This window comes from Gymnodraco acuticeps, unplaced genomic scaffold (genome assembly GCF_902827175.1).
Source record: "Gymnodraco acuticeps unplaced genomic scaffold, fGymAcu1.1, whole genome shotgun sequence".
Lineage (NCBI taxonomy): Eukaryota > Metazoa > Chordata > Actinopteri > Perciformes > Bathydraconidae > Gymnodraco > Gymnodraco acuticeps.
In genome coordinates, this window is record NW_022990990.1 from 1,303,561 (window position 1) to 1,375,649 (window position 72,089).

Genomic DNA, 72,089 nt, shown 5'->3' on the forward strand with positions numbered 1-72,089 from the left:
CTCTGTCTGCCCTCTACTGTATTTCAGCACGGATGACTGAATGTCAGTCGTCTTTTCATACGTTTGCATCTGCGCACACAGGCAGAATATAGGGACATTTCAGCTGCCCTTTGTCCCCGGGCTGCTGCGAGACGCCGATAAAAGACGCAACAAGCTTAGTCACAGATCAACCTTTTAGGGCTGGAAGAGGAGAAGGGAGGAAAAGGGAAAGTGCTTCAAAAGGGGGGAAAAAGACAGGGACACGAGTGGGATGTGGTGATGTAAGACAGCAAGGGTTGTTGATTTGTGGCTGGCACTGAAAAGGAGTGCAACAATTATTTTCTTTGTCTGAATGCATGTGTTTAAATGCAGGCCGGGACAGGTGTCTCTGGAGAGAGGCTCTCTCAGACTCAGGCATTTGAAATGAGTGCCTGTTGTTTGCTTCTTTATTATGGTTAACCTATTGCTAGGCTGCATGGTCTAGCTCACCATACGGACTGAGCTTGAGGCCATTGCATGAGCATGAATAATGCAATGATCAGCCACTACCACTGTGTTCTCCGTCTGCCTGTCCGCTCAACACTTCATGGTAGGGGACAAAATGTAGGAGTACATGATACAGTGCACCCAGATATTTTAATTTCGAGATAATTTCACTAATTGGGGGTTAATACATCTTTCCTGATACATTGTATATTGTTTACAATTAGACTATGGTTGTATTTAAGCAGGATTGTATGATTGTTGTAACATCACTAAGAATGTCTGAGGACTAAATTAGTCATTGTTGTTCTCAAAAGTGAAAATGTGTATTTCCCTACATTTGAGCGGAACTGCAACTGATCCACTTTGAGTAACTGAACTAACTGTGTGTTAGTGCTGTGCTAAACTGCATTTACAGAGGTGAATAAAACAAAACACTGATAGCCAAATTATCCCTTCTAAAGCATTACAACTTCAACATTTTGAGAAATAAAAATCTCTTTTGAAGTTTGCTAGCCTGATATTGGACTTGTTTGCTCTCTAGAAGACTCTGGTCAGCAACTTGTTGTCTTTACACTTACACACAAATAAGATTGTACATGTGAGTTAGTGATCTTGTGATTAAAGGAGCTGGTTGACAGATCAGCTTTATTGATCAGAGGTAGGCTATCTGTTTCCCATTGTTTTCAGTCTTGGTGCTAAACTAAGCTAACCGTCTTCTGGCTCCAGCATCATATTTAGTGTATTTAACAGTGGTGTCAATGATTCTGTCTAAATAATGACAAGAAAGTGACTAGTACATTCAAATGTATTAACTGGGCTTTACAATATCAAGAAATATGGTCTGCATTTGGTCTTATATCTGTAAAACATTGATGCTATAGTTTCAGTGTGATAATTTCGGCAATCTAACATTGTTTACTGACCTTCTGTGGGGCATTTAATCTTATCGATAATTGTATCAGACGTGATGTCACTTTGTCCCAATTATGGATCTCTCTGCTACAGTAAGCATCACATAAACTGCCTGCATATTAAAGATGGCAGGTATTATCTACTTTTGATTCCCCAACTAGGACTCATTCTCTGAATGACCAATCCCTGGACTATTTTTCTTTAAATCAAATCACCCCAGCAGGATTCACATACATTGACAAACCTCGCCCACAAGGGCGGGGTGGTGGTGTAGCTGCAATTATCAGAAAGGAAATAAAAGCTACCATAATCCCCGTCCCTGATGTTTCTTCATTTGAACACCTGATCTTCAAACTCTCTGGTCCCACTCCCCTGGTCACAGCCATCATATACTGTCCCCCGAAGCCAAACCCCTCCTTTCTCTCCGACCTCTCTGACATTCTCACTCAGCTTTCTGCCATATCCCCATCTGTTCTCCTCTTAGGTGATTTTAACATTCATGTTGACGACCCGACCTGCAAATATGCCTCTGAATTTAAGGAAACCCTTCACTGCTGCAACTTCTCTCAACACATCAACTTCCCAACACACAGCCGTGGTGGTCACATCCTGGACTTGGTCTGCTCCACTGGTCTCACCATCCATCATCTGTCCAGCCTCAATCTCCACATCTCTGATCACCTGGCCATCATCATGGACATCAACATCCCCATCCCTGCCCAAAAGCAAAAACGCACAATAACCTACAGAAATCTCAAATCCATCTCACCTTCAGCAATCACTGCCTCCATTACCTGCAAGATGTCTGTCTCCCCCCCCCACTTTCTGAAAACCCATCTGAACTTGTGGACTATTATAACAGCACCCTCTCCTTCTGTCTCAATGAACTGGCCCCCACAAAAACAAAAAATGTCTCTTTCATACACTCCGCCCCCTGGTATACCCCCGAACTCCGCCATATGAAATCAAGGAAACGTCAACTTGAACGCCAACACAAGAAAATCACACTAATGGCGCATTTCCACTGCAGCGGGTAGCCCCGTTTAAGCGTCCTTAATCGTCCTCAAGCGGCCAGGCCAGTTTTTGGTGGCCTTTCCATATAGCCTAGTACCGGCTAGCGGGTACTTTTTCCCTATTTTCCGGCCCCATAAAATCGTGGTTCTATCAGGCCAGGGCAGGGCTGAACTAGTGACGTCAACACTCTCGACTGCTGATTGGTCAGAGAGAATCGTCACAAGATCGCGCGCGAGATCATCCCTAGCGTCGCATATATATCTAGAAGCAAGCTTCCAGCATTTTTGTAAACGGAGGAGCTACAAAAATGGCAACGTCAAAGAAAAGCACACCGTGGTCGACCGAGGAGGTGACGACGTTCCTACATCTCATTGGGGATGATAAAATCCAGCGGGAGCTCGAAGGTACGCTCACTTCTAACAAAGAAGTCTATTTTATCCTTACATTAATGTTCGACAACCCATGCTTTTATGGAGCCCCGAAGAGCTACATAGCTAGCTAAGGCAGATAGCCTTAGCTAGAGCTATTGTTTGCTAACACCATATATGCCATTGTTTACGTTCAGTTTTTATTTTCTATAGTTGTTGTTGCTATTTAGTATTGTGCTGCAGTAGTTTGTGGAATTAACAAGTCATTTTGCTGTTCTAGATGATTACATTGGGACTCGTGAGGAGGAACATTCCCGAACAACGGGTGATGGCAGTGTTCCGTCCACAACATCGTCATCGAATCCAGAACGGACCCCAGCTCGACCACAGACACCAGCCGAAGAATCGACACCAACTCAACCACCAACGCCGAGTGCCATCACGACACCGCAGCGTGTGGTTCTAGGTAAGAAATAGAAATGGCAAAACGACTGGAATTGTGTTTTGTTTTTTTAAACCTTGGATCATCCATCGTCAGTAATTAAAATAAGCTATACCACTGTGTGGAAATGCTCTGTTACAAGTAAAGTTTTAGCTAGTAAGCAGCTAGTACAGTTGTGTGTGACATCCTATCATATACATATATTTATTATCAACAGGCTGGACATAATGTAATTCACTTTCACAATCATTGTAAACATCTAGGGTCAGAACTTTCTTTAGTTCACCTTACTGTTGTTCTGTTTATACATGTTATTCTTATATCCTTGTGTGACCTGTACCTGTCCAGTGTTTTTTCCTTATTGCTAATTATTATCTTATTGTCACCCAGGCAAGAGGAAACGAGGAGGAGAGGATCGGGCCCAGCAGGAACCATGAACAGCACATGGCCCAGCAGGAACGGCACTTGGACTGGGCCAAAGTGTCTGCTGAGCGGAGATGGGAGTTGGATGCGGCCTTGAGAAGGGAGGAGGCCGTCTTGAGAAGGGAGGAGGCCGCTCAAGCAGAGACCTTCAACCTAGCCTTCCTGCGCACTCTTGGCGAGGTGCTAGGGGGACTGGGCCGCCGACGTGGCCCGTCTCCTCCGTGATACTTAAAATAACCTTAATAGTCATTGTACATATTATATATTTTTTATCTAGTTAATTTTTAAATGCAACATTTGTACTTTCTTGTTTATTTATTTTCTTTAAAATGTTCATTTTATTTTTATTTTTACAATCCCATGTATATTTATGCTGGCTGCAATACAGTTTTACATTTTTTATTTGTATTGTTTAATGGCATGCCTTTTTGATACAACATTTTTTTTTAATTTTATACTGCCATCAATAAAGTACTTATTTGACTTATCTTATCTCTTGTTGATAATGAATTGCACCCAACAGAAAAAAATCAGATTCACATAATCTTGATTTAGAGAAGATATAAACATACATGAATTTATAAAGCAATAACAAACACCATCAGTTAGGAAAAAGCCCCTTAGTTTTAAGAGATTTAAAGCAAGAAATTGAGTTTGCTAGCTTGAGGTCCTCCTCTAAAACATTATTACATGTTTATTTTGTAATGGTTATTAAGAATACATGATAAATACATAATACAAATTGCTCAATTGTAATACCCTCGTTCTACTAGACTCAAACAACACATTCCTTATATATTTCAAAGACGAGAGAACAAAAGAAGAAACCTATACTGTAACCCATTCAAGCAAGCTTTTAACATGTCTAGAAGAAAGATTGAGGTTATATTTTAATTAGGGATGTCAGTCGATTAAAATATTTAATCGCATGATTGTCCATAGTTAATCGCGATTAATCGCACATTTTTGATCTGTTCTAAATGTACCTTAGAGGAATATTTTTCACGTTTTTAATACTCTTATCAACATATGAGTGGACAAATATGCTTTATGCTAATGTTTATTATCATTTGAACAATGACAAATATTCTCATGAATATTAAACACAACAACCTCTGAACATTACAAATATTCACCTCAATTCAACCTGGAACCTCTCATACAATAATACAATACAAATGGTGCGTGTGTGTGTGTGATGGATCGTTGGAGTTATGTGAAACTCAAGGCATATGCTCGAACCGGAGCTGCCTGGACGCTGCCATCATGTTGCGCACTATCCGTGCTGAGTGTGCTGACTTTTCGTACAATGTCCCACTGTCTGGCTTCCTGCATAAAGTCAAGTGCTCGGCGCAGTTGTGGCGAAATGTCGCTCCTGTTTTCATTTAAACAGCTCCTTATATCCGTTAGCGCAGCTAGCTAGCACCAGATGCTAACAACAACAATGCACGTAAGGTCTCTCTCTCACTCGCTCGGGCCACACACACACACACCCTCCCGGTCCTTCCAATAGCCAGTCGGTGCCTGCCGGTGAGCGTGGAAGTGTGGTCTGCCACAAGCGGGCGGCAGGAGCGGGGCTGTCAGCATCAGCTTGTAGATGGTATTTTAAACTCGATGCGCTCTGAAACTACGGGGCGGCCGAGGAAAAAAAATACACATGCGTTAATCGCGTTAAAATAATTAGTGGCGTTAATTTTTTTTGCGTTAACGCGTTATTAACGCGTTAACTTGACAGCCCTAATTTTAATATATTATTTTATGTTGTGGATACTTTAGCCTCCATCCATGTTTACAATTGTCCACACTATTTTACACTTGCATTTATGAATATAGTTTTGCTGTGTTTTACACTTTAGTATTTATGTTTATAGTTAGCTTTGATATTCGCTTAATTTATTAGAAAGATTTTCTTTTCATGATCTGATATTTCCTCAAATGTTCTTATTATGGGGCAGTACTTACTGGTGCTTGAAATTCAAATATTTACTAAATATTCAATTCAGATAACAACATTTTTGTTTAAAACATTTGACAAACACATGTATATGAAAAAAAAAAGATTTATTTATGTTCAATACAATGAATACAATACAATGCATATTTAGGTATTCAGGTAGCGCATCAAACCCTCTCTGATGTCAGCGCCCTCCTCCTCTGCACCTTGAGCCACGGCTACCCCAGGCTCTGCTGCTGCTGGTGCATTCCACCCATCATCATAGTCCTCTCCATGACTCTCGCAGAGCACAGCATGTTAACAAGCCACACACCAAGAAACAAGTAAACGATCGCTTCCACATCCTCCATTGTTGTGTGTGTTTTGTGAGTTGTGTCGCATTGAAGATGACGCCACTGCAGTTTTACCCAGCGTCGCTCTGCTCAAAAAGCCGATCGCCCCGCCTACACTGCGTTGCTACCCCAGGTCCTAAACTGTAATGGAAATGCGCCACGGCCTCGGACGGCCAGCGAGGCAGCCCGAGGCCTGAGCGAGGACGCTTAGGGGCGCTTAAACGGGGCTACCCCGCTGCAGTGGAAATGTGCCATAACAGTCCATCTTCAAATCTACAAAGACTATCTCCAGCAGTACAGTAATGCACTCAAAGCAGCCCGGTCTAATTACTACTCACAACTCATTCAGTCTGGCTCCAGCAACCCCAAGCGTCTGTTCTCCACCATCAGCAAACTTCTCAAACCCTGTGACAACGCCACCTCGTCCTTCACCACAGAACAGTGCAACTCCTTCCTCTCGTTTTTCCAAACCAAAATCAGCAACATTTACAGCAATCTGACACCCTCATCAGCACCCCCCACCTCCCCTCCTGGCTCCCCCCCTTCACCTCACAGCCCCTGTCCCACTTCTCCCCTGTGACCCCCATGCAACTGTCCGACTTCATGACTGGAATTAACTCCACCTGCACACTTGACCCAATGCCCTCCAAATTTGTTAAAGACAGCCTCCCTGCCATCTCCCAACTCATCGCCACCATCATTAACTCCTCCCTCAGATCTGGATCAGTTCCCCCCTCTCTCAAACTGGCTGCTGTCACACCCATTCTCAAAAGACCTGGACTCACACCTGACATCATGTCCAACTTCCGGCCCATCTCAAATCTCCCCTTTCTGTCAAAAATACTTGAACGTGTCGTTGCCTCACAACTTAAAGCCCACCTCAGCTCCAATGATCTCTTTGAGACATTTCAATCCGGTTTCCGATCAAAACACAGCACAGAAACAGCTCTTCTGAAAATCACAAACGACCTCCTCCTCTCCTCTGACTCCGGCAACCTGAACATCCTCATCCTCCTCGACCTCACCGCAGCATTCGACACCATCAACCACACCATCCTGCTGTCCCTCCTCGAATCATCACTCAACATCACTGACACTGCACTCTCCTGGCTGAAATCCTACCTCACCGACAGACATCAGTTTATCAACATCAACAACTGCACCTCCTCCACTGCTCCTCTGTCCCAAGGCGTCCCCCAGGGTTCGGTGCTTGGCCCCCTCCTCTTCATCCTCTACATGCTCCCCCTTGGCAAAATAATTAGTCGCCACAACCTTCAATTTCACTGCTACGCCGATGACATCCAACTTTATATCTCAACAAAAACCATCACCCCCACAACACACCCCACTCTCACCAACTGTCTCTCAGAAATAAAAGCATGGATGCAAACAAACTATCTCCAACTGAACAGTGCCAAATCAGACATCATCATCATCGGCCCCCCATCCCGTATCAAAGACATCCAGAATTTCAACTTCACCATTGATAGCCACACTCTATCTGCCCCCCTCACATCCGCAACCTCGGAGTCATCTTCGACAGTCAGCTCAAATTCAACTACCACATCAATCACATCACCAGGACCGCCTTTTTCCACCTCAAAAACATTGCCCGTCTCCGCCCATCACTCTCCTCCTCTGCTGCTGAAACCCTGATTCATGCATTCATCACATCACGACTCGACTACTGCAATAGCATCCTCTACGGCAGGGGTGCCCAACCAGTCGATCGCGATCGACCGGTCGATCGCGAGGAGATTCCCAGTCGATCGCGAGATGTGTCTACAAATAGAACAACAACATTCTGTTTTATCGTTAATGTCCTGTAACATAATCTTCCTGTGCCAGAATAATGCACTTGAACGCATCAAAGCTTTGTGATTGGCCGGCGTGACCCCATGTGTCGGGGCGTGGCTGGTGGGCAGTGGGCACTATTTCGCTGATGTTGTCCGTGTCAACAGGAGTGACAGTCCGCACACACACAAGACCGCAATGGCAGAAGCAAAAAAGCCCAAAATATATAATTTTCACTCCGAGTGGGAGGATGATTATTTTTGTATCTATTCCAATTCAAAGTCCATCTGTCTCATCTGCAATGCGAGCGTGGCTTTATCGAAGAAGGGTAATTTAGGAGCGGCATTTTAAAACAGTGCACAAACGCTACGAGACGGAATTCCCTCCTAATTCTGCCCTACGCTCCAAAAGGGGAGGGGCCTGAAAGGACAGCTAAATGCACAGCAGTCCATTTTCACCAGGCCCAACAACAAGAGCAAGGCTGCTACCAGAGCATCTTATCGTGTCAGTCACGTTCTTGAGAAACACATGAAGTCTTTCAAAGACGGCGAAGTTGTGAAAGAAGCTTTCCTGGAGGCTGCCGACGCGCTTTTTGGGGACAGTAAAAATAACAGCAGCATTTCAACAGGTTTTTGATATAATAAAAACTCAAGTTAGATACCGTTATTAATCAGATGTAAGTTTTAGTTTGTTTGAACTTATTCATTATAATTATTGTACAAAATGGTATAAGAATGCAAACATTAAGATCTGTTCTGTTTAAATTGATTATAGTCTATTATCAATTCAGGTTAAGAAACTAGTGTTGGTGGCATCCTATTTTAAAGGCATTTCTTTTTATATTCAACAAAAAAAAAATTGATTCTATTAATTTTGTCTTTATTATTGCACTTTGGCAGCAGATTCCTGTGTAACTTCAGATCTGAGTTGTCTTATTAGTAAGCCTAATTTATACTTTTGTAGCAACACTATTTTTATATAATGGCAAAGAAAGGGTTCAGAGTATTTTCTATTTTTCCTGTGTCATATGTGGCAGCACTGTTCAATGTTTCTTGAAAACATTACCCACTGTAGTGTGACGTCTGAATAAACTCCAACTCTGTATCAACAACACTGTTGTGTAACTTCAGTTAAATACTTGTATGTGTGTAGATTAGAAAGAGGTAAGATAAAGGATCTGCAGTATTTGATGAAGTATTCATCGTACAAAGGTCAGTTTTATACAAGTAGAAGTGTGTATTTACCTGGTAGTAGGCTGTCAGTAATGGCTACGCCTCTCTATTTGGACTGGTAGATCTCGGCAGACTGGCAACTTTAAAAGTAGCTCTCAGTTCAAAAAAGGTTGGGCACCCCTACGGCAGTGGTTCTCAACCTGTGGTACGAGTACCACTGGTGGTACGCGAGCTCCCGCTAGGTGGTACGCGGAGGAATCTGAAATATTTAAAAATATATATATATTTTTTAAATTAATCAATTTTTTTGTATTCCTTCTGCAGGTAACGTCTCCCCGTTACCTGCAGAAGGAAGCCATGCACGCAACGCAGCCCCGTTCACCACAGAGGAAAGCACTTCACTCATTGCAGTACCCATAAGGATCTGTACAAATGCCGCAGTTTTTGCGTGGCTGTGTCTTTAGTTGAAAGCCCAGTGGCGATCTGCTCATCTCTCATCGAAATAATATGCTACAAAGGGGCGGACTGGCCATCTGTGTGTTGAACTTTCCTGTCGGCTCCCAGACCGTAGTCGAGGAGGGCAGAAGCAACAAGCTTCAGGTTCAATAACCCACTTTAGCTTAAATGACTGGAGAGAGGCGAGCTCTTCTTGGGAGGCCGTTGCATTTATTTAGCTGTTCTTCTGTTTCACAAAATACATCACAGACCTCTGTTTTTCTGCTTCCTCGTTTCACTTCCAGAAACATACACACGTTCTCTCACTGTCGCTCTACCATCCACAAACCCACATGCACATGTAAGTTGCGCTGACAGGTCCACACACTGCTTCCCCGCAGCGAGGCTCCCCCGCCCTCCTGCTGATAGTTGACGAGCGTCAAACTTTGTCTCCCACTCGCAAAAGAAATGACAGAAATCATGTGAGCGAGAAGGCTGCCAAACAGTTACATTTGGTGTCACTTTCAAATGACACTGTGTCACGGAGAATAGTAGAGATGGCAGACGATGTTAAAAATACATTGATTGAGCGCATTAAAAGTAGTAGCTATTATTCCATCCAGCTGGACGAGACTACTGATGTTGCAGATTTGGCCAATTTGATGGTTTATGTCAGATATGAACATGATGGTGCAGCTCAGGAAGACTTTCTGTTCTGTCAACCACTGGAGACCAGAACAACAGCTGAGCACATATTCCAGCTCCTAGACGCGTTTGTGCAAGAGAATGACTTGAATGGAAAAAGTGTGTTGGAGTCTGCACAGACGGCGCGAGGGCTATGACTGGCCGCCACAGCGGAGTAGCAGCTCGGATCAAAGAGGTCGCACCGGAGATGCGATGGACACACTGCAGCATCCACCGGGAGGCGCTGGCGGTGAAGAAGATGCCCGATGGCTTGAAGTCTGTGCTGGACTCTGCTGTGAAGAGTGTGAACTTCATAAAGGCCCGACCGATGCAGTCTCGCCTATTCCAAGTGCTCTGTGATGAGATGGGCAGCGAGCATGTCCAACTTCTGCTCCATACAGAAGTAAGATGGCTATCAAGAGGGAAAGTGCTTTCAAGGCTTTTTGAATTGCACAGAGAAGTCCAAGAATTCTTACAGGACAAAAACTTCCCCTTATCAGATATGTTTGATGATACAGTGTGGCTCAGCCAGTTGGCATACTTGTCAGACATTTTCTCCCGTTTAAACAACCTGAATTTGGGACTACAGGGACTCTCCATCAATGTGTTTGATGTGCAGGACAAAATCAACACAATGCTGAAAAAGTTGGAGTTATTCGAAATCAAAGTCAAGGCAGTTGATGTTTCAGCTTTCCCTGCTTTAGAGAGTTTTCTGTCTGAGAACGAGCTGACCCTTGATGAAGGAGTGAGGGACAACATGGTTGCACACCTTGTCTCGCTCAGACAACAGTTCCGCCAGTATTTCCCAGTGATGACCGAAGACAACAGCTGGATGAGAAGCCCGTTCAGCATGGAAGCCTCTGGACTGCCAAAGAACTTAACTGTGGCTGAGCAGGAGAGTTTAATAGAGTTGTCTTGTGATGAAACACTAAAGCCTGCTTTCAGAAAGCAGTCTTTAGTGGACTTTTTGATAAAGCAACACAGAGAATACCCCGCCCTGTCTGACAAAGCTGTGCGCTTTCTCCTTCCTTTTGCGACCACATATCTGTGCGAGAAAGGCTTCTCTTCCCTTGCTGTTATTAAAACCAAATACAGAAGCAGGCTGAATGCTGAGCCAGACCTGAGACCGAAGCTCACCTCGATTGCCCCAGACATCAAAGGACTGTGTTCACGGAGACAGGCGCAACCTTCTCATTAGATTTAGGTGAATTGTCAATGGACACCAACATGTGGCAGAGAGAGAGTGAGAGTGTGTGTATGAATGAAGTACTGTACAGTTGTCATTTGTTATTATTTGGTTCTGTTCTCACTTGTTGTGTGTGTGTGTGTGTGTGTGTGTGTGTGTGTGTGTGTGTGTGTGTGTGTGTGTGTGTGTGTGTGTGTGTGTGTGTGTGTGTGTGTGTGTGTGTGTGTGTGTGTGTGTGTGTGTGTGTGTGTGTGTGTGTGTGTGTGTGTGGCAGATGTGTGTGGCAGATGTGTGTGGGGGGCAGATGTGTATGTGTGGCCTCAAATATTTCAAAATGAAAAACTAAAAATACTACTCGGGGAATATAAAGAGAGCTGCATTGTTGCAGGACAGTTTGTCTCTGCCTGCCACAGTTTGAGAGAATCAAACTGAGCTGACACACCAAATTCTAAGCAGTTTGTTTATAACTGTTTATGTGTTTATTTGTGTGTATTTGTGTATAGACGTTGCAACTTAGAGCTTTGGCAATATATGTCACTATGGTCATGCTAATAAAGCTATTGCATTTAATTGAGTGTGTGTGTATGTATGATTGAAGTACTGTACAGTTGTCATTTGTTGTGTGAGAATAAGTTATTATTTTGTTCTTTATGTTCTCACTTGTGGTGTGTGAGTGAGTGAGTGATGAGTGAGGGGGAGAGAGACTGCCCTTTGTACAAGTAGCTATTGCTGACAATAAATAATGTTATTATGAATACATTTGCCTCCGACTCCTGCATGAACTGTACATAGACTGTATTTTAACATTGGTCATATGGTGGTACTTGGAGAGCCAACTATTTTCTCAGGTGGTACTTGGTGTAAAAAGGTTGAGAACCACTGCTCTACGGCATACCATCCAACCTCCTCAATAAACTCCAACATATCCAGAACTCTGCTGCCCGCCTCCTCACCCACACCCGCTCCCGAGACCACATCACTCCCATCCTCCAGAACCTCCACTGGCTCCCCGTCCGTCAAAGAATCAACTTCAAAGTCCTCCTCATTACTCACAAAGCCCTCAACAATCAGGCCCCCCCCCCTACCTCACAGACCTGCTGCACCACCACACCCCTTCCCGCTGCCTCCGCTCATCAGAAGCCAACCTCCTGTCCATCCCCACCCGCATCAATCACCGGACCTGGGGGGACAGAGCCTTCTCCGTCGCTGCCCCCTCCCTCTGGAACTCACTCCCACAACCCATCAGAGACTGCACTGACCTCACCACCTTCAAAAAACTCACAAAAACTCACCTCTTCAATCTGGCTTTTAATGTGTGATTGTTTTTGTATTATTTGACTTTAACTTTAACTATATATTTATTTGTTGTTCCTTTATTTTATTTTCTCTTCACTATATCTGTAAAGCGTCTTTGAGCACCTGTAAAAGCGCTAACAAATTAAATCTATTATTATTATTATTCCCCAGAGCTCTTTCCCACAAAACACACGTGTTATTCATCGATTTGTCTGAGGGGAAAGAGGCCTCTTAACTGCTGATATAATCTGACCGGCTGTGAGTGTTGGAGAATATGTGGAGCAATTCAGGAACAGTGTGGCAGAGAGAGGGGAAGATGTCTATGAATTGCATAGCTCGGCATATAAAGCAGTCTGATGCAATGTGCTGTAATATACCATGGCTGTCAGATACACACTTTAGGTGATGGTGTGTGTATTGATGCGGAGAGAGCGAGAGATTATAGATGGTGAGAAAATCCATTAGGTCTCAGTAATGTGGATGAACCAAAACTAATCAGAGACAGTGTGTTTACAGTACATAATCATATGCGCCTCTGTGGCAGTTGATAATTAACACAATTAACACAATTGCACAACAGTGACATCTGGGGCTTGTCCGACCAAACAAACAGCAGCATCAACAAAATGGCCGCTGACATGATCGGAAATCAAGCTGTAAAATGGATGCTGTTTTATTTACTTGTTGCGCAGGTGTGACTTAACAATAAGGTTATCAGATACAATCGTATCCATAAATATAGAAGTCTCAATTTGCAAAAGCATTGGCAGATTATAAAAAACGACTGAGAGCTAGGGTTGGGAGTTCACATGAGAAGCATTTTTTATTATGTTTGTTGACATTTACTTTACATCCTGACATTTAATCAAATGCTCTGATAAACATTTTTTTATTTGTTAACCTTGATTACGTTAATATTAGGTGTACATGTGATGAAGTTAGCGATGACCACTACCCTCCTAATGCTCAATTAATCAAACATGTCCACTCCACAGCCAGAGTTACAACCTTTCCATTACAGCCTTTAAACCATTTTATGAAAATGCTAAATAAATGCATACTTTTTTGGCCAATTGGGAGCAGCTGAACAAGCTACATACATATTTTAATGGTCACAGCCCTCATAAATGAGAACATGGTCAGAGCACAGACTTACATAAACACAGGCTGAGGGACAAAGACGAGGAGAGAGGAGGGTGGACAACGGGGAGAGGAGCACAGAGAAAAATGCACAAACATGTTGTTTGTCTTTCGTTGAGCGATGAGTATAAAAGGGAATTCAAGACAACCTTCAGTTTATCTTGATACTCCATCTCCCCTGAAAAACCAATTACACCAAATGTCAAGGGTCAAATGTCAATGTTTGTCATGTAATGGTTACATGTGCGAAGACGATGTTTTCGTGACCGTCATTTGAGGTCGTCGGTAAAATCATGACGTAAGAACACAGTAACGGAGCGTCCACACTACAGCTTCAAAAAAAGCTTGGAGCTGGGCGTGTCTGAAGCTTATTGCTGGCGCTGGCTACTCCGGCGTCAGAAGTTGAACATTGGAGACGGACCGCTCTGCTACCCACAATTCAGTTCGGCGAAAAAAAGCGGCAACGTGACGTCACCCCATTCAAAGTGAATGGGCAGATTGAAGCTGTCGACGCTGCAGACGCGGTAGTGTGGACGGGCCGTAAATAACAAGCAGCCACCCACAAAGTGCAGGTTTGAGCAGCAATGAGTCACCCACAGAACGGCAGGAGCTGTTTACATAAGTGTATCAAATGGCAGCCTCCACTAGAGCCATTACATAATGCTGAATGCAGGAGCAGTTGCTTCAAACTGTAAATAACAGCTAAGCATTATTCAGAGCCAGTATAGGAACAAAATGAACAGGTTTGCAGCGCACTGAATGCTCATATCATTCAGTTTAAAGTGAATAAAACCCTATTCACCATCAAAAATGCCATATGTGGGTTACATTTTGTAACTCTTTCGGTTTAGTTACACAACTCTCATCAACCGCATTTCATGATGCAATCCTTTCCTCAAAAACAAGCTCTGATGAAAACACTGTATGCCTATCCAACCCAGTCTCACGGCATTTCGTGTTATAGTCACGAAATTAATTTAAATCTATATTGATTCGTGTTCACCAACACGATTTTCCCCTTTTTTTCGTGTCACACAGAACGATTTTAAAAGCAATGTATTTCTATTGGTAGTATGTTTCGTGCCTGCAGCACGTCTTTTTGTCCGGTCGGGTCTTGGAATACCAGAAGCTGTGTGGTTCATAAAAACATTTTCTTACTCAATATCTTACCCTAAGCCTAACCCTATCCCTTTTATTTGAAATTGCATAATGTCGGAGTTTTTTTGCCGTCCGTGAGGAAAAGAAATGGGGCTCAGAGCCTCAGAATACTGAAATCTGTATTTTTTGTCATATTTTTTTCCTTCTAACTTGTTATTATTTACGTTGCTTTTAAAATCGTTCAGTGTGACACGAAAAAAATGGCGAAATCGTGTTGTTGAACACGAATCAATAGATTAATTTTGTGACTATAACACGATATGCCGTGAGACTGTGTTGGCCTATCAGACAAAGCCAGCTACGATAGCTGGTAAACATTAGCATAGCAGAGCATTTAGCATCTGAGGAGCCAGATGAGATGAGAGACCCCATGTAGGGTGATTATATATCAACGTTGTGTTTACACCTAATGGATGTCATGTGTTTTGCAACTGTTAATGCACCTGATACGTGAGTCCCCTCTGGGGGCTTTAATGCCGAGATATTAACACATGAAAAAGTCCACCTGAGAGGGTGTTTCTCTTTGTGTTTCCCTCAGCTATTATCTTGAAAAGCTTTTGGCCTAAGGCGCTTCTGTTTATGTGAGTCACAAGGCCCTTCAGCTTTTCCCCTTTGGATAGGGGTTGTTTTTGTGATGTGATTACATTCAAAACATACAAAAAAAATGTGTTGGTGCTCAAACTTTCTTTTATACCAAGTAATCTTCCAAGATTGCTTAAAAGCTGAAGTTATGAGTAATACCTGACCCTGGAAACATCAGAAAAAAGGTCCATTTAGCAGCCGTATTCATTTTTTTGCTTGTTTGAAGAGGATTTTGTGTAGCCTGATTTCAGATTTTGAACAGTTTAACACCATAGGAAATGGTTTTACGCTAGTTCTAATAAATTAGAACACTATATTAAATAGTGTCCCTCTTTTTCTTTTATTTGCCAATGGAGTGGTATTCTCTTTACATTAGGCACAACATGCTAAGAGATTTATGAGGGAGTTAACTACAGTGGGGCAACAAAGTTTAGTCAGCCACCAATTGTGCAAGTTTTCCCACTTAAAAAGATGAGAGAGGCCTGTAATTTTCATCCTAGGTACACTTCAACTATGAGAGACAGAATGGGGGGAAAGAATCCAGGAAATCACATTGTAGGATTTGTAATGAATTAATTGGTAAACTCCTCGGTAAAATAAGTATTTGGTCACCGACAAACTCCACTATGGCCAAGACCAAAGAGCTGTCGAAGGACACCAGAAACAAAATTGTAGACCTGCACCAGGCTGGGAAGACTGAATCTGCAATAGGTAAGCAGCTTGTTGTGAAGAAATCAACTGTGGGAGCAATTATTAGAAAATGGAAGACATACAAGACCACTGATAATCTCCCTCGATCTGGGGCTCCACGCAAGATCTCACCCCGTGGGGTCAAAATGATAACAAGAACGGTGAGCAAAAATCCCAGAACCACACGGGGGGACCTAGTCAATGACCTGCAGAGAGCTGGGACCAAAGTAACAAAGGCTACCATCAGTAACACACTACGCTGCCAGGGACTCAAATACTGCAGTGCCAGACGTGTCCCCCTGCTTAAGCCAGTACATGTCCAGGCCCGTCTGAAGTTTGCTAGAGAGCATTTAGATGATCCAGAAGAGGATTGGGAACACCTACTGTGAAACATGGGGGTGGAAACATCATGCTTTGGGGCTGTTTTTCTGCAAAGGGACCAGGACGACTGATCCGTGTAAAGGAAAGAATGAATGGGGCCATGTATCGTGAGATATTGAGTGACAACCACCTTCCATCAGCAAGGGCATTGAAGATGAAACGTGGCTGGGTCTTTCAGCATGACAATGATCCCAAACACACCGCCCGGGCAACGAAGGAGTGGCTTCGTAAGAAGCATTTCAAGGTCCTGGAGTGGCCTAGCCAGTCTCCAGATCTCAACCCCATAGAAAATCTTTGGAGGGAGTTGAAAGTCCGTGTTGCCCACGGACAACCCCAAAACATCACTGCTCGAGAGGAGATCTGCATGGAGGAATGGGCCAAAATACCAGCAACAGTGTGTGAAAACCTTGTGAAGACTTACAGAAAACGTTTGACCTCTGTCATTGCCAACAAAGGGTATATAACAAAGTATTGAGATTAACTTTTGTTATTGACCAAATACTTATTTTCCACCATAATTTGCAAATAAATTCTTAAAAAATCAGACAATGTGATTTTCTGGATTTTTTAGTTGAGGTATACCTAGGATGAAAATGACAGGCCTCTCTCATCTTTTTAAGTGGGAGAACTTGCACAATTGGTGGCTGACTAAATACTTTTTTGCCCCACTGTATAAGCACCGAGATGCAGTAATTATAGAAGGACAGAATAATTAAAGGATGCGCTCATCATCTATCACACACACGTGTCATTAAGATACAATGTTACGGTTCATGTGTGCGGTGGGATGTGCTATATGTGCCGAGGCGAGGTGCTTATGAAAGATGTATAACTCTATAGGTGGTGAGGGCTATATGGTGTGGACGTATACAATGCCAGCGGATAGCCAAGGTCACAAACACAGCTGTTCACCAACATGAACAAATTAAATCCCTCCAAAATCATATGAATATCAATAACAAGTCCAAATTCAAAGTTTCTGCCCTCAGCGACATCCATTATTGAAGGCAACACAGACTCTGTATTTATGATATTCCATCATACGCCTACTTCTTTCCACAGAATTAATTTTTTGCTTGGCTTGACAGATTTCTTGTTTTGTCTGCTTTCCGGAGCATTGTCAGCGCGTGAAAAGAACAAACCGGCAAGGAGTAGGCACACTTGAATCTGCTTTATGATTATGTATAAAGGACATTTCAATTCCATCTCTTGTTTCTATTTGTGAGCCTCAGCACTTTCCGGCAGTCAGAGGAATTCAAGCACTATGTAAATGAACTGAAAAATAGGATTGAACGTGAAAGGCATCAGCATACAAATAGTGCACAAGCAGTGAATCACATTTGACATGCACAAACATTACTGCTGAACAGCGCTGTGCCTTCAGTATTGCTAAGAATAGTCTGTACCTTGTGTTCTTCAGAGAAAAGCACAGAGCAGTTTGGGCCTGCTTGACTACAAGATGAGAGATTTGAAGACAAAGGACGAGCTGCGAACACGACCCACTCCAAAACATGTCATGTTCAACCAATCAGGTTTAGGGATTAGGAGATCCTCCTGAAAAAAACACACAACACACTAGAAGATAAACCCTAGTCATTTAATCTCATATTCAATCTTAAAATCGTATAGATTTGATAAGAGCAGCTGGAATATGCAGCTTGAGTAGTTTTGTTTGTAATTAGGCAGATCTTAAACGCAGGAAGGGTTGCAACAAAAAACATTATTAAAGTAGGCTTCCTTTTTTCAGAAGGATGAACGAAGGAAGTAATGATATAATAACGTAAAAAATGTGTTGTGTTGGGCCTGGCAAACAATACATTCATGTACATACATTGTCTAATTCTTTTGGGGACCATTAATATCTGTACAAATCCTTAGGCCAATCTTTTCTGGACCAAACTAAAAAGATATATCTGCCAGGGTTTTAATAATATAGTTATAGTTAAGTTTTGATTAAAGATATTATTCTACCTCACCACCAATGACAAGTAATGTCTTATATCTCTGTAGCAATGTTGCACTGTGATGGTTCAATCTCAACCTGATCTCACCAGAATGCGTGACTCCACCACGACTCCTTAACACCGCATTGCGTGGAGGAGTCACGCATTCTGTTACATTTACGTGTCGGCACCACGCAAAAAACCCCAATGTAAAGTGAATGAGGTTCTTTTGTCGTGGTGCACACACGCATTTCTACAACGTCCCGCAGTGAGCTTTTATTCTATAACACGTTTTTAAAATCTACTATATAGCTTGTAGTAACTCACGGGAGGCTTCTTTTATTTTATTTGTATTCATAATCATTTTTATTTTTCGTCAGAATGTATTATGGTGCATTAGTTACGAATTTTTGTTCTCAAAAAACAGTGCATTGTGTGTAATACAACTGTGATTTTTATTAAATTAGTTAGTCTTTAAGGAAGGCCAGAGCTTCAGCTGTGTCAATAGATTGTTCCCTTTAGTTAACGTTATTTAAAAGATAATGATCATGTCCCCTTTATTGTATTACGAGCGTCCATTCCCATTGGATAACGGAGAATTTTACACCCGGAAGTGAGTATTCTCCTTACTGTCGATTGATTTTACAGTGATATCTGCACTACTCATCAACTAATAATCACCAGATTATCCTTGTTAATTACACAACATTGATTGGTTTAAATTGTGTACAATGCTTTTGTATTTTTCCCCTTCGATTCGGAGAAACTAATATTTGTTCGGAGTTTTTGGATGGCAGAAGACACTACACTACCCAGAATCCTCAGCTATCGTTTGTGACTACACCATGTGCTTAGCTTGACAAACCCCGTGATCAGTCCCCAAGCTCTGTGATTGGATGTTGGAGTGGCAGTGCGCGAAGTTTACACGGAGTGTCAAAAAGCACCTTGAAATGGAATGAAACCCATCGACGGCACACTATTCAAAACAGGAATCGAACGTGTCCTATCCCCCCCCCCCCCCTTAGGTCGCAAGCTCCTCCAACAGTGCAACACAATAAAACAGATACACAGAAAAAATAGTGAAATAGTGCAATAAGAGTCTATATACAAGTGATTGGAATCTTTTTTTTTTTTAATTTAACCTTTATTTAACCAGATAAAAGCATTGAGATACAATCTCATTTTCAATGCTCACCTGGCCAAGAAGGCAGCAACGTTACACATAACACACACATATAAAAGAGAACATAACTAAGAAAACAAAAGACAAAAAAGCAGTCACTACATTGTGAATATGATATATTAGATACATAATGTATATGTAGCAGCCAGATGAATGTTATGGATGTTGTTTCAAATATCAGGTGTTTAATTAATCTTATGGCCTGTGGGATGAAGCTGTCCCTGAGTCTGGTGGTTTTAGTCCGGATGCTGCAGTACCGCCTGCCAGACGGCCGGCAGACAGAACAGTTTGTGGCTGGGGTGATGGGGGTCTTTTATAATCCTGAGGGCTTTCTTTAAGGTTAACGTGGTGTTTTTACTCCACTACATTTATTTTAGTTACTTTACAGATTTGGATTAATGATGTGAAATATAAACAACCCTTAAATCAGACTTTAGTTACACCTGAGTAAAATTCAGTGAAGGTGATTGTCAAGTGCCAACAATCAGGAGAGATATTTGATAGTTCGTGCTTGAGAAGACTAAACATTTATCTGCAGATCTGTATAAAGCATATTCATTACTCGTTATTCTCTAATCGTTCATTAAAGACTATATATAATTGATATTTTGCACATCCCTTTCAAGATTTTCTAAGGTTTATTGACATATCATATACACAACTACGGTGTAGTTATGCAATGAATGCAAAACTTGGGTCATAGGTTCCTCAACAGTGCATTACAAGACATCTATCAATATGTGTATACCTCCACCATTAAACTGTCATATTCTGCACATTTATTATTCTATCTAACATCTTATAAGAATATAATAAATATGTATAATATCGGTTAAAATAAGTGCTTCAACATAGTTAACATTGCAGGAAAGTTGATTGTCAAGTTCCAAAACAAACCATGCAATATATTAGACGTTAAGTACTTTGTCAGGCTTAATAAGTATCTGTAGATAGATACCCCCAAAGCTTTTTTCTTATTTAAAAGAAGACTTTAGCCTAAAGTATTCTTTAATGTTTAAATAAAGCCTTATTAGTTTGTTTGTTTTGCACATCCTCCTATCAGGCACTAAACTATTTTATTGTAGATATTATTTACAGTATCTTCTTGATATTTTCTATTCTATATTTATATCATTGACCTTCTACTTTCCCACTATTTTGTATGTACTCTTAATATTTAAAGGTTTTCATCAAATATAACACATTCAAAAGTGCTTTACAAAAATGAAAGACATTAAGAAAAAGGCATTTTAAACAGTCATTAAAAAGCAACATAATCTACCTGCATTGCAATTACTCCAAACGTGTAATAACGTGCTTTAACCAGTAGGTGGTTTGGGTTAAAAAGCTGTCAAGTTTACAGTGTTAACAAAATAAAATATACTACTGTTTCCGGTTTAGTTTACGACGGATATATTTTGTTATTGTTTTGATATTTGTAACACAAAAGCGATGGAAAAACCCCACAGCAACACAGAAAAGATGGTCTTAACAGTCTGACCCAGCGGTCTAGTAGTTAATAAAAAACAATAATATCAAAACAGATGATTACTACTAACTTTATTGTGAAATTAAAACAGAACGGTAAAAGAATAGTTTCCGGTCTATTCTGATGCCCGATCTCTGTAGATAAATAAAGAACTACGATACATGTGTAATATTTAATGCAGCCAAACCATTTATTACAATGCATTCATGTGATGACTTTCAAAGAGTAAAGCAAGCACTGCTGAATAAAGTATGATTTTATCTTTTACGAAACGTTTTTTTATATGGAATGCAGTTGGAGGTCAACCAATCACAGAGCTTGAGGACTGATCACGGGGTTTGTCAATCTAAGCACATGGTGTAGTCCCAAACGATAGCTGAGGATTCTGGGTAGTGTAGTGTCTTCTGCCATCCAAAAACTCCGAACAAATATTCGTTTCTCCGAATCGAAGGGGAAAAATACAAAAGCATTGTAGACAATTTAAACCAATCAATGTTGTGTAATTAACAAGGATAATCTGGTGTTTATTAGTTGATAAGTAGTGCAGATATCACTGTAAAATCAATCGACAGTAAGGAGAATACTTACTTCCGGGTGTACAATTCTCCGTTATCCAATGGGAATGGACGCTCGTAATACAATAAAGGGGACATGATCATTATCTTTTAAATAACGTTAACTAAAGGGAACAATCTATTGGAGCCAGCTGAAGCTCTGGCCTTCCTTAAAAACGAACTAATTTAATAAAAATCACAGTTGTATTACACACAATGCACTGTTTTTTGAGAACAAAAATTCGTAACTAATGCACCATAATACATTCTGACGAAAAATAAAAATTATTATGAATACAAATAAAATAAAAGAAGCCTCCTGTGAGTTACTACAAGCTATAAAGTAGATTTTAAAAACGCTTTATAGAATAAAAGCTCACTGCAGGACGTTGTAGAAATGCGTGTGTGCACCACGACAAAAGAGCCTCATTCACTTTACATTGGGGTTTTTTGCGTGGTGCCGACACGTAAATGTAGCAGAATGCGTGACTCCACCACGCAATGCCGTGTTAAGGAGTCGTGGTGGAGTTCACGCATTCTGGTGAGATCAGGTTGTTCAATCTCTCAGTCAGGGGTTGAAAGCTTCCCTAATGGGGCCATCCATTCTGATAGTGGGACTTGGGGGTAAAACTTCATGCTTTTTGCTCCCTGATACACACACAAATAAATAACACACACATACACCTGAGCCAGAATAATGAGCAGCCCCCCTCCTCTCTGTCTCTTTAATGTGGATGAAGGAGCCACTTGGCAACTTGACGACCCTCATTTCCACACCAATGGAGAGCGTCCGATACAGCTGTGGCTGATGAAATACATTAGCAGGGGATGCAACTCGCCCTCCACAGATGATACCAGCCGCAGAACAAAGGCTGTCAGCGATGAAAGGACAATGGAAGGAACACCTGTTTCTACCTTAATGTGTATTTGGAAAACAGCAACCATTAATTATTCCGCTGAGGTAAGGAAGTGCAACACTTGAGTATATGTATTGCTATTGCTAGGCCAAATCAGTTCAGCAAGTTGACTTGTTGGGACCGTTTTTCTGAATAAGAAAATCCTCTCGACATGCTAAAGGCCATATAGAACAACCCAGTCTCACGGCATTTCGTGTTATAGTCACAAAATCAATCTATTGATTCGTGTTCACCAACACGATTTACCCATTTTGTTCATGTCACACAGAACGATTTTAAAAGCAATGTAAATAATAACAAATTAGAAGGAAAAAAAGATGACAAAAAATACAGATTTCAGTATTCTGAGGCTCTGGAGCCCCATTTATTTTCCTCGCGGACGGCAAAAAAAGTCCGACATTATACCATTTAAAATAAAAACAATAATTGTGGCTTGATATTGAGTAAGAAAATGTTTTTATGAACCACACAGCTTCCGGTCTTCCAAGACCCGACCGGACAAAAATACGTGGTGCAGGCACGAAACATACTACCAATAGAAATACATTGCTTTTAAAATCGTTCATGTGACATTAAAAAAATGGGAAAATCGTGTTGGTGAACACAAATCAATAGATTAAATTAATTTCGTGACTATTACACAAAATGCCGTGAGACTGGGCTGTATAGAATTATCAATACGGAAAAAAAGATAAAAGTTTGATAAGTATCATGATCCTATAAATAAAACGTTTTTTTTCCCAGTTGTTAGCAACGAGCTAAGCTAACATGCTAACATGTTTGCTGGCTCTGAGAGAACATTGAGTCAGAGAACAAAATGCCAGTGGGAAGTGAACAAACAGTGCTGGAAGAAATAAGTGAAGCTTATGACTAGTATCCAAAATGTTACTTGAAAAGACAATAGTGCCATTGGTAGGGACTAATATAGGGTGACCAGACGTCCCCGTTTTCCGGGGACAGTCCCCGTTTGTATTGGCCTGTCCCCGGTTGAAACTGTCCCCGGAAATGTCCCCGTTTTTTAATATACGTTAAAAACACATAGCAAGGTGAAATAAAACGTTTCATGTCAAAAACACTGGGTAAACACTACAGACTGTGGTCAAGCCAGCCCCCACTTCGGGGAAACACAGTCAAGCCAGCCCGCACGTTGAATTGCGGTGCGCGAATATCCTATGCATTACGGTAGAGGCCTGTAAAATCTGCCTTCAAAATAAATGCGTTTACTCGGTCAGTAACACATATACCTAAAAAACACACCAAACATATTCATATATACTGGAGCTTAAATTAAGAAACATGTACATGTATATGTGATCAATAATAATTTAAAACAAACTATGTATAACTACCACATTATAACTGAGTGAATGTAAAATGTAAGGATACAGTTATGAAGACATATCTGACATTTCCACTGGGTGACTAATTTCAATTGATGTTGACACCATCTCACAACACTCCTAAAATAACATTACTTTCTGAAGCAGAATTTAAAATGTATGCTGTTTAAAATCTCAAATTAGATCTAGATAGATAGATAGATAGATTCAACTTATTGTCATTACACAGTACAGGTACAATGTAACTAAACGGTTGTGAAATCTATTGTCCATCTATATTTTGATTATTATTTAATGGAAACTGTCCATAATCAAAGAGTCATTCAAAGTCAATCACATACTTATTTCACTTCAGCAGGAGACCCCATAGTCAATCTGAGAAAATCAGGACAATCTGATGTAGAGTTTCAAAATAAAAGACCTTTGAAGTCTCATATATGAGCTATCGTCCTTCTGTTTGTATCCGATAGTTAAAATGTACGAATTACATTGAACCAGAATTGTCCCCCTTTTTTCTTTAACAGTGAAGAAAATTGGATATGTTAATGAGATTTTGACCGACAAACTCAAAATGTCCCCGGTTTTAATTTAGAAAATCTGGTCACCTTAGACTAATATCCGTTTGTAGATAAGGACGTACGGCACCAGGATATGTAGCTTTAACTCACAATACTTGTTAGTGGGATCCAAAAATGTCTGTGTTGTTAACAAGAAAAACGTATCGCCATCCTTACCCTTTAAAATTGCATTAAAACTAATGAGTATTACATCATTTTAAAAATATTACTATTTTAAGCTTAATATGCATATAACATGTGCTATACTTGTCCAAGGTGTTGGCTCCTTCGCTCCACTGATGTGTTGAGTCCATATGGTGCGCAGGTTGGCTGGTCCCGGGAACAGTCCATTATGTGGTGATTTGGCAGCACACACACCGCTACCTCCGCTACCCTTTGGTTCCCTTCACACTCCAGCACGGATGCTCCACACACGTAGTGCAGCTTCACTGTTTGTGGGCTCTTGTGTGTGTGTGTGTGTGTGTGTGTGTGTGTGTGTGTGTGTGTGTGTGTGTGTGTGTGTGTGTGTGTGTGTGTGTGTGTGTGTGTGTGTGTGTGTGTGTGTGTGTGTGTGTGAGGGAGGGAGGTAACTAAGCGTCCAGTGTGTGGGAGTGTGTCCTGCCATGAGAGTGTGTGTCCTCGGAGCAGGCATATGGACTCAGAGGCGGCCGTCAGCCAGCCTGGCTCAGGTTGCTGCTACCTCTCCATCACCTCCCGCACCACAGCAGATGCCACATCGGCACAAAAGGAGAAAAACTCAACATACAGAAACACACAGACACAGGCATGATGCAGGGCAGCCCAGGTCATACTAATAAACTACAACATGGTGATCTTCCTTAGTGTTTCTAATAGAAAATGGGCTTATGGAGACAATGAAATATGTGATTTTGAAGCCACCTTTTATTTCTCTCTGCCCACATGCACGCAATAATCGAAGCTTTTTACATTAGAAGTATGTGAATTCCTTGTTTCTTCATGTTAGGTGTTATGACCGGCCCGTTGGCCACAACAGAAAAACCAGGAGAGACACTCAAAGTTTCCAATAATCTCGGCACTGTTAATTGTGCTCGTCATTCTCGCGTCCAGGAGAGAAGCTTTAAAAGGAGACTAAATGGATGGTTCAAATGGTACTTTAATTAATAAAAAGGCACGGTAATGTTACAAGCAGGAGATTGTTCAGTCAGGAGAGAAAGTCTGCAGCTTCCTCTCCCAGTGGTGGCCGTGAAGAAGAGAGCTCACAAGCATTCGTCCTTCCCGCTTGCTGGCTGTTTGCTCCTCCTCTCTAGGGGCTGTGACGTAGGAGACTTCCCCCTCGTTCTTCTGTGTCCGATATTGCGTTAAACTGGGGATTTCGACATTTTACATTCATTGTATAACTAGACACGCCTCTTCTCCTCCTAATCTCGTTCATGACTTTTCATCTAAATACATTTCAAACGCTGAAATCAACACTCTAAAAAATACAGGAAATACTTCACAGCATTTTCTGTAAACAATAACGTATTCAAATAAACTGTACCTTCATTTAATATTCAGCAATAATAATCTCTTGGTTCAATTCGTTGTAGTGTTAAATCAGTAGGTTTCGGTGTGCATCACTCCATGTCATTCTACGGTGGCCGGCAGGTGCAAACGCGGAACAACGACCCAAAACTCATACATAAGCAGGAAACACCTGCAAATAATGAAATGAAAAACAAACAAACCCTGAAAACAAATACAACAGAAAAACGCTGCATTTACAGAAATGATGCAAACTAAATACAACACACAAACCCCGAAAACAAACGCAACAAAAAAACGCTGCAAATACCAAAACGATATGCAAAGTCCAAAGCACATACAAATCCCAAAACACATACCCAAAAAATAATTCCGGAAGTTCTCCAGGCCTCTAGGGGGCGCGCTACGTGGAACAGATTGATGTCTGACCAGACACAGAGAGAACGAACAAGAGTGATGGAAATCGGGAGGAAAGAAAGTTCATTTAAGTGGAGATAGATATAAGAAGGTAAGTTTTGTTTTGATACATAGAGCGTCATATTTATATAGCTAGCGTTAGTGTGCCTAACTACTACACCAGCTGAGGAGATGAGAGCTTCACGTGAAGATAAGATACAGTGAGGGAAGAACATTGTTAAAAGAGATGACAGATCAAGTGCAGGCAAATAACACGGGCCATAGTGAGTACCGCGGAAAAAGGACATTTGAATTCTTAGCAGTTTGTTTATATGTATGTATTTATTTGTGTATAGATGTTGCAACTAAACAGAGCTTTAGCAATTGCCTGTAGCTATGGTCATCAATATTGAATTGATTTGAGAGAGAGAGAGAAGTGACAAAATGTGAAGAGGGACAAAGTAATGACAGGATAGTAGTGTGCATTAGACATGCTCAAGAACAAATATAGAGAAGACATTCAAGGAGAGAGAGACAGAACACAGATTCAACGGATTTAGCTAACCACTATTTAGACTATGTGTTTTTGATTGACTTGATTAAATGGATTTACTACATCAATGTATACTTTTCAGGCTGCCATGTTTTGTCCTTTCTGTGGCCAACATCTGGGGACAGTTCAAGTGTTCTGTGGCTCCTGTGGCAAACATGTACAGTTTGTGGCAGAAGTTGAACACAACAGTAAGTTCACTTTTTGTATTGTATCTGTTTCAAATGCAAGAAATAAGGATTCAACACACTGCTCTGTTTAGAATACTAATTGCAGATGCATACACTAGTTATCAGCATGAAGGACACCTTTTTTCATTGTCTGTTTATGTGAAATATGTAGAAGCCATCATTAAATTGTAGTCCAATGCATGATTAAATACACAACACAGCTTATATTATACATTCATAATTGTGTATTAGTTCTATCTTTATAGAGAACATTCAGAATCAGATTTTGAGACAGTGAGCGGCTGGGAAAGTCACACCGCCATGGGGCACAAACAGTTGCTGACGTGATGTTTTCTTCATTCTCAGGCATTCCATAAGGAGGGTCAGGAACTCACGCTTGGGACCACCAGTGTCCACTCCATCCTCAGTGTGTCCCTCCTCCTCAGTGAACTTAACTGACCTTTCATGAGAGGGATCGAATGAGGCACCTTTGAAGCCGCGGATTGCTCCATCCCATACACTGGCTCTATTCATATTGAACCTGCTGCAAGATGTATTTGTTCTTTTTGCAGAGAGTTCTGCAACAATGTCCTACGCAGTCAGGTATTCTGTGCTGGGAAAGACAAAGTGATGTATTGTAATATTAAATGATGAAGCTATAATAAGATTTACAGTATAGATAGAACAATTAAGTGGTAATAGTAACAATTAATACCTTTGCTCCATTTTGTCTTCTGGCTCAGACTGGCTATCAATAATGAGAAGTGCATTCACATTTGTGTAGTTGCTGCAGTGAGAAGACAGTTGAATAATTATTTTCAAATACATAATATATGCATGACAGTCATATTTACAAAAGGATGTCGATCCTCTTCCTGTTTTTTTTAATACATATGTGTCAAATATATTTTGGCCGTTGTTCCGCGTTTGCACCTGCCGGCCACCGTACATTTCGCTGCTAAATTCACATCTATAGGAAATGATATATTAGCCACATGCTAAATGCTAACCGGAGATGAAGGATAGAATAAAAGCTTGGGATTGAGAACTTCCGTTTTTTTCCAGAATAAAATAGCATTTAAACTGACGGTAAGTTTAAGCTACTTTATGCTATCAAACATTGATTTTAATTTCTAACAGCACTTTATTCGGCAACACCAAAAACAGCAGAGGGTGGACGAGGGCAAAGGATCACGGTGAGTCCCTCCGCAGCAGGCTTGGAGAGAGACATGACGGGGCTGTGACTCCGGCCAGGTGTCCCCGATCACGCTGATTGGCCTCTTCAGCTCCACCCCATCGCAGGACCTGCAACATTCACACACACTCACAGGCACCAGGCTCTGGTAGTAGCCTAACATGAAGAAACAAGGAATTCACATACTTTGTTTCTTTTTCAGCAGCTGCATGCAATGTGCAAAATGTATCTGTAGCCAAGTGGAATAGATTTTCCATTATGATTTTTTGACCATAGAAAAGAAAGAGCAGCATGCTTTTGTTAAGCTGCAGCACCCATGACACTACTCACTAGAGGGAAAAACACAACACAATGCCATGTATCAAAATAACAACTATTTGGCAGCAGGCTGATGTGCTGGCAGGGATTTGTAATAGTCGTAATTCTATTTTCTTTTGTAACAAGCTGAAACTTCTTGGAATTGAATATGTGTTCCACTCAGCTGTGCACTGAGCTGTGTATTCATTCATAATGGTTAGGGCAGACTGATGCCAAATAACAATATGAGTCCGGTTACAGCCATTTAAAGACAGAAATGCCCACTATATGAATATAATAAGATACAATGAATCAATATGAAATTACATTAACATTTAATCAGATTATTGACAAAACTGGGTCACAGCAACAGACAAGAACATTTGTCTTTTTAGGTCCCAGAATGTACTATGGCCACTATATTTTAAACTTTGCCGTCACATCATCCTGCAAAGTGTATTATTTTATGTTATGGTACAAATGTTTTAATGCTAGATTAGGAGATTAAAGAAAACAAATGTGTATTGAACATTATTTCCAATACAACATATAAAGCAAACGCAAGACGATGTAATACGTTTAGAAAGGTTATAACAATAACTTAATATTTTTTGTTTTATATTGACAAATTCTGAGGTCCACAGATGTCTGCTTTTTCCAAATGCTCACATTTGCAGTGAAACACCAACTCACACCACACACATGCACAGGTGCAGAACAAGGACAAAAGTTAAGAAAAAGGTGAGAAATAAATCCCACTAACAAGGAAGTCGGCTTTTGGGTTTTTGTGTCTCGACAATCGACACACAAACAAACTGAAATATCCGTGTTGAGCTGACAACATCCGAGTGAGCTCAGACAGACGTTCAGACTGAGCAGTGGAAGTGGGTCATCTCTCTATGGGGCAGGGGAATAACAGCAGAAATATATAAATATAACTCTGTCCTGTCAGAATCATCCGATTGTCTGTCTGTACAAATATAATTACACAGCGAGGGGGCTTGGAATACACATTGCTGTTCTTAGGGCATGGACATCCAGATTGCTCATTTTTTTCAGAAATAAAAGAATTAGGCAAGCAAACATTTTTATGTGTGTGTGTCTCTGTGTGTGTCTCTCTCTCTGTTGTGTGTGTGTGTGTGTGTGTGTGTGTGTGTGTGAGCATGGGGGTGGGGAGGTGAATAGGTCGAGCTGCTGTCTCGTCTTTTGTCCTTCTGGCCATGCCCGATTGCATTACATTTCAGACAAATGCGCACACGCACTCCCCCTGCAAACAAGTGCTATTTCCCCACTGCTTGACCTAGCCAATGGCCATTAGCTGTCTACATGTATTCTGCACAGGGCCACCCCTGGCCAACTTGGGGCCCCATGCGACATTGTGAGATGAGGCCCCCCCCCCCAACCGACAGGAGTGAAAAAAAAAACATTTTGGAAACAAAGTAGGCTACTTTGCAAATATAATTCCTGTTTATTATTATTATCAACACTTTTTTATGCAGTGAGGTAAATGGTTGTGCATGTATGTCGTTCAGTATGCGTTTACAGGTGAATACGTCTGCATTTCCTGCCAAATACTAGCCTCAAAAAGATTAAAATATAATTAATGCAAATAAACTAATTCTACTAATACTAATCATAATCAATTCAATAATGTAAATACTATATTATTTTTATTATAATATAGTTGTAATATAGTCAAGACAAAACATGCTTATGACATGCTCAAAAACTGATATTTCTTAAATCTGTATTCAAACGTAGTTCCCTCTGTCAGCAATGTATCAACAACTACACACACATTGCTATCAGTATTTCTCTGTGTTGTGGTTGACATGATGATGACTGTTAGGAGTTAAGGGGAGAGGCTGAGCATCACCATGAAATGTGCAAATTGACATAAAAATGAATATAAGGGGGAAAAATGCTCCATGTTTTTTAGGCTGTAAACTTTAACTGTTATGTAAGCCAACTAGACAGACAGTTTATCTCTCTTCCTCCTGTACATTAGCAGATGAAAGGCATAACATACTTAAATGAATGTTAAATAAAGAATGCTGGAAATAACTGCATCTCCATTAGCCTATATGCTATGCAGAGACTGCCTTCTTCATGTTGTGAATTGCAGCTGATGTTTTAATATGGCAATTGGCAATTTGACTTATACAACATTCGCAAGTTATACATTTGACAATAACCCACCTTCGAGTGATGCTCTAGTTTCTTCAAGTTTTTTTTTTTCCCTCTAGCTTGCGCCGGACTGAAACTGTCTTTTCACCGACATCTCTTCACCTGCACTAGTGGCCGTATCAAAGCCGTGATTGGTCAGATGTCGATTCATTGCAACGGTGTCGGGTTACACACGTGCTCCCCTTGTCACCTCTCACTCTCCCGTGTCAGCCGGGGGTGCGCGGAGAACTGAGCGGAGAACTGCGCACAGCAGCTGAGGCCCTCTGGGCGGGGCCCCCTGCGCAAGGCGGGGCCCCATGCAGCCTGCGTGATTGGCCTGTAGGGAGGGGCGGCCCTGCTTCTGCACAACCATGACCTAATGCCGTCAATGCAAACCAAAAAAAGGGGAGGGGGGGGGTGTTAAAGCCAGCGTCCATGAGGAAAAACAGAAGGGGCCACAGGCAGAACTTTGTTATTGCCCTCACTACACTAAGCTGGAGATGTACTGAATTGGTTACATCCAAGATGGTCTTATTGGTTTAATGCCTGTTAATTGGATTCAGCTGACAATCAATCATGTGCACACACACAAACAGAGACTCACTGGCACGCATTTCCACTTCCCCCCCGCAGCAGGCCGAGCTCCATCTCATCCATGTTGGTGTCCCTTTGTGACGCAGCCGTTCCTTTTGTTGTTTGCGCAGAGTGGATATTCATGCTGAGCGTCCTTCAAGGCCTTTACAAAGTACAGAGGGGTCCAGTGACGTGCCCGCCTGCCCTTTTACACCCTCACAGAGCCAAGCATGGATTTAAAGGCCCCAAAGCGGGGCAGGGATTAAACTGTGGCATGCAATTCGAAAACAGATTTAAGGGTGCAATATGGAATACATTAGGAAACACAAAAACAAAATGTTGCAGATGTTGTTGGGCAATTGTTTCAACCTGTGGACAGAATTATGCATTATTGTTTGGACCTTTTTGCTCATCTGATCATGTTTATTTATTATAAATATACAACAATGCTTACTTATACAAAATCAGAAGGCTTTACACTATGAACAGCATCTGACACCCTCTATTCTTAGAAACTGGGTTCAGAAAAAGGAAAACAAAGGGAGAGCATCAGGAGATCTCTTTCCAAATGAGGATACTTGCAATAAATATTATATGTACAAAATATTAATCTAATAACTAAAATAAAAAAATCGAATATACATCCAAGACTTACAAATTAAAAGAGCTACATAATATAAAAAACAAAGACATTTTATTCAATGCATATGTGTATGTTTTGCTAAAACACTTAAATGACATGCAGATTACAGGGTCATTAATCTGGATTTCTTCAGCTTGTTTCCGCATGTTATTTCCCCCAAATAGTCTGTTTACTGTATACATCCTGTTGAAATGGCCCTCAGGTCGATTTTTATCCCGGAATTAGAGAAAAGCTTTAACTGTGTAAACAGCACTCTGGTCTAAAGAGCTGCTGTTGTGAATGTACTCATACATTTTAAAATGGATTTAAATGACGAAATGTTTCTATAACAAAACTACAAAACAATTGGAAGAGAGAAATAAATGAATAACTGTTTATATAATGTTTTACAAGGTGTTAAAGAAAAAACACTGTATAATCAATTGGTACAGGCCAAAAATGTGTACATGTGAATTGATCTCTTAGAGTTTGGGTCTTTCCCCATGGTAATTAAAAGCCTGTTTACCCGAGCCCCAGACAGAGGGCTGGCTACTACGGTTGAGTGGATGTGTAGAGAGAAGAGGTGATGGCTGTCCAAAACGCTGCCGGTGCCAAAAACGGGATGGTCCGCCGTAAGCCCAGCAACCCCACTCAGCGTCAGTGCCAAAACCACACGCACACACTCGCGGACGCAGACCAGCGCTCGGTCGGTCGGCCGTGCCAGAATCACCCCCAGGGTGGAGGGTAGCCTACATTAACTAATTGCACAGCCCGGTTTAGAGAGCACAACAGCACGAGCGGAGAGAGGAGTGAGAGAGGAGCCGGACATAAGGACTGAGGAGGAGGAGGAGGGATGGAGAGCGGCATAATACAGAGAAAAGAGTGGTCACAGTGAGATGAATAAAAGAGAGGCTGAGAGACAGACAGACAGAAAGACGGACAGGGAGCTTGTTGACATGGGCATGAGTCCAATGTGGCATTAGGATTTGGACAATAGAGCGAGCTGCAAGGCTGTGTGTGTGTGTGTGTGTGTGTGTGTGTGTGTGTGTGTGTGTGTGTGTGTGTGTGTGTGTGTGTGTGTGTGTGTGTGTGTGTGTGTGAAGAGAAATGGGATTGGAGTAAAAAAATAAAATAATAGAAAAGACCAAAATAAAAGAACAGCCCAAACAAACAGGTACAGACACCCAAGAGATAAGTCCACACACACACACACACACACACATACACACACACACTGTCTGTCGCCTTTTTCTGGCTGAACTTCAGATGCCCCTCTGTCTTTGCCCACGCTGCCCCAAGAAGATTTCCAAAACCAGCATAGAAAACACTCCAGACCCCCTCGTAGCCCGCCTCACCCCTCCTCTCGCTCTTCATCCTGATACACAAAAGAGACGTACAAAACGAATCGGCCAAACAAGTGTATGTATTGTTGCCGGCAGATACGTAGAATGGTAAGGGTTTTGGCTACTTTGTGGTTTGCGAGGGTCCTTTGGAGAACTTCTGCTGCGTATCTATGGTGATGAAAGTGAAAGAACATAACACTTGGGTTTCTTGTGTTCATGTGTGTGTGTTTGAGTGTGTGTGTAGGAGGGGGTACTTTCCGAATGCTGAGAAACGCAGGTGTTTGTATCCTCCCTCGTGCTTTTTCTTCTTTCTCTTTTGTTGTTGTTGTTGTTGTTGTTGTTATGCTGCTCTTTGTTAACTTCTCCCTTTGACAGAGTAAAAAACTTGTGACTGAAGCCAAACTTAGAAAAAGACTTGTCTTGCATGAACATGCTCACGTGTCTCATCAACCATATTGAAGTCGCCTTTGTGGCAACTGTTGTGCCTGCCACAAATTGGGGAAGGTTAGAGAGTTTATCACATCTGCTTCTCTTTATCTCCCCCTCATTTTTCATGTTTGGCTGTAATAAAGGAAACTGGTGTTAGTTCTTACACTTTGCCAGTGTTCTGTTTTTCTCACATTCATCCATTTATTTGTCCATAGAAATGTAAAAAAACAGCACAATGTGTGAAAAAGAAACACTGTAAAAAACAGATTCAACAACGTTTTGACACATTGTGACCTGTTTTTATATCATGTCAAACTTTGTAGCTATGCTCACGCCATGCTAGACGCTCTTTTAGGCTGCATTAGCTTTGAGCTAAATGCTAATATCAACAGCTCACAATAAAACGTGCTGATCTTTAGGAGATATAGTGTTTGCCATATCATATCTAACATCTTGGTTAAGCATTTGTTAAGCAATAAAAGTCACCTTCTAACATGAAAGTGGTTCTAGAGAAAAAGTTGAGGATCACTTTTACAATTAATCCTAAGGGGAACATGAATGCCTGAACCAAATTGCATGGCAATCAATCAAATAGCTGTTGAAACATTTGACTTTGAACCAAAGAGCTGAACCCACTGCCAAATCAGCAAACTAGCTTCGACAAAACCAGTGAAAACATGTAACAACATCCAACTATTTCAATAAACACTTTTAATTAACAGTCAAAAGAATCATCATGATGACTAAACTTAGCCAAATATGCATAAATACACTTAAAGTCAATTTTGTCTCCTCATTTCAGGAAATTACCATTCGTTCAGAACACCATGAATCCATCACAAATTGGCCACTTTTTCACAGCTGAACATCTAATACCTCGTCCAAGTGACATTAAATATAGCCGGCAATGTTCCCGTTCACCTGGTGATGCAACCACCCTGCGACCGGGGGGGTATTTCAGCTTACAGTGGCTGCAGGTGGCGTCATCTCCATACATGCACGGACAATGACCCTGGAGTGTGTCTGGGGAGCTGCACACAGGAACACAGTACTTTGGCAACAACTTTTTCATTGAAAGCTCTCCTGATGTGTGACGCCTTTCTGTGATAGGCACTGTGATGCCCTACTTTGGACAGATAGATGTAGTTTATACATTAATGTGTGTTTGTGTGTGTGTAAGTTTAGTTTCTGACTGACAAGCAAGAACTTGTCAAAGGCATAAAGAGCATTGTGCTTGTCTTGTGTTCAGCCTATATGGAGATGTTCTTTATAATCCTCTCACACAATATCTGTGCGTGTGTGTCTGAGGGAGTGTATTGTGTTTTTCTTCCAATTCTTTTCAGCAGATCTGTGTACCTGCCAAGGCTTGAGCTCAGGACAAGGTCGCGCTGAGACACACACGTTAAGACACACACACGAATCTTGCTTCTTAATCCACTTTTAGCAGACGAGGCCGACCTGTTCAGTCACGCAATGACACCATCTAATGAGTAATGAAGTTCTGACTGGAAGCGTTTAGACGGAGGAGCTCTAGATGCGTGTGCACTTATATGATCTTTGACCATCTAAGACAGGGGTGTCCAAACTAAGGCCCGGGGTCCAAATGCGGCCCGCGGGCCATTTTGAATCGGCCCTCAGCAAATTAAAAAAGTATAATGGAATGCGGCCCACAAATGAAACTTGAGCTTGTCTTGTACTTCTTAAATATATCTGTAAACATATGTTACACAGTAATGTTCATGTGTTAATTAGCCCACTTTCTGTCAATTAAAGTTGAAAATATGTTCTAACAAATTTAAGTTGATAAGAAAACAGCCCAATAACTTATTTAAATAACAACCTTGAAATATACCCTTCTTATTTCCTCTTATGATAAGCAATCTAAGGCTTCTGTTTTAAGGAATGAGCTGCTGCTAAAAAAATGAAACCCTATGGAAAGCTGTGATGTGGGCTGTTCAAGCATCATTTACTTACATTTGATTGATTTTGCTAACTTATAACTTCACTTATGAGGCAATAAACGTCACCTCTAGAGTGGCCCAGCCCTTCGAATATTTATTTATATGTGGCCCTCGTGAAAAAGGTTTGGACACCCCTGATCTAAGACAAAGCTTTCTGATTGGCCCACAGCACTTTTGTTTCCAGGCAGACTTTTCTACAAAGGAAAGGGAAGAGGGATACATTTCCCCTCCTTCTCCTTCCTTTTGCTCGATAAACAACAAAGCAAGTTTCCATGACCTCGGTGAGTAATCGGGCCTTTAGCTTGTTCATCATCCCGCCTCTCAGCTCCTGTATCTACCCCGATGCATATTTCTTCTGCTCTGAAATTGGGCTGTAATGACAGATAATCACACCACTGGGATTCATCTGCGAGAATGAAAAATGCAGTGGCGGAAGAAATTGTGGCCACGCACGCCTAACGGTCAGTGATTATAGGTGATCTGTGATTACAAGTAATGGCTTCTTAAATACACTCGGATAGCAGGGAGAAAGTGGAGAAGCTGCAGGTTTATTGGATCAGTCCCACAATGTCTGTTGCTCAAAAACACTCTTTAAAGCTATCATTAGGGGCTGATTATGGAGTGGGAAGCGCTGATTGCTGCAGAAGAATGAGGAACAATATGTGCGAGTGTGTGTGTCTGTGTGTCACCTTTGGGTGAGGTCAGTTTAACTTTTCTTACTTAGGAAGCCTGACACACATACACACACACACACACACACACATACACACCTTACTTTCTCTCCTCCCCCCCCGCTTTTTATTGCAGGGAGTGCCCGCTTGGCTGTCAGAAATTATTTGTAGCGCTCCTGCACTATTAGCTGTGAGAAAAAAAACTAAGATAAATCAAAACTCTCCATAAATTCTCCAAACTGGTGCCTCAATTTCTCTGCGAGGATCTCATGTCTCATCTCGCTGAGTTGCGAAGTATTGTGTCAAGTACTGAAATAACCAATCTTTATTACAGACATAATGACATTGTTTTTTCTCCCACAACCGCAATATTGGTTTTCAATATTGCGCTCAATATCCTGAAGCTAAAAAACACCTGAAACACAAGGCAAGTGGAGAAGATGAAGAAATTAGGTTCAGGTTCAGCTGTTTTTTCTTTGACTCTTACACCGCATGCTGTAATACAGGACGTCTCACTGTATTCTTGCACAAACCTTTCCCTAAGTGGATGGATAGTGAAAATATTTGTTATTCCTTGTGATTAACAGTACAAGTGAGAGCCTTATTTTGGTTTCTGTAGCTAGGATGATATGTATGTGAAAATAGAAACATGTTGAAGTAAAACATATTAGAGACTAAAAGTTGACACAATGACACAAAAAGAGGAGCTGGTTATGTCAACACCCATCCTAAAAGTTGATAAGAAGAATACAATTAATTATGATTTTATTAAATATAGATAATGTGTTGAAATGCTATCCATTGCTGGACTGCTTCTTTCATCATTTGTTCTATTTCTGCGGCAGTAAATCAAAGAAATGATGAAGAGTCTTACAAATAAACTCTGACGCAGGAACAAACACACTGTCACACACACACACACTAACACCTGTTTCTGTGGGGAGGCCATTCCAGGGCACGCCATGATGTTGAACATTTTCATTACATAAGATGGTAGATGGTGCAGATGTTGCAACACATACAACCTTCTCCCCCTCAAATACACCAAGACACACAGACACATGTACACAGTGAACAGGTGTTTATTGTCATCTGCACACACATTTGTACCCACATTTAGATACACACTACCAAACAGCAGGCCTTGTATAACTCTAAAGTGTGTAACATATAATGTACTCTACACCTTCTACAACTTTGCAATACATGGGATTGTGTGGAGATTCCAGGCCTGTCTCTGTGTGTGTGTGTGTGTGTGTGTGTGTGTGTGTGTGTGTGTGTGTGTGTGTGTGTGTGTGTGTGTGTGTGTGTGTGTGTGTGTGTGTGTGTGTGTGTGTGTCAGCAGGATATGACTGGACATGAGTCACGTCACGCAGACGGTTACTGTCTGATGTGAAACCAGTCGTCATGACAAGAAATAAAAGGAACAAACAGAACATTTAATGACATAACACGTATATTGCATAGGCTCTTGCAACAACTGATTTCCTTTTTTTCACTAAAACATTTTGACTAAGAGTTCACTTTAGCCTTTTAAGGAGCTATAAGTTGCATCCAATGGCTTTCATCCTCAATGAGCAGCGGTGTAAAAGTAACTAAGAATATTTACTCAAGTACTGTACTTAAGTATAATTTTGAGGTGTCTACTTTACTTGAGTATTTCAATTGTGTGCTATTTTTTTTCACTACAATTCAGACATAAATGGTGTACTTTTACTCCACTACATTACTTTAATACCTTTAGTTACTTTGCACATTTGGATTAATGATGTGAACTATATTCAACTCTTAAATCAGACTTTAGTTCCATCCATTAAAGCAAATTCACAAGCTGCCCTGCAGTATACAAAGTCATTCAAACTAGCTGCACCTTTACCAGCTTTGAGAACACTTTAATGATCAATAATTATAAAACATATCATATATATTATTCTGAAATGGACCAATCTGCACAATGAGTACTTTTACTTATGGTACTTTAAGTACATCTTGATGCAAATACTTTTTAACTTTGACTAGAGTTACATTTTGATTGCAGGACTTTTACTTGTAACAGAGTATTCCTACACTCTGGTACTTCTTCTATTACTCAAGTACAATATCTGAGTACTTCTCCCAAGTGGACCTGAGCGGACTTTATGTAATTATCTGTCTGTTTCATGTTTTGATTTGAATAGTCTTCACACCCGGTGTTTCCTTCCTGTTTCTATGTTTTCCTGTTTGATTACCTGATTGTGTTCACCTGTGTTTCCCTGCCCTTCCCAGCTGTGTGTTGTCCTGCTGATAAGTCTGGCATGTATTTAAGTTTCCTGTCTTTGTTTTGTTCTGCGTGTTGAGGCTTGCCCTGCAATGCCCGATAACCTAACATTAGAGGTATTTTTCAGTGATGCACGTCCTCCATTTGCTCTTCAAGTGACACTTTAACGCAAGATTATTTAGTCAAACTATTATTCAAAAGGCAAGAGAGAACATTAACACATTCTGAAATATACACATTCTTTGCGTAAAAGTGACTTTTTCTTTTTACACAGCTTTTTCACACTTTGTGTACAAACACCACTAACCATATAATGCAGAAGCTGCATTTAATTTAATTGAGAGTGAATTATATCCAGGACAAACACATTTATAAATCATGGCCTCTTTTCTTTTTCCGACACAGCTACTTTTTCCTGTGGTTTACCTGGCAGGTCAGAGGTCACATCTATATATGAATGCCTTAGGCAAGGCAAGTTTATTTATATAGCACTTTTCTGTACGCGACAATTCAAAGTGCTTTACAAAACAAATTAAAATACTTTTTAGGAATAAATACATTAAAAACACATTATACATACATATATTTTCCAACAGACATTACAAAGCAAAGATAATAAAATAATACAAATAAACACCACAGGTAAACAATACATGTTTAAAAGGCATACTGTAGTTCGAATATGAGCATCTCATGTTTTTAGTCTCGATTTAAAAATAGTGAGCGTTTCAGCAGACGTGGATGATTTGGGTAGTTTATTCCAGAGTGTCGGGGCATAATAGCTAAATGCTGCCTCTCCATGTTTTGTTTTTACTCTCGGAGCCGATAGCAGACCCGTCCCAGAAGACCTGAGGCACCTTGATGGCTCGTAATTATGCAGGAGTTCAACAATATACTTTGGTCCTAAACCATGTAATGATTTAAAAACTAGCAATAGTACTTTAAAATCAATTCTTTGGCTGACTGGAAGCCAATGTAGAGATTTCAGAACCGGACTGATGTGATCCACTCTTTTAGTGTTAGTGAGGACACGTGCAGCAGCGTTCTGGATCAGCTGCAGTTTTCTGATGGATTTTTTTGTCAGCCCTGTGAATACACTATTGCAGTAGTCGAGTCTACTGAAAATAAAAGCATGGACAAGCTTTTCTAAGTCCTGTTGTGACATTATTTTTTTAATCCTCGATATATTCTTCAGGTGATAATAAGCAGACCTAATGACTGTTGTAATGTGGCTGTTGAAATTCAGGTCTGAGTCCATCACTACACCTAGATTTCTGGCTTTATTAGTGGTTTTGTAGTCTGCAGACTGAAGCTCTGCGATTACTTTTAATCGGTCCTTCTTTGCTCCAAAAACAATGATCTCAGTTTTTTGTTTGTTCAGTTGGAGAAAGTTCTGAGTCATCCAGTCAGTGATGTGCTCAATGCACTTGCTCAGTGTTCTAATCGGAGAACAGTCTCCTGGTGTGATTTTAAAATAAATCTGGGTGTCGTCTGCATAGATGTGATAACTTAGATCGCTCTTTTTAATAATTTCAGCCAGAGGTAGCATATAAATATTAAAAAGCAAAGGTCCTAAGATGGAGCCTTGAGGAACCCTGCATGACATATTTGTCAAAGTTGATGTGTAGTTGCCTATTGAGACAACGTTTTTTCTGTCCTTTAAGTAGGTACTAAACCAATTTAGAGCTGTTCCTGAAACTCCCACCCAGTTTTCTAGACGGTCTAGCAATATGTTGTGGTCAACAGTGTCAAAGGCAGCGCTGAGATCTAATAATACTAAAACTGATATTCTGCCACTGTCTGTGTTTAAATGAATGTCATTTAAGACCTTTCCAAGAGCAGTTTCAGTGCTGTGGTTAGGTCTAAAGCCTGACTGGAACACATCAAAACCGTCATTTAAAAACATGAAATTACTCAACTGTTGAAAAACAACATTTTCAATCAATTTGCTTAAAAAAGGAAGGTTTGATATTGGCCTGTAATTATTCATTACGGTTGTGTCAAAGTTATGCTTTTTTATGAGCGGTTTAATTACTGCAGTTTTCAGGGCCTGTGGAAATACACCTGATTGAAAAGAGTTGTTTACTATGTGTAGTATATCTGAGGCCATACAGGGAAAAACTGCAATAATATCGAGGCTACAGGAGGAGGATTTCAGATGTTGAATAATGTCTTCCAGGTCTTTAGCATTTATCAGACGAAATTGTGACATGATGTCTGAATTGGCTTTAGGTGGACACAGGGACAAAACATTGGCTGTACCTGATGCAGAGGCACTGACTGCCTGTCTAATTTGCATGATTTTGTCAGTGAAGAAGGAGGCAAAATCATTGCAGGCCCTGGTGGATAGAAATTCTGAAGCTACTGACACTGGGGGGTTAGTAAGTCTGTCGACGGTAGCAAATAAAGCATGCGAGTTGTTTTTATTTTTGGTAATGATGTCAGAAAAGAAAGACTGTCGTGCCTTTTTTATTTCCTGATTATAGACGCAGAGTTTCTCTTTATATATTTATATAAGTAAACTTGGAGATTTGTTTTTCTCCACCTGCGTTCAGCTTTTCTGCACTCAGTTTTTGCTGTTCTCACAGTCATGGCTTTTCTCCATGGAGATTTTTTCTTGCTAGATACTTCCTTTGTTTTAATGGGAGCAATGGCATCCATGACGTTTATTATTTTAGAATTAAAATGATCAAATAGCTCATTTACTGAGAAGTTAGCATGGGCAATTGAGGGAGTAAAAATCTGGGCAAACATTTCCTCTGTATTTTCAGTTAAGTGACATCTAGTGGTTACCTCTTTCTTAACAGTTGTATGGACGGTAATATAGCACTCAAAGAAAACACAGGAATGGTCGGAGAGCGCTACATCAGTCACCACAAGCTTAGCGATGTTCAGACCCTTTGATACAATTAAGTCCAGGGTGTGCCCCTTATTGTGCGTCGGACCCTTGACATGCTGAGTCAGTCCAAAATTGTCGATAACACAAAACAGTTCTTTAGCCCCTCTGTCCTCAGGGTTGTCAACATGGATATTAAAATCGCCAACAATGATTAAACGGTCAAAGTCAATACACACTATAGACAACAACTCGGTAAAATCATCAAAAAAGCTTGCACAGTATTTGGGTGGTCTGTAGATGTTTAGGAAAAGAGCTTGAGAGGGGCATTTCAACTGAAGGGCCACATATTCAAAAGAAGCAAAGTTTCCATATAGTCTGCTTGCATTGAAATAAGTCATTAAACAAAATAGCTACTCCACCCCCTTTCTTATGTAGTCTTGCCTGACTCATAGAATTAAAGTTGGGAGGAGTTGATTCTATAAGAACAGCTGTGCTGTTGTTTTGGTCTAACCAAGTTTCAGTTAAAAACATAAAATCCAGGTTGTGCTTGGTGATAAAATCATTGATTAAAAATGATTTACCTGCTAAAGACCTGACATTTAATAAAGTCAGTTTGAGTGTGTTTGACATACCACCACTCTGAATGTTAACGACAGAACGTGGAGCACGTGGAATCACTACAAAATGTGATACATTACATACATTCAGACGGATGCCCTTGAATCCTCTGTTCTCAGTCGGAGTCGCCAGCCTGTGTAAGCAGGCCACAACACTATTGGCGCGTTTCCACTGCAGGCCTCGCTCGGCCTCGCTCGGTTTGGTTAGGCCTTATTAGGCCCGGCTCACTTTAATGCTGCGCTTCCATTACAGTTTAGGAACTGGGGTAGTTACTATAGTAACGCAGTGTAGGCGGAGCCGTGACGTCATCTTCAATGAGCGCCCCAAAAAACAACACAGCCGTTAGCTCTTAGCACTCAGAGCTCACAGCTCTTCATATCTGTTCAGAAACTAGACAAAAGTTAAACAAGTACAAACCACAGACTGCCTGTGTCATGGCGAATACAGTCGCTGGTTTATTTATGTCTGTATAGGCCGTTGCTGTGAGTGTGGACGGTCGGAGCATATATAACGTTAGCTTAGCCAAGCTCCATTTAAAAAACACGCATTTTAAAAGGGTTTTTCGCTTGCCGTCTGCAGACTTGTCAAAGCATTAATTCATGGTTTTTACTAACCGGTATCAGTATGTTGTTACTTCGGCATCATTTTGAAACGTGTATTACAATTAAATCACGGTCAAATATGTTCATCTTGTTGTAGTTGTAGCCCCCTTGCCAGCGATTCTCTCTCTAGTTTAGCATACTCAGCCCGACTCAGCCTGTTTGTTCCTGGCGCTAGAACCACGATTTAGTCGGGCCAGAAAAAAGGTGAAAAAGTAGCCCCGGTCCAAAACTAGGACAAGTGGAAGCGCAACCAAAAACGGGCCCCGCACGGCTCGGCACGCTTAAAGCGAGCTACCCGCTGCAGTGGAAACGCGCCATAATAGGACGCTGCACTGGTATAGAAGCCTCTGGTCGTTGGGTGGCACCAGAGAGCGAGACGGCAGGCGTGGAAACAGTGGCCTTGGATGACACCGCCGGAGAGAGGGGTGTGTCAACGTGGCGCTGGAAAAGTCAGGGAGATGTCATTCACACCAACGCAACTCCGGTTCAAGCTCCGTGCTAGAGCTTTTCAGGTTCAGAACCGGTTCTTCGGTTTAGCTCTGGCTCTTTTCACACCGCCCAGAGTCCGACTGGTAATGCGTCATTGCGTCTTCGTTTGCGTCATGACGTAACCGTTTGCGTGCCTGCTTCATAAAGCCAAACCGCGGATGAAATCAGTTGCATTCATTTCTTATGGCTCTATCTGCAGCTTTTCCGGAGTCATTTCTGTGGTTTAGAGTATATTCTTATAAAAAAGTGTACTCGTGTCAATAAAGGTTTTTTAAAAACACAACTGCTTCCGAGGTCGGTCTTATTTCTTAAGGTGGACTGAACTATGAGTGTGGAGTAACGTTGTATATTTCATTTAAATGAACTGTAACCTTCACCCAGGTATGTAACAGCTGTTCTCAAATGAACACGTGAAGTAAAGTTTAATATTTATAGTTTTATAATGAGTTATAATGAGACAGTCGCGTAGCCACCATAGGGCCAGGGTGGGCCCAGGCCCACCCAGTTTACTCATTGGCCCACCCTGAGAAAGCTTCACTGTCATTTAAAAAAAAAAAACAACATTTTTTTATTTTTTAAATTATTTTATTATTATTATAATATTGAACCGAACTCATTTACGGTAAAAACTGATTGTTGGTTCTGGCGCGCGCCATAATAACGTGAGAGAGGCAGAGAGCTGCCTGCAAAATAAATGATGGCTCAAAGTTCACTAATGAACTTTGGTTTTAAAAAAAAAAAGCCAGACTCCAAGAAGAGCCCCCACTGCCCTCATCTAGCAGCGATCTATACGATCATTTTATGATAACGATGAAATAGCCCCGCCTCCCTCTCCCCACGTCTCCCTCTCCCCACCTCTCCTGCTGCTGGGCTGTCAGAAGAAAAAAAATGTTAACGGAAACTCTGCCGCACGGTTCCCTCGTCCCTTGGAAGAGGCGGAGAGGTGGGTGTTTTTCCATCTGCTGGTGGACAGTCCGGAGAGATATACACAGGGTTGGGTTGTAACGGAATACATGTAACTGCGTTACGTATTCAGAATACAAAAATCAAGTGTATTCAGCTGCCGTTACATTTGAAAAACGAGTAATCTGATTACAGTTACTTTCGTAAACCTGAAGTGAATACATTTTGGAATACTTATTGGAATTATTGATGGAAAAGTTTCCTCACAAAATGCATTATTCATTACCGGCAGAACTGTGTGCACACTGCACTGCGCTGCAGCGTGTCTGTGAGGCCCCGCCCCCGCACGCAGATGAGAGAGAGATCTCTTTCAAAATATATTGAAAGTTAGAAACGGAGATGGTTAGATAAAATGTGGAAGATAACGTTTATGTAGCATTTATTTATTGTCGAAATGATGACATTTATAACGGGATCAAATCAAAGTGAATGGCCTGCTGCTGCTGAATGCATGGGGCAAGTGACTGGAAAAAGTTTTAAAAGTTATTACATCGTTTCAGATAATAATAATACATAATAATAATAATTCATTCTATTTAGGGTCGCCTTTCAAAGCACCCAAGGGCACCTTACAATTCATAACATATTCTAAGGAAAGGTTTTAAGACAGTACAAAGAATGCAGTCCGGGTGATGTTTTTTATGTCGGGTGCAGATGAGAGAGCTGTCCAGAATGCCACCAAGATGTTGTGTTTGTGCTCTTGATAAGCCATTAAAACAGTAACATACGTGTCTCCTGTTCACCAAAACATATCTGTTATGGAAAAAGAAAGTATTCTAAAAGTAATCTGCCACCGGTACCGGCGGGGATTGTTGTTAGCTTCTGATGCGCAGAAGAAAAATCTGGCCCACCCTATTTTTTACAGGCCCACCCTAAAGTACATTTCTGCCTACGCTACTGTAATGAGAGGTGATCAACGTGAATGCTCAGGTTCCACCTTAACACGCAGACACGTTGCTTCACCATGAGCAGAAACCTTTAAGTCTATGGCAGAAACACTGAAACTCTTGTTAAGTTTCTCCATCGTTGTGTACAAACTGGATAAAACGCGGGCTTTTTGTTGTTGTTCAGGAGTTGATCCTGTTTCTGCCCCCGCCTCGACGTAAGCGTGACGTATGCGGTGCTTTTGTGCTTGAAACTAACCGGATTCTGGAGCCAAGAGGCTGCTCCGCTGCGGTGTGAACACGAAAACCCGGTGCTTTTCAAGCTCCAGCTCCGAACCGGCCCTGAAACACCGTTGGTGTGAATGAGGTATGAACAGCGGGGCGGACTGGCCATCTGTAGAATCTGGAGAACCACAGAACGGCCGGTCGTCAAGGGCCGTTGACGGCCGGCCGGCCCTTTAAAAAAAAATTGTTTAACGTCATCATTTAAGTTGCGCTAACAGCCGACAGAGGGCGACAGTGGGCGCTAATGCAGTTGTGTGGTTCTTATCTGTCAAAAAAAAATCACAAACGAAGAAGAAAAAAGACCGGCCACACGAAGAGAAGGGATTAGACGCCGCGGCAGACAGGGAGAATGAAAAAACATGGATACAAATCAAAGAAAACGAAAAGAAAAAGGTGGGGCCGAGAAGGCAAGAGAGAAAAAGGTGAAGTCACTCGCAGGTGAAGCATATAAATGTCGCAAATTGACAGACCTTGTTGGCAGCAGCGCTGCTACAAGCACTATCAGCAGCAGCTTAGAACAAGTGCAAGATGATGAAGAGAATGATGAGGGTGCGAGTTCAGGCATTTTCTCCTGGAGGCCAAGGGAAGACAGGCTTCCCCTGATTTTTTGGATTGTAGTTATAATTTTAATAAATAAAAACACTTTGTTTAGTTTCGGTAATTATTCTGCCGGCCCATCTCTCCCCCATTCTCATTGAGTATTTTACAAAGAGTGAAACAGCGCCCCTCTAGATGTTATGGTGAAACAGTAGATTGCACTCTCTGTTGCGAGAGGAGGCCAGCCGAAATTGGCTTCCCTTGGTGAACAAAAATTGAGGGAATGACCAATCAGATGAGATTTACGTCATGCCTCACAATCCAATCAAATCGCATCAACTTCAGTTCGTACTGTGACTGTCATCACCGCCCTTAAAAAGTAGCAAGCAACTGAAGCAAGTGCAATTATGGAGGGTGGAGATTTGGAGTATTTCATCAAAAATAATTGTACTAAACTTCCGCTACAGCAGCAACTAAAAATTAAACCTGATGACAGGCCAATGCCCAAACTGGAGCTGTGTACAGAGAGGAAAAAAGGAGCGAATCGGATGTAAAACTTTAAATAATAAACAGCGGATTTCTAACATTTGACATTTCATGTGGCCGGACTGGGTCAGTTTCCAGGGCTGCATTTTAGTCCCAGTCCGCCCCTGACATGTTAGCCGCTAGCATGCGGCTACCAAGCCTGCTCGGGTGGATTCCATCAGTGCCGAAGAGGGCGGGTCTGTCCCAAAATAGATTGAAATTGTCAATAAAACCAAAATTGTCAGCTCTGCAGGCGGATTGGAGCCAGGTGTGGAGGCTGAGGATCCTAGTGAAACGCCCTGCTCCACGGCCTAATGTTGGGATCGGACCTGAGATAAAAAACGACTTTTCACAGCTCCGTAAAAGAATAAAAAGTTTCTTTAAATCCTTTTTTGTCAGCTCCGACTGCTGGCGGGCTGTATAGAACCCACATGGATGATTAGACGATTAACAGAGGACGGGAGTGAGTGCAGCAGCCCCGGGAGTTTCTCCTGGATAACCGGGACGGTGGCTCCAGGGAGGCAGCCCGTGGCCGCGTTGAAAAATCGGATGATTCTTATTATGGAATCCCCGATTATTAATGTGGTTGAGGCGAAAAGGGGGTGAGGAGGTGCCGGTGATTGAGGATGTGGTGACCGAGCAGAAACAGCTGGGCTCGGAGAGGATTTTCTTGCCGGCTCAGGGCCCGAAAAACTTCCCGAGTGTCTCAGCACGGCCTCTTTGAGGAGTCTACGACGTGAAGAGGTGGTCGCTGCCGGTGTTCCGGATTAACTTGTTTCCCGATCAACTTGTTTCCCAATCAACTCGTTTCCGATTGAGCTGTGGTGATCTGTTAGGACGTGAAGATTCGTGGCGCACTCATAACGTGCAGGGCATGATTGATTTTTACTGTTGGGACTCGGGTTTGAGTCCAGCATGAACTTTTTTGTTATTTTCATGTCGATGCACATTGAATATGTTGTTTGAATAGAGGATTCGTAATATTGTTTGCCGACACCAAAATTCACGACCAAGCAGCATTTTAAAGTCTAAATATCCCCAATGACATTTCTGCTGCTATCTTTGCAAAACGAGGTAACAGTCACATCTTGTCTGGATGAGTGCTGCACAATACCGTTTTTATAAGGGATACATGTGTGGGTAGTCTTTCATATTAAACATGATCGCTGGTAGATAGCCACAGAAATCGTAACACAATTTAACCTGGGCGGGTCACATTTTAACGTGGGCGGGTCCCAGTTCCGTGGGAGGATCACAGTTTAACACAGATGAAGACTTCTCCACGCTGCTTTCAAACTGTGAGTAAACACTGTGTGCTTCACTTGGAGGCTGTCTGAAGGTATACACAGATGGACTTGGACATTAACAACGATATTCCGTAATAAGTCTGGAAACAATAGCTGGTTTAAATGATTTATTCGAGCAACTCGTTTGTCTTGTTGTAGTCCTTGCTGTTCGCGTCCGGATATCGCCATCGTAATCACAACCTCACACACTGGTACTGGATGTGCAGTAAACGTGTTCCTAAGAAGCCAAATTATTTCACACACAGTGACGTCACAAGCTACCCACAATGCAACATGTGCCATATAAATATATATAAATGCGCCATTTTCCTGGAGGTGCTAATATCCTGGAAGTGCAAATATAAACAGCTAGCTAACTAGCCAGGCAGAACGCAGTAGTTTTTTTTTCTGAATTAACCACCGAAGAAATCGCTGCATGTCTTCGGATTACATCTCTGGACTTGAGGGGTGTGCTTTAGGTCGTTACCAGCGTAAACTAGAGCTGTGTGGGTTGTTACAGACAGTGGCCTTCGTCGATTTTGGCTGCATCTACGTCTAATTTCTGGAAACACCAGGTGAATACCCCACTTGTCACAATAATATTATCATGCCATTGCATATATGTGGTATTTTAGAGTTGACTAGATATTGATTAAGGCAATAGACTATGATATTCAGTACAGGAAGTTTAGCAACACCTAGACGGTGTACGGCTGCTTGCACCTCGCGTAAAACGGCGCAGACCGGAAGTACGGTGTTGCGCTCGGCCCAATACCCGTATGTGTGTGTGAAAGAATATACCAAAAGATGTATGTAAACGACAGAAGAAAGCGATCGAAATCAAATGTTTATTTCAGTCGAAAGCCACGCACCCCACGGAAACGAGTTGATTGGGAAACAAGTTGATCGGGAAACAAGTTAATCCGGAACACCGGATCATCTGGATGGGTCGGTGCCGCGGGAGCATCAGCTGGACGGGCCGGATCATCTGGACGGGCCAGCGCCGCGGGAGCATCAACTGGATGGACCGGATTGTCGGACAGGGCCGCGAAGCGGTTCCGAAGGCCCAGGCGAGGCGGTGAAGTTACGCCATTCAAAAAGCTCTTGCGCACCACTTCAGACCACGACTGCTGATGGCCAGGTGTCGAGCAGTCGGAAGGCCGTGGACAGGTGGAGGGATCCCACAGAACTGTGTCATGGATAGTTGCACTGAACGAGGCAAGCTGTTTCGACTGCACCGATGCTACCTCCATGAGACCGGACACGAGAGACTCATTTTCTTTCAGCTTGTCAGAAAGCCGTCGGATATCCTCCTTAAGGTCTGTTATCTGTTTATTAGCTCTTTGAAGTAGCACATCATACTCAGGGTGTTTTGATGGCATTCTTGAGTGTGAAAGGTTTAGGGCAATTACTGTCCCATGCACCAATGCCAAACTGCGTCAAGATGTTTTATAAGCAGGGATGGCTAAATGTTGGTAAGCAGGAGAGCTAGATGCTAACAGATGCTAACAGATGCTAACAGGTAGTGGGAGCCTGTAAAAATTGCGACTGCCTCTGTCAAAGAAGCCTGAGGACTTCAAACCCAAACAACATCTGGTTATTGCCTTACCCTTTCTGTTCTGAGATCTGTGTTCTGTTGATGTGAAATGGGACAGCATGGACTTCCTGTCTGCTCTCTTACCCATACAAAAAAACACTGTGCTCAATGTGATCTTCTCACAGGTGTATACTTGTGTTCTTGTGCGTCATTCACGTGTCAGAAACATTCCCCGAGATGAATGCACAGTTTAATGAGCTTCTCAGAATCGTGGCCGGTGTTTTGGAAAGTATTCTTCACCATTATCATAATAAGAGCTTGTTCTTTATTCTAATAACCAGTTATTTTGAATTAATTAAGTCATTAGAAATCATTGCAAAAATAAACCTCACTAGCCTGAGAAACGCAGGACAATTAATCCTGTCACGCTTTCCTTTTGATGCTGCAAACAGAAAGACGTTTAAAGCTTGTCTAAAGTTGATTAAAATCCTCTGGAAAATGTGTACCTTCAAATATAATGATTCCCCTCTGGTTTAATACAAAATGTGGTTGAAATGTGCTTGTTGGCAACTCCTATTTGAGCAGATGTCTGAACTAAATCACTCTCCAAAGAGGTGTTCAAAAGCCACTGAGGCCTAAAAAGAGAAAACACTGATGAAAGCCGACCTCTCTTTGTGAGAGACGGATGAGAGACGGATAGAAGGAGACGGAGAGCTCCACAACTCCCTGACAGCTGAGGTTGTTTGTGGAAACCTGAGAAACGGGAGATGGGATCAGCTTTCCAAACAAGGGGGTTTCAGCACAGCAGGTGACAGCTATGCCAATACCATCTATATTCTGCCGCTCACTCTCCGCTTCACCCCTTGTCTGCAGCTGTAGAACTTCTTATCAAGATCAGGGAACAATAAGGAAGGAGGGCGGAAAAGGAGGAGGGTTAGCGAACAAACAGAAGGAGAAAGAAAGGGACCAAAAAGTTGTTGTGGTAGAACTAATGACAAAACATTATGCCACACTGGAAGAAATGCTGCTCCAAAATCAAGTAAAAAAAAAAAAAAATATATGAACATTTGCTTGGTGAGATTTCTTGAGATAAGATGGGATATTTAGATAAATTAGATCTTGTAATTAGCTTGGAAAATATATTTTGAATTATATTTGACCAGGATAAGGAATAGTTGTGTTACAAAATAAGTCAGAAATGCTCAAAAGTGTTCTGTTTTCTGATGTTAGTTGGTAATTTTCCATGAAAATGTGTTTTTTTAAATCAAGTAAGATTTACTTCTTAACACAAAATTATCCATCCTTTACAAATAACATAGTGGCTTAAAAACCTCTGAGATGCAACTAAAAATACGATGTTTTCAAGAGTCTTTAACTTAAAAAGATACTTATGATGCATTGTCTGAAAACAAGACCCTATATCTCACTGGTTTGTTAATACAGTACCTAAGTGTTATGTCTTCTGTTAAGACATATTCTGACTAGAAATTAGACAAATAAGCTTGGCAAGATTTCAATGTTTTACAGTGCATCAACTTAAAGCTGGGAAATGGAGCAAAACACACAGGAATGTTAAGACAAACATGGGCGCATGGGAATAGATAAAGGAATAGCTAAAGTTTGAAGCAGGACGGGGGTGTTGTCGACACGCAGGCAGGGTGTGTATGCCTCATTGTCTGCCCCATCTGTCTGGCTTTATCTCGACTTACCGCCACCCCCTATCCTCCTCCTCCTGTGCTTCCCTCCCCCGTCCCTTTACCCTCACACCCTCCATTGTACCGCGGTCACTCCCTCCCCACAGGCTGACAGGCGACCAGGAAGTTTCCACCCGCAGCAACTGGTGGCATTGTTCACATGCAGGATCACATATGTGCACAGTTGCCTGCCCGTCTGCAATGTATACACTCATGCTGAATGTGAGCATCTGCTGCCACCGGAGGCATACATTACACACACATGATGTACTGTTTGGGACATAGTGTGCCCTTCATTTGTGCCCAAAGACCAATTAGCCAATAGAGAAAACAAGATACCAGAGGTGGGAGAAGAACTCAGATATTGAACTTAATTAAAAGTAGAAGTACCTGAGTGTAGGAATAGTCTGTAACAATTAAAAGTCCTGCAATCAAAATGTTACTCAAGTGCAAGTACTACATTATTGGCATCTACATACTATAAAAGTAAAAGTAGTTATTCTGCAGATTGGTCCATTTCAGAATAATATATGATATGTTTTATAATTATTGATCATTAAAGTGTTCTCAAAGCTGGTTAAGGTGCAGCTAGTTTGAATGACTTTGTATACTGCAGGGTAGCTTCAAGCTTGTGGATTTACTCCAGGTGGAACTAAAGTCTGATTTAAGTGTTGATTATATTTCACATCATTAATAAACATCTGTAAAGTAACTTAAAGAGCCTGTGACAGCATCCCAACAACTGTTGTGCAATGAAATATTGGGCTACTAGTAATCTCGAACCGTCAGTTTAAAAAAGAAAAAGCGATACCGTTCCGTTAAATATCAATAATTTCGAACATCGCGCGGAAATTCCTTCGACTCATTTTGAAGTTTTGGGGGAAGCCGTAAGTGACGTCAATGCGGTAACGCTTCACTGTGCGGCGAGAGAGCCAAACACGGAGAAAGTGTGTTGTCATGCGTAGAAATGGTGAATTTGGCGAACATAAACATAAATGATCGTGGTGAAGATGATGATTACATTAGGATTAAAAATTGGTAGTGAGAGCTACTGAATTTCCTCCCGTAGGATGTGATATAAAAACAAATCGATTATTTTTGTAGTTGTAAACTCAAATGGATGAAACTACATTTATTAGTGCTTTCATGTCAATTCGGCGAACATATAATACATTAAATGAATGATGATTAAAAATCGTTTGTTTGTGCCGGTCTGCATTTCCTGATGAGAAAACAAACCGATGCTTTTTGTAGTTGTAGTACACCAACATGGATTAAAAACGTGTGGTTTTTTCACCACAATGTTGGGGAAATGAATGGATAAAATGCACGGATTATTATTATTATTATTCCCACTCCGATCGGGACACTAGGTCCACCGTTTCCCCGCAGCGAGGCTCCCCCCGTTGACAGTTTACGTGGGCGCAGTGGCGAACTGGCCATCGGGACGAATCCCGATGGGCCGGTACCGAAGTGGGCCGGTCGGATAAGTCACTAGCACATCCCCCATAGGCGGCGCGTGAGGCTCAGGTTTGGGAAGGCTAAATACCTTTTTTACGCCTCCGGCGTCTATAGAAAAGAGATCAACTCATATTACAGGATAAAGGAAATACAGTTTAAACTGCCGTATTCTTTCACACACAGTGACGTCACGAGCTACCCACAATGCAACGCGCGCCATATACCTATATAGAAATACGCCATTTTCCTGGAGGTGCTAATATAAACAGCTAGGTAATGTACATAGCCAGGCAGAGCGCACTAGGTTTTTTTTCTGAATTAACGACCGAAGAAATCGCTACATGTCTTCGGATTACATCTCTGGACTTGAGGGGTGTGCTCTAGGTCGTTACCAGCGTAAACTAGAGCTGTGTGGGTTGTCCGATTGCCCTTACAGACTGCCTGCAGATGTATGGAAAAACGACTCTCGAAAGTGGCCTTCGGTCGATTTTGGCAGCATCTACATCTATCTTCTAGAAACACCAGGTGAATACCCCACTTGTCACAATAATATTATCATGCCAATGCATATATGTGGTATTTTAGAGTTGACTAGATATTGATTAAGGCAATAGACTATGATATTCTGCTTGCACCTCGTGTGAAATGGTGGATACCGGAAGTACGGTGTCGCCCTCGGCCCAAAACCCGTATGTGTGTGTGAAAGAATGCAGAGAAGACGCCGACGTGTCGCACTTATCATTCATATTACATCATCATCGATCATATAATATCATAATATATCATATATTTCCTTATCTGAGTCAGCTTCTCCAGCCGTATCTGGCCGTGCAACACTTACAGTGTCACATACTGTATGCAGAAGTATTATTTTAAGCAACACATTATGTTGACGAAACACTCGAGTCAAATGTAATTAAAGTCAGACCCACTCGTGTCTTAGACGTGAACGCGCTCTCAGCTGGTGAGAGAAACCCTGGCTTGATTTACCGAGTTGATAACCAGCGTCGTAGGACCGCTTAGCGAGATCTCGTTTGTTAGTTTGTTGTTGTTAGTTTGTTTGTTACTCAAACATATCAATCCAGGGTATGTTGAACTGGCTTCGTAGTACAGAGCACAGGTGGCTAGCAGCGCTAATGTCAAAGACACAGACATTATACATTATATTTGTATTTTACCAGGATGCAGTGACACAAATATTTACATATTTACTATCTACAGCACCCGCCGCCCCTGACATCCCCCACTCCCCCCGTTGACAATTTACTAGCGGTACCGAAGTGGGCCGGTCGAGAGTCCCGGGATGATTTTTAGTCCCATTCCACCACTGGCTACATGACCGTATGATCGCCCATATTGACGCACCTAATTCCTAAACTTCTAACAGATACAACATAAAGCGATCCTTCAGCCTCATATGAGCTCTCAGACACGTTCAAAATTAAACTGTCATCGCTGTCTGAGCTTGCTGCTGTGTGCGCCATCGTGCGTTTACATGCAGATGCTGGGATCCTGAACGGTGCAGCTGGAGCGCTGTGCCCGCAATGACGTCACACATCATTTGGCGGGACTTGAAGAATCCCCGAGAAGATCCAGAAAATTGTCAACATTGAAGGGCAGATTAATGGTTATCAAAGTACAAATATCCAAAATCAGTTCAGTAACGGTTTTCAAGGGGACAATATTTACTCAAATTGATGGGTTTGGATGATGGGGGAAACTCGTGTCACAGGCTCTTTAAGGTATTGAATAAATGTAATGGAGAAAAAGTACACTATTTACCTCTGAATTGAAGTGGAGTAGAAGAAGCAACACATTTAAATACTCAACTAAAGTACAAGTATCTCAACATTGCACTTAAGTACATCACTTGAGTAGATCTACTTTGAACTAATTGAACTATTCATATCATATTCATATCTTAGACTGCACTGTAACTTTTATCCATGTATTTTTTCTTTTAATGTTTATTTTATTAGCTTTTCTTTTTAATAACTGATTTTAAATGCCATTTTCTTAATGTCTTTCATTTTTTGTAAAGCACTTTGAATTGCCTTGTGTTGAAAAGTGCTATATAAATAAACTTGCCTTGCCTTACTTATGGCGCATTTCCATTACAGGGCCTCGCTCAGCCTCGCTCGGTAATGGCTAGGCCTCGTTAGGCCTTGTTAGGACTGGCTCACTTTATGGCGCATTTCCATTACAGTTTAGGAACTGGGGTAGTAACTATAGTAACGCAGTGTAGGCGGAGCCGTGACGTCATCTTCAATGAGAACCCCAGAAAAACAACATCAACCGTTAGCTGTTAGCACTCAAGCTCACAGCTCCTCATATCTGTTCAGAGACTAGACAAAAGTTAGACAAGTACAAACCACAGACTGTCTGTGTCATGGCGAATACAGTCACTGCTTTATTTATGTCTGTAGGCCGTTGTTGTGAGTGTGGACGGTCGGAGCATATACTGCGTTAGCTTAGCCGATCTCCATTCAGAAAACACGCATTTTAAAAGGTTTTCCGCCTGCCGTCTGTCTGCAGACTTGTCAAAGCATTAATTCATGGTTTTTACTAACCGGTATCAGTATGTTGTTACTTCGGCATCATTTTGAAACGTGTATTACAATTAAATCACGGTCAAATATGTTCATCTTGTTGTAGTTGTAGCCCCCTTGCCAGCGATTCTCTCTCTAGTTTAGCATACTCAGCCCGACTCAGCCTGGCTGTTGGCCCGGAAAGAACCTCGATTTTATGGGGCCAGAAAAACTGTGAAATAGTACCCGCTAGCCGGTACTACGCCAAGTGGAAACGCAACCAAAAACGGGCCCCGCACGGCTCGGCACGCTTAAAGCGAGCTCCGCGCTGTAGTGGAAATGCGCCATTAGATACTTTACATCACTGCAAGATACTGAGAATATTAAAAACGAATTAACTGGACTACACTTCTAAAAATAAACCTATGTGTTTTATGTCTGCTATCTTCTTCCCTCCCTGCGACACACACAACAACACACAGACACTTATCGGTACATAGCTCATGCCCAAAGCTGTATACACAGAGAGAAGATACACAATGTTTTGGATGACATCAAAGCTGTACTTGGTGAGGTGCAGGGATGTGGGAGAGGAGGGTTTAGTATTTCTCTTTGAACAGGTTTTGTTGTTGGCAGGATCCATGTGGGCCCTCTTTTATTTGGCTCCCATATTGAATTCTGTGAAAAATCTTATGAAAACAACCTCATTTACTTGAGCGGGTTTGTTCCATGCTGGCAAATTAAAGACGCTTGGATAGCTGGAGACTGCGGTTCCCTGGAGAAAGAGATGAGCAAACACTACCAAACATGATACTAAGCACGTGGTGCACACAACATTAATGTGAAATACCCAAGGCACTGAATGTTTGCACACAATCATGGTCACGTAGCATCTCTCCTGACAGACAGGTCCACAGGCAGGCAGCCAGGCACCAGTAAAAACAGCTCTTTAATATTACTCGAGGAGAAAACTTGTATTAAGTTACACTGCTCATACCCTCTCAATTTTACTGTTACTCACCTTAGTCTTCTTTTTAGACAGGGCTTTTACTCCAAAACCTGAATTATTTATGATAATCAAGTCTGATCTGTTTTGGTGAATTTGTGGTGTCACGCCAAGAGCACTTCAACAATACGTATCCCTGAATTTAAGGTTCCATGTGGAGTTTTAGACCCCTAATAGCGCTGAGGAAGGAAATTAACTCGACACGTTTGTAAGACCTAAAGGATACACACAATGCATTTTAGAGAGTTAACATGGAATGTAAATACAGCTTTTGTCTGTTCACGGGAAAACTCCAATCTGGGGCATCTTTAGGGTACATGTTATATGCAAAATAAATACACACTAACCACCACCAAATGGAGAAAACTATTAAGCTAGCAAACATGGATGTCAACATTGTGGGATATCAAATAATTTCTATTATAAAGGATTTATGATGATTGGAATCCATTTCACTCAATTGTTAAACACGTTAAACCCAAAGCTTTTGCTGTGAAACGGTTGATAGATCAAATATAATATTGTTTTTTTAATTACAATTCCCCCCAAAAATCAATTAGCCAATAACCAGTAGCTAACATGGATCCCCTCTTCAGATTTCAACATGCAACATATCCCGTGTTTGTATTACATTTGCACATTTACCATGAATGTTTGCAGTAGCCTACCAGTGTGAATGTGCAAATAACGTTAGTCACAGAATGCAAATACACAGACTAGCTATTGCCACATATAAGGAACGACCAACAAAGCTACAAAGTCTTCCATCAATGTCACTCCCTTTGTCCTGGTGTATTGCTGCAGGTTTCAATTATTATGGTGGATGTTTCGGAAACAAGCAAGTTAGTTAAAACATGTTACAACCAGAGTGAATACTATGCTATTGCACACACACAGTCCTGTAATCAAGCCGACATAAACAACAGACACTCTGCCTACCTTCACTTAGACACACATGGCCAACACACACGCATAAACACAAAGCCACACACACCATCTGACATCCAGTTTGCTAATACTTAAAAGGCAGCACAGCCTCTCTACCCACCCAATAATTTAATGGAATCAAAAAGTAGGCCAAGCGTATGCAGCCACAGTCAAAGACTGCTTTCATGTCCCAGCATGCCACTGCAGTTTACATGCTGGATCAACACAGTGTTACATTTCCATTCTTATCCTTGTAAAAGAAGAAGGGAGAGAAGGGCTTTGAGATAGGATTAAAGACACAACTGTACTGGAGCTTTTATATTCTACCTCAAACTGTTTTTCCTCCTGGATAATTAAAATATAAAATAAAGAACATACGGCAGAAGGAAGATATGAGGAGAAGTTAGAAAAAAACTGATTGAGCATCATCTATGTTACAATACAATACAATACAACTTTATTTATAAAGCACTTTAAACCTCCAGACCAAAGTACTGTACATGCAAATAGATAAAACAAAGCATACAAAAAAGTAACTCAGCTCACACACCATAAAACAAGTACAAGTAAAAACAAAAAACAATTTAAATGCAAAAAAGCAACACTCTGAAAGATGTTGAAACGCCAAATGTTAAAACGCTAAAGAGAAGAGGTGGGTTTTAAGAAGCGATTTAAAAGCAGGCAGTGTGGATGCCTGTCTGATCTCCAGGGGCAGAGCGTTCCACAGTTTGGGAGCCGCTACAGAGAAGCAATGGTCCCCTCTGAGCTTTGACCTGGTTTTAGGCACATTCAGGAGCAGTTGGTCCGCTGACCTGAGAGGGCGGTTCGGCATGTAATGCTGTAGCAGCTCAGCAAGGTATGGTGGGGTCATGCCATTTAGGGATTTAAAAGTAAATACAAGTATTTTAAAATGGATCCTAAAATAAATTGGCAGCCAGTGGAGAGAAGCTAAAACAGGGGAAATGTGGTCATACTTCCGTTAAGAATGTTAAGAATAAAACATTTGTATTTTGAAATCCAATTTAAAATTGTCATTATACAGTAACTGCCTTGTTTTGTTATTTACCCACAGCTTGTTGTTTATGTCAGTCCAGTCACAGGGGCCTGTATTTAACATTTCCAGGAAAAGCCAAAGTGTGTTGTGTCTTGTACTGGGTCATACGGGTGCACCCTGGATATCTGTGTTTTGGCAAAGCGAGCTATTGAAGGATGTAGGATGTGAACCACAAGTGTTAAGGCCAATTGTGCATTTCAGTACCAATATGTAGAAAATGCAGGGAAGGACACAGAGAAGCAAGAAGACCGGGGGGAGTAGCTTATGGTGTTAGGAGGGGTCAGCACTTCTTTACAGGGAGTGGAGTGGCTTTTCACAGAAATGCGGTCTACTGATGCACTCGACGGTTAAAAAACAACCCCAGCTGTGGTTGCAAGTCATCGAGAAGCCGAGAAATCTGGGCGAGAGGACAGAGAAGAAAGAGGAAAAAGGAGGGACACAACTTCACAGAGCGATAGAGGGTAGGGGGATTAAAAAAGAAGAAGAGTGCTTGAATATGAAGGGGAGCAGATGTTTCCCTTATGAGAGGAGTTGAATCCCACTACGCACACACTTTAAACCATGTGTTCACTGTGACACACATAGTACAGTGTGAGTTATTGTGTTACTGGAGCATAGAAAGTTGATATGCAAATCAGCATACTGTACTTTAATCTCGATCCATGTAAACCTGCAATTTGAAGTACAAAGCTGCCTGTTTTCAGAAGCAGCGTGTGATGTGGTATGCCTGCATGTACTCGCCTCACCATGTGCTCTCTCAAGTCTTTATTGACAGTCTGAGCGAGCAACAACAAGATGGCTTCCCTTGCACTTGTGTGAGTTCGACTGCGTGGTTGTACTTGACACAAGTAGGCCAGCTGAGAGCACACGGTGGTGCAGGAATGCATGGAAGCAGTCCAATTCTTCCAGAACTGGTCCGAGTGCAGGCAGAGGGGTTGTAGCACATATCTACCCCCCACCACACCTCAGCAGCTGCGATGGGGGGTGTGGAGTATGTGTGTGGGTCCTCCACAGCCCTCTTGTGAAATGTGTTTTGTCTATATTTTTGTGTATCTGACTATCACACACTTTAAATTGGAACATTAGGTCATCTGCAAATCCATATGTCTCTAGCTTTATGAGTTCATTTCTATTTCTTTTTGTCTGCATCCCCCCCCCCCTCTGTGATATCATTATTACAAAAGAAATCAATAAGGGATAATGGATTCACCTCATTGTTCCACATCAGTAGAACAAGTGGGAGATATTTCCTGCTGTTAGGATGGATAAAGACAAACATCTTTCCCTGTGGCTTCTCCACTCGCTCCCTTTATTATCTTTTATCTCTACACTGCCTTTCATTTTCTCTTTCATTTGCAGCCAGTGTCCCCCTGTTCTGTCAGTCTCCAGGTACGTCTGGAAAGCAACACTGAACTGGCCTCCGATCAAATGGTTTACAGTCACTGCTGAAAGTCCATAGTAGCAGGAGGAGATGATAATGGACTGTATACAGCAGCATGAAATAAACCTCCTTTTTTCCGCATCCCAAGACACACTTAAACCTTCCTTCTATTAACCCTCTCTCCATGCAGTCCCATATATAACTGTACGATAACCAAAGAGTTATATTCTCCACTTAGGCAATTTCACACTCCCTCTTCTGGTTTAGCTTCTATTCCACTGGCTTTCATTGCTCCATTTAATTTCTCATATGACTTCTTTTACTGAAAAGCTGAAACCCAACTGAGGGCTATATCAGCCATACCTCATTTTAGCTGCAGGTATTCAGTACTAGATAGCTATATTTGAGGCTTTCATCATTTTAAAGAGGATAAGACACTCATAAGGTAAAAGGGTTTTCTCAAGAGAGCGACTTCATCGAGACAAATGCTGCAGTGGCCTATGAAATACATTCAAGTGCACACCTCTGGTGGATTACAGTGTAACATGAAAATGTTGCCTTCCCTTTGTTTTGACAGAAGATAATATAACTTGTAATGATAACTATAATCCTGTGTAGAAGTGCTTTAAACCTCTGAGCAATGTTTTGGCCCCTGATGAGATTTCAAACTCATGGATTTATTCATTCTGACCAGCAAAAAGTTAGGAGGCCGGCTAGGCTAAAAGTGCTAGCTAAACCAGAATGCTAACAACAGTTTGGTTGTCATATGTGGGATTTCTCAGATTAGATTGACACTCCAAACTGAAGAGTGTCGACCTTCTTTAAAAAAACAATCAAAGTGCCATTTTTTAAAGAAAACATATTGAATATTTGCAGGCTAGCGAAGCAGAGGTTAGCCTAAAACGGGAGACAGGAGTAGCAAATTATAAAGCAAATGTCATTCTTAGGCAAAAAGGGACATTCTGATTGGCCCAAAATGTGCATGACAACTTCAGTGCTCTGGAACAAGTGATTAGGTTTATAGAGCAGGGCTCCACATAAATATCATTATTTATCAAATTCCAGGTGTTTCTTTCATGGTGAAGAGTTATTTGTGTAATGAGTAACATATTAGTCCCATAGGGTAATTAGTCGGCTACAGTTACTCATTACGCGGCAGGTCTTATTTAGGTCACGGCTGTTTTTGCAAGTCAAATGTTTTGCTGCTGCTCTATCGTGCATATCTGACTGCCTTTGAGTTAGGGTATCATCCAGTGACATGAAAGCTACTCGTGTGTACCCTTTACATTCAGTAATGTTTGGAGTAAACAAAATAGTCCTGTTACTGTCATTATATCTTCCCATCAACTTTCATCATCACTTCTGGAAACTTGTTCTATTTAAAACCTCATGCACGTAAAGAGGTAGCTCATCTTTATTTAGTCAAATCAGATGTTATAAATGAAATAATTGAAGATGATATCAGTGTGTGCATGTTTGCATGAGATTGCATGTCTCTTAATGTCTTTGTTTCCCATAACGTGTGTGTATGTGCCTTCTTTATGCTTATGTAAATAACCTGTGTCTTTGCACTAACACATGGAAGCTACTGACTGTTATGCTTGACTGCGGGTGTTTTGAAGCCGTTTGACAACAGCTGTGTTCATAGTGCTGTAGAGGAAAAGCCACAGATCTTCCTGTCAGCTGTTTCCTTTCTTGTACTCTCAGTATATTTCCTCTGTTCTCAATCAAACATTTCCTCTTTTTAAATAATATTTCTCTCATTCACACACTCTCTCTTATTCACACCATATTTGTATTCCTCTTGTGCTCCATGTTTCCCCTCGGTTGCTTGATTTCCCAATGTATTCATGCGTCTTATCTCTAATTCCCTCTAATTCCTGATCGCATCCTTCCCGAATCCCTTCGCTAAACCACCTCCTTTATCTTTTCATTGTATCACTCAATCTCTCTTGCGAGCAAATAATAAATCTTCCCTTCAACATAAACAGGAAACAGCTGAGGCACTGTGTTCTCATGTCTTTTTTCCTGTCAGTTTCTCAGAAAACAAAACTAAACCACCAGAAAAAAAAGTCAACATCTCTCACATCCGTGTTGTGAAGTGAAGCAAAACAAGGTGATCATGCGGTTCGAGGTTAGCAGACTGCGTCATGTTAACAAGCAGCAGGGCCTTTAAATGAACACGTGCTTTAGGGTAAAAGAGGGTTTTGAATTCTGATGATCTAGTACATGAGAATTGAATGATCCATGCTCTGCACGCCAAAAGTAGTTAATGAAAAAAATAACGCTATAGAGTGCTGTGACGCCGAACCAAAACAGTAACAGTAAGGCTATGGTTGATATAAAAAGTTTGATTAGGGACATCTTTAAATGATACATGTGACTCCCATGTTCAAAGGGGAATGTACAGTGGTAAACATACATCTGGAAACAGCAGTTACTCCCACTTCCCTGAAAATTGTAGAGAAACAAATTGAAACTGTATTTATGTAAGAAAATAAATATGTAACCCTTCTGAGTTTTGGAAAATCTCTCGCTGTGGGGTTATCCAGCCAACGACCACTAATACAAGTTACCTTCAATCCAAACTAAATAAACCTGTTGGTGAATGTGTGCCTGTATACTTGTACCTCTGTGTGTGTGGCCAGACCTCATGCAGAGGGCCTCTTGCTGAGCCCCAAATGCTATATTTAGATGGCCGTTTTTCTCTCTCCCTCTGAGTGGTTTTGAGCGTTGCCTACTGGTTGGGAGAGGCCGACCACTGGAATATGTTGCCTCCATGTCTGACCGCTGACTTTCAGATAACCATGTGTGGGAGAATGCTTGACATTAGCCGTGGTTAGCCTGTTAGCTTATCATTAGGGCACAGAGGTTGTTGATATCACCTCTGGTTCTTGGTTAGAAACATCATGTGGGGCAGACACTAAAAACATAAACACAGTTTCAATTTGTTTCCCTTAAATGTTCATGGAAGTGGGAGTAACTGCTGGTTCCAGATGTTTTACCAATATACATTCCCCTTTGAAACATGGGAGTCACATGGATCATTTAAAGATGTCCCTAATCAAACTTTTTATATCAACCATAGCCTTACTGTTACTGTTTTTGGTTTGGCGTTGTTTTTTTCATTATTGAGCTGCTAATGAGCCACATATTTCCCTGAGGCGTAAGTGGAGACCAAAACAGAGATAAAAGGAGAGTGAATTTGGGATATTGAGCCCTAGCCACCATTGCTATGGAGAAAGAAGTCGTTCAGAAGAGCGAACGATAGCTGTAGCTTAATAAAAATCCCTTTGTAATTTGGCAGAAGACAGATTACCATAATATCTGAATTCTTTAAACTTGACCCTGAAAGCGGACTGACCTAAATTCCTAATGTTTGATTTGGTTCCAATCCAACAACGTATTCATGGCTAGTTTCTTACTGAAGTGCTCATAGTGACGAGTCTTAGTGACTTCTCTTTATATATTTTGTATGAATGCCCCAGATTTGTACCTTTTGAGTTTGTATCAAAGAATCAGGTATTTTCTAAAGCAGTGGTTCCTTATTTGTAGTGATGCTTCATCCAAAAGCCCATCACAGGTTTTTGAAGTACTCCACAGTCAGTCATTTAACACTTTCAGGAAAAAGCTTTTTTCTTCCTTTCTCAGAGACACAATAACATATTAGCCATGAAAACACATGATGCCCCTCACCTTACCCTAATAAGGCCCGAAGCCAGATTCTCGAGTGAATTCCTCTACGGTGGGAGTGTGAGCTGATAGGTGACACCAGAAGCTTGGAGAACGGGGGATAAAGATAGACAGAGGGCGAGGTGGTGGAGAGGGTACGAAGGAGGGGTGAAAAAGTGATATGAAATCTGGGGGGGAAAAAAGGAAGACATAACCTGAGCGCGAGTAATGACATGATCTATTTTTGTTAAAAGAAAGGAGAGAGGGTATGAGGAAGTTGATAAAGATAGACCATGAAGAGACACAAATCAAATCATGCGCTCTTACTTTATCACGATCTCTCAGTTGCTATAAAAATATATCTAACCCCATATTTTTGCATGCAGTACATGTATAGCCACACAACTCAGAAAGGCAATTTGCAACACAAACAACCCCTTTTTCTCCAGAGATCACCTACCAGTCAAATAGTCAACCTTTTTTCTTGATACTGTTTGGGTGTCTCTCAATCTCGAGTAAAGCTGCTCCAGAGCCATTATTTCAAGCATACTACGTCATCGAGTGCCGCGGAAGTACTGTTCCAATGTCCAGCATACTTGGGATTCTACCGAGCCCGGCGTACTTCGTTTGGAGAAATTTCGAGGCTGCACATGTGTAGACTCCGCGGTGTTAAAATCCCCACAATGCTTTGCGCACGGACCAATTTCCCCAAATCTGTGGCGGAAAATGTAAGGCGGGGCCTCTCATATGACGCACACCTGCTCGCCTGTTCCATTCTTCATTTTCCGAGGCTAGGAAGTATTCTTGCCTCGTTTCTGAAGCAAGACGCTCGGAAGACGTGCTACCAAGCAAGCGTACTCGACATTGAGAAACACCCTGTGTTTCTGCCTGTATCTGCTTTTTTGTTGTTGTTTGTTTGGTCCTGGTGGCTCTGGCTACTCAGTTTTATACCGTATCACAGCAAATGTAATTGCATCACTTCCAAACAAAGCGTTGCCTTGGTTATATTTGAACTACTTGCATGCCTAGTCAGTGACCTTCTGTAGCAGGCTAGTACATCATTTTAACAAATAAAAAGTAATTAAAGACGGGGAAAGCTCTCTGACCTAGGTTGCATAACAATCTTCTTTATGCTAGTTTAAATATTCAAAATATATACAGAAACCAGCTTCTGTAAAAGGAAACTAAATACATTACTGGGGGGGGGAAAGGACATAACAAAGTACAATAGCATTGGATATTCACAAAAACAATAAATCAGTTTTAGTTTTTTAAAGGTTACATTAGGTGTTACTAAGAGTAAATATAGGCTATGTTAGAAAATCAGTTTTCTCCCAACAAAACTGTAATTGTTACCTTTTCCTTAAGGATTGCTCAGTGATTTGGATGGCCCGAGCGGGACTCCTTTTTCCAAACTGTCTTATATTTCATTAATGTCCCTGTTTTGATGCTGGTGGGAAGGGTGTATTCAGCGCGGGGCAAAGCAGATGTCATGGCTCAGGATGAATAGTGCCCTGAGGGGAAGGAGAGAGAGATAGTCGGGTGTAGTGTGGCCTCTATACTCTGGAGACCCACCCAGGATCGGTTTCAAAGAGGACTCAATGTGTCCTTCCATGGCTTGCTGAATGACAAACACACTCTGAAGGACACTGATAAAGTGGGAACTCAGTGGAAAAAACACACAGGAGTGCTGAACAGCTTGTGGTTTTTGAGGATATCCTAAAATATTTGGCCATTGACACACATGTTCGGGAAATATTTCTGTTTCAGCATTTACTAGTTTATAATAACACATCTAAATCATACTAGTTTTCTTGGTGAAGGAGAAGCCTGGCAACGTACACCGTGAGGCATATTATCAAAAGGCTGTGACTTATGCATCTGCAGCATGGAGGGCTACCCTGTCACTTCTCTGGCAATAAAGCGAGTCCCAGATGTCGTCCCCCCCCCTCACACTGTTAGCAGACGCACCATGCTCCCACTGTCTCTCACCAGGCCTTTGTTCTCAGACAGCCACATATTGCTCGTACACAGCGTTCAGACTCAGTGTATATAAATGTTGCCACACACAGACCTTTGGTACAGGACAGAGTACAGTAAAAAGCTGAATTGTAAGTGCTTTGTCCAAAAAAAACATGTGAATAATGAATGATTAAGTGGAAATTCAGCACATTTTAACATCAATAACTCCCACAGATTAAAGTGGCCTGACTTGTTTATCATTCCATGCCATATAGCATAGGATCAGACCATAAACAATCTTCCTGAGTATTTCCTTGTCTTTCTCTTCTAATCAGACACACCTTTCAGAACATTCTGCCTAATCAAACCATCTCTCTAATGTGACCTCTGTTGCTATGTGAGTGGGAGGGGAGAGCAGAAAATATTACACTGCAGTTTCATCAGTGCGAAGCTGAAACTCCAATGCAATTTGATGACACTGCCTTAGAAGCTGATGTCTTCTTATTTACATAAAATATCAGTGATATGTATTTACATTTCTTCAGAACATTTCACAGTGAAATGAGCCCATTTAGCGGCATATTTTTGTGAAAAACACCTCCCGTGCTTCAACAGCTATCAAATACTTATAAAATCAAAATGATATGTTTCTGCCCAAGCACACCCACTGCAATCCACTTCTCATTTTTCAGAGATTAATAACTTGACAAAACATCTTGCTGCAATGAGTCATTGCAAAACGCTGTCCGGGGAGGATTGCAAAACCCTGCTAAATCTGGATCACTTTGTGCTTTGTGTTACCGTTGTATGGTTCTGTATTCACTTTTACATTACATTATTACATGTCACTTGTTAGACGCTTTTATCCAAAGCGACTTACATACTCAATACTGTGGGCAATCCCCACAGGAGCAATTTGGGGTGAAGTGTCTTGCCCAGGGACACATGCTGACTGCAGAGGGCTTTGAACCTGTGTCCCCCCTGATCCGAACACCAACGCACTAACCCACTACGCCACACTTCCCCTCCGATTATATTTTTCTATAAAAGAAACGGGCCAAACAGTCCGGCGCGCCCAGGGAATTTATTACCTGTTTCTATATAGATCCAACAGTTTAGCAGGAAGCAGCTCAGAGAATTTGCATCAAACGCTCTTACTGTGTCTTATGCTGACAAGACAGTCTCTGATAATTTTTTAACTACAGTACCCACACTCCCCAGCTGTTGAGGCCCCAGGATTGTGAATGTTTGGAGAGTTAAAGCCCGACTTAAACACAAGCCCAGTCACCTTCCCCCCCACGCCCTCGGCTCCTGCTAAACCAGCTCTTCTCACTCAGTCCTTTGTCTGTGTGTCAAAACGAGCCAAATGCTTTTCTTTTTCGTCCTGCTGCTAAGCAACCAGGGGGATTGAGAGTGCTACAAAGGATTGCGGTCTTAATCACAACTCTGGGTTTTTGCGGAGTCAGCTGGTTCTGTTGCAGCATTATTGTGCATATCGGTGTTCTGGCAAATTTTGCACTTATGAGGTTTCTAACAAAATCCTTGCTGATAGTACCATCTGCTGCATCTTTTGATATAAAATGGTCAAAGCACTGGCAGATCTATTTGGATAGGCAAACATTTTTTCCAGTTGCTCTCAAAATATCAATATTGACTGACAATCATTGGGCAAGTTGTTCAAACTGAAATGATAGCACAATTTGAGCCTGAGTCTTTTTTAATAAATCAAGTTCAACAGAGCCACTGTAAGCTGTGTAAAAGGGTTAGGTGCTTATGTTTTATCATCCTGAAAATCAAAATACAAAGTGCAGTTTACTGCCCAAATAGAGGAATGTGTGTTAGTGAGTAAGAAGAATTGCTCTTGTTCTCTAGTCCTTTTCCCCACAGCTGTCCCCTTTAGTCACCTAAACTGAGAGGTCAAATGCCAATGAGGGCCACATCACGAGGGTTTAGCTTTGTGTAGCTCTTACTGTATAAGAAACATAATTCATGAGGTAAATCATTTATTTAAAAAGTACAAGCCTGTACAATTTAATTTAATAATTAATATGTGCCTTTTATTCAGAATTCTAAAGACAGCATGTAATAATCCTGAGTGAATAAGGACACATCTCACAGGGGATATGATGCCAAGATAGGAAATCTTTTATTACAGAGAAAAAAAACTTTTCTTCCAAAATATAGAAATCTGTACAACTTCCGCACAATCAATTTACATGAACTGTACAAATTTACAGCAGTTCATCACAACATACCCAAGGAAAAGAAACTGAACACAATAAAGATGTACTGACATGAGATCACAAGATAGACAGCTTTTCTTCTTGGGTAAGCTCAGATTTTTTTGTCTATTTTCTGGTTTTTGTACGTAAATAGCAAAAAAAAAAAGGAAAGAACTGAAAAGAAATAAAGAAAAAAAAACAAAGGATACGTCTACACTTATAGATCATGGAAACTAATATTTTTTTACCAAACAACTTTGGTCCTTGCCAACACTCCCATCACAAATGGCTTCACTTACGAAAAGCATTATCCATGTTAAAAGATGAAATACAAAAAGGAATAAATTTAAAAACACCTCAGGATAGCAATTATTGGCACTTCCCATGTGTAATGTTATGTACTATACCATATGTTGTACAGTTACAATACATTCTACAATATGTAAAACACCTCAAATGTGAAAGTGGCAATAATTCAACTAATCGATGACAAGTTTGACGACAACATCAAAAACTAAACTGCTGTTCCCTTCCGGTTTCATGTCTTAACATGCACAACTCCTCCACAAGGGTATTTATTGAATGTCTGAGGCCTGAGTTTGGCAATACATTCCAGGAGACTCCTCGTGTCTCAAAAAAAGTGTCACACAACTTCAACTTGACATTTAGTGCATTTTATGTGCTATTTTCCTCTGACTACTGCACTCTCACGACATTTCTGTAACCTATGTGCGCACAAGCTGAATGGATGCCATTGAAATAATATATTACTGAGGACTTAAACCATTTTGGGTGGTGGAAGGTGTCGAATAGGATTTGGGTTGGATTTTTTTTATTTTGTAGGTCTAAAACAAGGTCTGTTAAAAGGGGGTTGGATCACCAGACTAAAAATGGGGGGGATAAATGGGATGGCAGAGTGGAAAAGATGAGAATCTACCAGTGTGACCACAAAATACATCGAGAGAAAAGTGAGACGAGACGATCATCTCGCGTCGGAAATATAGACCAATCTCAAAACATCTTGTCACATGACATAAAAAAAGCTATTATGGAGCAGCGTGGTTTTAAAACTGGCGTCCACCAGGGAAACCGAAGCTCTGGGCTCCCATCCGAGCAAGCTCCTCTCCATCTGGCTAACATGGAATCACTGCTTTTCACAGATTGCTGAAGGGACTATCAACAGAGAACAGGGGAGGTTGGGTTAGGGGTTGCAGTGCGTCAAAGGCTATAGCTCCGTTACCCATGATCATCTCGAGCTTAGGGGGAGCTTAAACACCCATAGGTCTGGTGATGAGCGGAGAAGCAGTGCCGTGACATATTCGACCAGCGGTTAAGGCCAGAAGCCGCCACAGCATCTGTTTCAGCTCGCCGTTACCCTCTCGGACCCCCGAACCGGGAGTGAAGTGGGGGTATGTCAGACAGCCATCACAACCTTTCATATGCATGTAAACAAAGTTGGTACTCAAACTCAGTAATCAAGTGCAGCGCAATCCAGTGAGATGAAAACAATGGTCTAGTACCCTCGATTCTTCATCTTTGATCCATGTTTCCGCGTCTCTCACTAGCCCCACCCCAGTGCAGCTTGAGCATGCCAAGTGCGTGTGCTGGTTTTAGTTTTATTTGTATCCATCACTGCTGAGGGAGGGTCAAGGGCTTGGTGGGGGATTTTGAATAAGTCCAGAGAGGGGGCTGGAGGGATTTTAGCTGCCCTGGACAAAAAGAGTCCGGCCCTGGCCCCCCCTCTCTCACACCAGCTCCCCATCCCCACCTTCCTTACCCAGCCCCCCACAGCGATGGATGATGATATGTGTCACATTACGTCTACCTGCATCCACATGGGGTCCGCTAGCAGCATGCTGGCTATTGGCTGAGCAGGAGGTCTGAGCTGGGAGGTGATATGTGGCACTTGAGGCACTCTAACCCCACACCAGGAGGAGCGGGAAGGTGGGAAGCTGCCAGGCTGGAATTGGACACCTCAAGTGAGGGTCCGGGCAGGACTTAAACAGACCGACTGGCTAACATTGGTTTAAAAATCACAAATGGCTCAAAATTCATGACAACAAGGTCTTCGTAAGGCAATGCACAGATGAGGTTACGTCTCTCCTTTTACAAGACCTTGGAAATCGCACGTTAAAATAGAAGGCTGACAAGGCCTGGCGTTTTAAGTTAAAATGAATCTCTGAACAGTCGGTGCTACAGACCTCCCTTTGGCCAAAGTCTCACAGTCATCACTTAGTCCAGACCTTTCAGATTTGCTTATTTTTTTCTTCTATGAGCAACACAAATCACCATCTGTGTGTGTGTCTAGAGGGGAGGGGGGGGGGGGCTGCTTGGCTCTGCATCCTGTCAGAGCAAACAGTGCCATATGAACGGATGACAGAAGGTTTCTAACATACCACCAAAAGTACTCCACCTAAAATCAAAAGCTCTGAAATGTTCACAAATACAGTGTAAAAAAAAAGGTTGGAAATCCAGAGATGCACACTCCCAATTTAATAGACATCAGTCTATCCCAACGTGGGAGCTACAGTATGAACAAACGGCAAAAAATGCGAGGGCAATAAAAACGCGGTGAAAAGATGACATTCGAATGGATGGAATGCAGGCGATTTCTCTAAGAAGTACACATCCCACACAATCTCACGTCAAAGTGCATTCAATGTCAAATCTAACAGGGCCACATGACCGCAGTTTGGGTTAAATAGCCCCCCTTTTGCTACACTTTGAATTTTGGCTATGCATGAATTTTGGCAATGCAGGAGATAAAGTGATATGTGGAAAGGGGGCAAAATTAACACAGGAACTCTATTGTGATTTTCAACAACATTCATTAACTCGGGGGAGCGGGGGAGGAAATGGATCCCCTGCCTTTACCCCAGAAAGCTACACATACAAGGATGATGGGGGGGCGACAGTGCAACAGGACACACTGGTGCCCACAGGTTTCACAACACAGTCCACTCGCTCTGACATACTGAGAGAACGTTGAGATGAAATTGTTCTGGGGTTCGATGTTGATGAAAAGGGGAGGGGGCAAAGTTAAGACCGAACGCCTCTTTCCAGCTACAAGATAAAGAAACTAAATCCCTGTGGTCCAAAAAGGGGGTCTTATAGAAAATAGAGATACTCTCATGGGGCGTTTCTTTATCTTGAGCTTGGACTGTAAACGGCTCAGTCGAAAACCACACTTCCTCCCCGGCCAGGAAACATAACAAGTGAAAACGGCAAATTGAATAACCTCTGGATTTTGAAATTCAAGGGCTAGTTCCTGATATTAATGCCTTACAATTTAGGTTTTGGTGTTGTTCCGTGTGTTGAACATGTACCCATAATAACCACAAGTAAGAAAGTGCAAAGTCAATGAAGCCCCTTCAGAGATGGAGCTGACCACCATGTTGTTTACAGTCGAAGGGGGTAGGTGGAGCCAGTCTCCATGGGGGGGGGGGGGGGGTTCCTGGTTGGTTGGTTTAGCTGCCCCAACAGTTCCATTTCCACAAAGCCTCCTTAAAAACCGGAGTGCTCAGCTGATCCAATGACACAACAGAACGGATGATAATGGGGGGAGGGGGACAATTTAGAACAAAGGTTTCCATCACCTGGACGATAGGCCACATCCTGTTTTTTTTCTTTTCTCTTCTTTCACTATTTCCTTTCATATTCTTGCTTCAAAAAGGCTCACCCTGAATCTGGCCACATGACCTGACCAGCCACGGCATGACCCTGAACAAAAGTAGGCCGGAGTGACGGTGGGCCTCTTTAACTGGACACAGTCATCATATTGTAGGATTTGGAGGGACTGGTTCTGCCCATCACCATCATTTCCTCCTTGCAGCTGATGTGACTGTCCACCATTGGGCCCCCAGACCCGTTTCCTGAGGGGGACATGGCAGAGGACATTGCAGGCATTCCCACGGGGCAGGGCGTTGACTCGTATAGGACGCAGATGGATCCGTCCTCTCCGATGCGGTAGGAGACCTCGAAGGGGTCCACCCAGAGTGTGAGCTCACTGGGCAGCAGCGAGTAGAGCTGTTGGATGGTCAGGCCGATGCGCTGGCCTGCCTGCCCCACCAGAGGGTCCATCTTGTGGTTGATACGGATGCATCTGTAACCCGAACCCTTGCATGGCCTGTCTGGGAACCAGTGGTGCTGATATTGCTCTGCAGGGACGGAAGATGGAGAAAAAGTTTAGTTTTGGAGTGATTACTAAAAGGCTGTTTCGGATGACATAATGTGGAAAAAAATAAAAAATAATCACAAAACCTGCTCTGATGAAGGCACAGAGGGTTAGAGACGTATGCAAGAAAAATGTGCGTATATTTTAACTTCATACGTAAAAATGCTTCCCCTAACCCTTTCTTAAAGGTTAAGATTAATTAAATCTCAACACAACATTGCTGCCTGAGTGTGTAAATGTGAGTGTTCTCCAAATGTTAAAGAGTACAGCTTAATGATTTAGTAGATCCTAATCTCAAGTATTGCTTTTTCCACGAGAAGGCAACTCAAGTGTATACAAAACAAGATGAGATCTGACCGCAAATATATTATTGTAAAAGCAAAAGTGGAGTGTGACTTGCTACTAATTCAGAAAATTTTAAATTAGGGTATTGCATTCAATGTTAATCCTAAATGTAAAGGTATCCCCTGTGTTCTATTATCACAGTTTGTTCCAGCGGGTGTTCACCATGTGTCAGATTTAGCCTATGGCATATAGAAAACAAATGTTCTGATCTACACCAAAGTACAGGGTGCAGTTGTGTTAGGAAAGGAAAGAAAAACACCACAACCTGTTACAGGCCTGATAAGCAGCTATAAACAGGCGGCCAGTGGCACCCGGGGGCCTACGTGACAACAAAAAAAAGGCCATTGAATTGTCACAATCCCTCCTCTGGCTGCCGTCACTGTCACAAAGTCTCCCATGACTGGCTGAACAAAACACATCAAAAGTGTAGAAGTCCCAGCCAGCCATCTGGGACACCAGGCTCCGCCTCTTAAAGGGAAAGGACCATATTTTGTCTCTCTTTCCATCAGAGTAAAAAAATGTCATGCAGTGACTAGTGACTCCGCTCTTGG

The 72,089-nt window shown here is 41.7% G+C and overlaps 1 protein-coding gene and 2 long non-coding RNA genes across 3 annotated transcripts in view; 1 reads left to right on the top strand and 2 right to left on the bottom strand.

Annotated features, from left to right (window-relative positions):
- The first annotated feature begins 26,374 nt into the window (after positions 1-26,374).
- LOC117559191 lies at positions 26,375-27,886 on the top strand. The gene is made up of 3 exons (XR_004570935.1): positions 26,375-26,425; positions 26,949-27,054; positions 27,400-27,886. It is a non-coding gene; the product is annotated as an uncharacterized LOC117559191 (long non-coding RNA).
- On the bottom strand, positions 27,489-30,749 carry LOC117559192. The gene is made up of 3 exons (XR_004570936.1): positions 30,725-30,749; positions 27,749-29,422; positions 27,489-27,646 (listed from the first exon to the last, which is right to left on the bottom strand). It is a non-coding gene; the product is annotated as an uncharacterized LOC117559192 (long non-coding RNA).
- Positions 30,750-66,919: 36,170 nt separating this feature from the next.
- Positions 66,920-72,089, bottom strand: part of btg1 (B-cell translocation gene 1, anti-proliferative) — a 7,906-nt gene continuing 2,736 nt past the window's right edge. Inside the window, exon 2 of the mRNA XM_034235792.1 lies at positions 66,920-71,176. Within this exon, the coding sequence (XP_034091683.1) occupies positions 70,776-71,176 (401 nt within the window). The 3' untranslated portion in view covers positions 66,920-70,775. The remainder of the gene's footprint in view (positions 71,177-72,089) is intronic.